Consider the following 72,089-nt stretch of genomic DNA (forward strand, 5'->3'; position numbering starts at 1 on the left):
CAACAGGCCCTTACACATCACAGTAATACCTAAGCCAGATAAGGACCCTTCATTATGCTCTAATTTCCGTCCCATATCCTTGATAAACCTAGACCTAAAATTTTATTCCAAAATGCTAGCTGAAAGGTTAAAACCCCTTCTACCTGAAATCATAAATAATGACCAATCAGGATTTGTTATCAAAAGAGAGGCTAGAGATAATACTCTTAAAACAATCTCCATCATACACAGAGCACAGCATACCAAAAGCCCCCTCTGTATAGTATCAGTTGATGCGGAGAAGTCATTCGACAGGGTCCACTGGCAATTTTTAGAGGGAATGCTAACACATTTGGGCCTAGGCCAAAAATTTGTTGATAGAGTAATGGCACTATATAGTAATCCTTCAGCCAGGGTTAAGATCAACGGGACCCTGTCGGATGCCTTCCAGGTTCGGAATGGGACCAGACAGGGATGTCCCCTGTCCCCCCTTCTTTATGTGCTATGCATGGAGCATCTGGCCGTTGCACTCTGTAAAAACTCCTCTATTCAGGGTATTCCTTGCGGAAATTCACAAATAAAATTAGCAATCTTTGCTGATGATTTGTTGCTTTATATCTCGAATCCTAACATAGCTTTTCCTCATTTATTGCAAGAAGTGTCAGAATATGGGTTATTGAGCAACTTTAAGATAAATATCTCTAAAACAGAAGTCCTTAACATAACTCTTCCAGAAAAGATGGTACAACATTTATCAGCCTCCTTTCCCTTTAAGTGGAAACAGGACAAGATTAAATATCTTGGGGTATATATCTCTAAAAACCTTAATGAACTATTTCAAATTAATTTCCCCACACTGACTTCCAAAATATATGGTGACTTGGAAAGATGGAGGGCACTGCACTTATCATGGTCCAGTAGGATATGTGTACTAAAAATGGATGTGTTACCAAAGCTTCTATATGTTATGCAGGCTCTCCCGGTGTGGCTGTCTGGTTCCTTCCTTAAAAAAATCCATAAGCATTTTTTAAATTTTGTATGGGATAAAAAACCACATCGCATTAATTCAAAGTTACTTAGTCGCCCCAAGGAGGGAGGAGGAATGGGTCTCCCGGATATCCGAGCCTATTATCATGCAGTTTTGTTAACCCAGATAGTGGACTGGTTTCAAAGCAGACAATCCAAATGGTGGGTGTTGCTGGACGCAGCGTTCTCAGCATCTGATCCCAGGGCCGTATTGTGGATCAAGCCAATTTTAAGGCCTAAAAGAGATCGGATGGCTCTCTCTCCCCAGGTCCTTCTTAGAGGCTGGGATTTAATCAGAGAAAAATATAAGCTTTCCACAATCCCAAGTCCTCCTATGTCATTATTAGACAATCCTCACTTAGCGATGGTCACTCTTTGTTAGGTTTGAATCGTGAATTTTGGCCTCAGGTTCGCCATCTTTTGGGATCTTCCACTATTCTAAATTGGGAAGAGCTCGGGAACCCGGCCAATAAACCCACTATAAATTGGTTCATCTGGAGGCAAATAAGAGTATTTTATAGCTCTCTTTCACCTAAGACGAGCATTCATAGAGGCCTTACCCCCTTTGAATCCCTGTGCTCCTCTTCAGTGAGCACGGAACACAAAGTCTCACTCCTGTATTCTGAGATTGTATGCACTTCCAGTACGAAACATTTATTCAATGTAACCACTAAGTGGGATGCAGAATTGGGAGAAAACATTAACGATGAACAACGGGAAAAAATCTTCTCACTGACCCATAAGTCCTCCATTTCCTCCTCCTTCCAAGAAAGGAACTATAAGATCTGGGCACGATGGTATAGATGCCCTTCTTTAATTGCTAAATTTAAGGTGAACGAATCTGCCTCTTGTTGGCGGTGCCAAAGGCAAGTAGGCTCATATATTCATATATGGTGGAGCTGTCCACTGATCCAGCCATTTTGGAAAACAATATTTGACATTAACCACTCTCTGTATTTGGAAGAACTCCCATTTAAACCAGCAACAGCCCTTCTAAATTTGATACCTGGTAACATTTCCCAAGCAAAGAAAAATCTGACAAGTACTCTTATGATTATAGCCAAACTTTTAATTGCTAGGAATTGGAAAAGTACTAATGTCCCAACGGTAAACCAAATTTTTACTGAACTGAACGAGATTTGTAGACTAGATGATCTGTTCCATGGTGCTCATGACCGTAATGAAGGTTTTACCAAAAAGTGGGCGGTTTGGTACGAATACAGAGAGGCGGATGGAGCTAAATCCCTCCTATCCAGAGTCCCATTACAAGGGATTAATACTTAGATGCAATCCCTATATGGCATAAGAATACTATCATTGAACTCGTCCTAGATAGTGGATTATTAAAACATTTGTTTCATGTATATAGACTTGGCATTATGGTGGACTTAACGATCTAATTCCATTCTGGTTTGCTACTAGGGACTATCTGTCATAATTGGGTAAGGAACATGGTAAATATGTTTGTATGTCTCATTTTTCTGGGGTCCTATGTTATGGGCCCCTTCTTTTTCTTCTTTCTTCCTTTCTCTCTGTCGTCTTTTCTTCTCAACCTCTGTTCTTTCCCACTGCTTTGTTTTTTGTTTTTTTATCTCTCTGGAGCAGCCTTTCTCAACCTTTTTACCTTGGAGGAACTCTGTAAATAACTTTTGGATCTCAAGGAACCCCTGCAAACAATTTTTTTGGTCTCGAGGAACCCCTACATTTATTTTTTAGGAGGCATGGTCTTTAAATAGGTTAGGCTGCTAATTTCACTATCTCCTATTACACTGCCACTCATTATACTGTCTCCTGACCCCCTAATTTAGTGCTTCTTGTTACAGTACCACCTATTCTAGTGTGCTCTATTATACTTCCCACCCACGATGGGGTAAAATGCCAACCCTGCAGAGTCCTCAAGGAACCCTGGGGTTCCAGGGAACCCTGGTTGAGAAAGCCTGCTCTGGAGAGACAATAACTTCCCAAATATAAGCGAAATAGGACCAGGTCCATTTTGTTAATCTTTGATGTTTGAATAACGTTACCCAAAATCATAAGTTGTATAGGCAATAATAATTATGGTCTACAGTGTATACTGGTTGAATGTTTGTAACTCTCTAGACTCTGTTTTTGTCTGTATGTGTTTGTTATATGAAACATTTGTCAATAAAAAGTTTTATTACAAAAAAATAATTGGAAGACGAGATGAAACATTCATACATGTGACAGATTTTGGACTAGTTCATCTCCTCATGGGTGAATCTCAGGGTTTCCTTTAGTTTTTACAATAGCAATCCCTGCAGGGAATCTATACAAAGATGCCATCCTGGCTACCTATTTATTTGCACACTATTTTAACAGTTGGAGTGAGCAACTGCCACTCAGCTACTGCTTTTTAAAAGCAAGAAAACCCTGAGAATCCCACATGAGGAGTTGGGTTAGTTTGAAAGCATTCGGATTGCTACTGTCTTTTGTAAATCATAGCCACATAGGAAATAAGTAAGTATTAGTGCATTTTACTGAGGGACAAAGGTATATATCATATGTATTTCAATTTTTCATGATAAGTCTTTTAAGTAAAAAAATAGATTATATTTGTCTAAGACAATGCAGATTGTATTTTTTAAATTTTGTAAAAATCAGTCTGCTATCTCTTGCCTATTAAAGTTATCCTTTACGGCTTTTCTGCCATTTGATTTCAATGTACCTGGGATGGCAGGGACTTATACTCTACCCTGTTTGCTTCCAAAAAAACCACAACTTTATATAGACAAAGCAGTATATTGTGTGTATTTATAGTGATGAGTTATATGCATAGAAGTGTTATGCAGCATAGCAGAAAGTTACTCCAACATAATTTGATGAAATGGGCTTATCACATTTCCCATCACTGGCTTTCTTGCTCCAAAGGCTTCTGCCTCATCTGTTGTTCAAGGTAAATCTGCATGCGGCACTGAGGTAGCTCTGGAGTCCTGAATGGGGACAGAGACATGGAAATGTAGCACATTGTTAGCAATATGTGGAGGGTAACAGATACGCAGACATTTAAAATGGGCGCTGTGAGAATTTGGGTGGGGGGAATAGCCACAACTAGAATATTCTACTATGGATCAGTGGGTTATTCCAATATTTACTTTAGCCTAACTAACCTAACCTTTTTCTCGCAAAGAGCCCTACCTTTACAGATGCCACACCCCTCTGATGCTTAAAGGGAACCTAAACTCAGAAGGATATTGATTATTCCATTTAAAATAAAACCAGTTGCCTGACTCTCCTGCTGACCCTGTGTCTCTAATAAGTTTAGCCACAGCCCCTCAACAAGCAGGCAGATCAGGTGCTCTGACTGAAGTCAGACTGGATTAGCCCTCTTCCTTTTACCTAACATTAACTGATCCCCACCCCCAAAATAACCCTGATTCCTTACCCTTAGGGATACAACGAGGTGGTTCGGATGCAGTCATAGGCAGAAATGTAAATAGCAGCTATAAGTTTGTTCGCCCACTACTTTATCACCAGCGCCTAAATCGCCACTAGTCGTAGCTATTTAGGTTGGCGTCTATGGCACGCCCAATTACCCCGACACCTAAATTAACTGCTTCAAACAAATACACGTCTTTTTGGAATTAGCAGCTCAAGTCTGCTATATGTAGCTGCTATTTGTATAGCGGGTGGCCCCGGCTATCTGCATTGGCGCCTATGGTTCTCCTTTGCCCAAATTAACTGCTTCAACAGATGCATGTCTTTCTGAAATTAGCTGTTTTTGTTTAAAGTAAACCCAGATATTTTTCTCATGCAAGGCTAATCTTGACCATGGGTTAAGCAAAATGTTTTCAACCAATGTTAAAAAAAACAACGTTGATTTAAGACCCCACCCTCATATAATATAGTTATTGAAGAGAAGCTGGAGCTTTACTGTATTTATAATGTGTGTCTGGAGATCAGTTTTCATAGTCGCTGTTACTTAGAAAATCAAAACATGCCGTATGTGTTAACACTGTGGTGGTTGCAGACACACATCATACCTGTAGGTAACCTTGTGCACAGTGGAGAAGTCCCTGTCTCCTGTCAGTTCTAAGTTATCCTTCGCAGGTTTGCAGTTCTTCACCAGCTCACCTCTTTTAGGGGTGAACGTCCTACTGGTCGTAGTCTCACCATCAAGCTTCACCTGCAAAGTGTAGTACTTCAGTACATTGTTTTAGACTGGAACATGATCGTAAAGAGACACAAATAGTACAGTAATATGAACTAAATCAATAAACATACACTGGCGAACCGAGGGGGCTATTCCGGGTGTCTGGAACACCCACCCTGCACTGAGCTGTGTATTCAGCCAGGAAAGCCTGCATAATATAAACAGCCTCATTCTCCCTCCCTTCTTACTTCTGGTGCCTCCCTCCAGCTAATAGAATGAGAGAGGCAGCTGAGCCTGCAGTGAGAGAATGTTGATTCTGGAGTCCACTCTCCACAGCACAGAAGTGTCAGCTAAGCTAGGAGGACTCTGACACCAGTCACTCCTGCCTTTCCTGTGCTGCAGTCTGCAGAAGCTGTGAGTGTGTAACCTCTGACCTGGGAGGAACTGACCTCCTTGTGTTATCAACTCAGCTCTGCTAGAGGTAAATAAGTGCAGCAGATAAGAAAACACAAACAGTAAATCAGTCAAGCTGCAAACACTGCTATTATTTCATGATGCCTGACAGAGCTTAGGCTAAGGCTATTTCCTGAATTTTAGCCTATAAATGTGTAAATGCCTTTTCCGTTATAAGTGCCCTGAAGTATCCGCTGAAATGCCTGTCTGTAGTGTAATGTAGGGCAGAAGAGGTTTACTTTATGTACATGATGCAATTAGAGGGCAGGCAAGCTGGTAAATATGCACAGCATGATGCAGAGCTTGCCTGGACTCAGGGTCCGTGGGCAAACATCTGTCTGGTCTCTCCCTATTGTTATAATGATTGCATGTGTGGATAAGATGTTAAACAAGTTGAAAAGTTTTTGACAGTCCCTAGACTCCAGGAGGGCTTCTTTCTGACTTGTGTGAGAGACTGGCAGGGACAGGAGTCCGATTACAGGTAAGTAACCTGTCTGATGTGGGACTGCAAAACAGATAAGTTCTCTGCTCCATCTCAGGCTATTCTCAATTTCTCCACTCCTCTCTCTTGGCTAGTGCACCGCCAAATCGCTAGCAATTTGTGAGTGTGATTTTGTGAAGCGATTTTCAGAGTGATTTTTGAATGAATCGCTCAAAACATGCTACATGCAGTATACCTGCAATTTTGAAAAGTCACAACACTGCTGTGGGAACACCCTCATAGGGTAACATTAGCCAAGCGCTTTTCAAATCACTGTTGATTTGAAAAACGCTCAGAAGCACTCTTGGTGTGCACCAGCCCTCCCTCATTCACCTTTGTTTCCCTCTTCCCCTAGTGCTGGCTGTGTCTTCTTGTCATACAGGGAAGCTAAATAAAAGTGCAATCCTGGTGAGGCAAATTATTATTTAGTATTTATATAGCGCCGCCATCTTCCGCAGTTGCATATATCCCTGCATCATATGACTATCGCTTGCACTATGTGACATATTCCACTGAATTGTCCAAACTAAGTCTATCTCCCGTTCCTCTCTCGGGGAGTTGTGCCAGCGCTGTACCCCGTTCAAATTTGCTGCTACCAGAAGCCCTCAGAAACACTTGTGTCCTTGAGTACTTCCAAAGATAGGCAGCTCCGTAATACGCCAGCGCACTTTTGTGGATGGGCAGTATGGAGCCACCTGTATTCAGAAGCACTCGGGGACATAAGTACTTCTGGACCTTTCAGGAATCCCCCCCTTAAAAATCCTGCGTTTGCCCCTGACATAACATTTAATTATCATTATTCTCTTCTGCAAGCCGGCCTACCAGAGGTCTCAATAAAACACCGTCCATGGAATCTCCATGTCTTTGTCGTGGCTGAACACCCCAGTTCTTGAACACACTTTTGCTGTGGGTAATACCATCAAATTTGCCATTCAAAGGCCGCAGAACTGATCGTGGGCGTCTTGCTGGTTCTCTGGGTTGTGGCTCAGGAGGTGGGAATGCGAGCTTTAAAAAAAAAAAAAAAAAAAGTATAAACATTCTGTTCAAGATGGTTTCAGGTCATGCTTCTAAAAGCTAGACAATGGACTTTTATCCTTGGGTATAAACTAAAATGTTGGTGATGGGCTTAGACAATCTCAGATTATACAGGGTGAAGTATGAAAGACCGGCTCGGCTGCCTGTCACGAGCATAAATATGCAGGCAGACACCAATCAGTACCCATGTGTCTCCTATTCATGCTGTGTGTCCTCCCTGGCTTTATTGAAGCCTGCGTCGCCTGCATTTGTTGCTGTATGGGTAACACTCTCATATGGCAGCAAATGGAGACGAAATGGGCTTCAATAAACCCAGGGAGGACATACACAGCAGGACAGAGTAACAGGTGCACGGGGACTGGCCGGTGTCTGCCTGTACACATGAGCCTGTGACAGGCAGCTGTGATGGTCTTTTGTGCGCCTCCCTGAATATTTGGTGTTCCTTTTTATTGTGTTTAAACTGACTTCCTGATGTAAAACTTGAATATCTAATGTGCCGTAATTATCTTTAATCCTTCCTTTTGCCTTATAGTATACATACACAATACCTGATTTATAGAGGTTTGGAAAGGCAATATTTAATTGTGATTTATTATAATGTTGTATTGTAATTGTACATGAGCTTCATAGCACTTTCCTGTTACTGGCGCCGAAACCCCGATTTTTATAGGGGCGAAACATGTTGGGTTGTCTTGTGGGTGGTGATGTGTGTTAATGAACAACTGATGTCTGGGTAGGAGATAAAGGAACAAAATATATAATATATCACTGCACTACTGAGGCCAAACGCTTTCTAGAGCTCTCCTCCAACGCTGTTTTATTATCTATAGATCACTTTAATTTTCTATATTGTGCTTACCTAGAAATTCTCTATCTTAGAAATATTTTTTATCAAAAGTTACATTTTAATATATATGATTCCTCTCATACTAGCAAACCCGTGACTTATCCTACCTAATAAAAGGCAAGTGTCGCTGTGTCCCATGTCCGTCCGTCAGTGCTTTTTGTGCACTGCGCATGTGCAGGGACGCAGAGACACTGCCGAGATGCGGAGAAGGACGGGCCAGAAGGGGCGAGCGTGCGGCGCATTAGGGACAGACCTAGCCTGTTTTTAAACGGGCTTAAGTCCACTAGTATAGTATAAGCATATTACAGAATTGTAATTGCTTCTTCTAATTTGAAAAAGGTTATGCTATGATTTTATACGTTGTACAAGCATTGGTAATATGAAGAAATTTAAAGTAATGCAAGTAAATAAATATGTTGAGTAGATAATTTAATCACAATAATACAATTGTATTAATAGGAAAAAATACACTGTCAACCAGGTGTTAAAAGCATGATTCTAGTTTTGCTTGGCTACTAGTCTGATAATAGCCACAATTTATTAAGCTCATGTCCTGTTGCTCCTGTCTTTAATAACATTTCTGAGCTGTTATTACTGTTATCACCATGGTGATAAAGCATTTAGTATTCACTAAGTAATTTAACTCATGCAAACCTTAAAATAAGGATTCTGTCCTTAAGAAAAGGAGTGATTTCTAAAGTTAAGGTTTCAATCCTAAAAATAACAACAGAATTCTAAAGTTAAAGACAAGGGGACATATGGGCCCATATGCAATTGATTTTGTTCACCTGAGTTATCTTCTAGGAGATAATTTTCATCTTTTCTGTAAACTAAATTTCCAGCATTTTACATTTGAAAATTTGTCCAAAAGTTGGTGAAAAAGTACTATCACATTTAGTTTGAGTATTTTCTTGCTTGCTGGTGACTTAAAGGGCATTTTTATAACAAATTGTAAAAATATCACCTAGGAGAAAACTCAGGAGAAGAAGTGAATTGCATATGGGCCATGCAATTCACCTTTTCTGAGTTTTCTCCTAGGTGATATTTTCACAACTTGTCATAAAATGCCTTCTTAGCCATTAGCAAACAAGAAAATACTGAACATTATTTTGATAGTACTTTTTCACCAACTTTTGGGTACTTTTTCAATTGTAATATGGGGAAAAGTTAGTTTAAAGAGAAGATGAAAATTATCTCCTAGGAGAAAACTCAGGTGAAAAAAATAATTGCTTATGGGCCAGGATGTTAGTTCACAGAGAGGAATACAAGTGTTAAGTGTGTGAGGAGTTATCACCTGGCCTGAGCTGTTGTTAAAGTGAACCTCCGGACTACAAATCTACTCAGCAGAACTGAAAAGGCTTGGTGTTTCTTTAACCGTTTCACAGCATCAGAACTTTGTTTTTCTTACCAAAGCATCGTTTTTAGCTGCATTTTTAGCTAACCTCCACACATCAAAGAAAACTGCCCGGGCTTTTTTTCCCTGATGCTGTGCAAAACATGATGGGATTTCCTATGTTGTTATTCACATTACCTAGCAACTGGAAGGGGTGATAAGCACACAGGACAATTGGAACTGTGTCTCCTGCTCCCTGTCAACTCCTTTCAACCAAAAAGATGGCTGCCCTCATGAAATCAAACATTTGTCTGTTCTTTTAAAACAGGGTGGGTAAGAGATTATATTACCTATCTATTTTAATTAACATAACTAATGTAACTCTTTAATGACAGTATGTTTGTTTAGGCTGACGTTCCTCTTTAAGGTAAGTGTTACTACAGACTGCAATGTGAAGTGCAGGATTCTGAGCTATGTGCTTTATTTTTTACTAGTTTATGGAGAAGGGGACTCTGCATAGAGAGGAATATACACAGCAGGCACATACAGAGAGTAGAGAGAGATGGAGACACACACACACACACACACACACACACACACACACACCGAGTCACATATACACAGCCACAGTCTCTCTCTCTTTCCTTTCCTGGCTTACCCAAGCCAGTATCGTCCTGGCAGCAGGAGGGGTGGAGCTACATCCTGCCAACGTGTACTCCTCCTCTCCCTATCTACTGCATGTGACAATAACTACAGAGATGATAATTTACTATGAAATTTCACTATGAAAACTTATCACTACACCCTAATAAGGCAAGCTTCTTTAGTGAATTAACACTTAAAATACTGATCAATGTGTAAGTTTTCACTTGCCTTATCACCAGCGTGATCTTAATGAATTGAAGCTAATGTTAGCATAGACCTTGCTTTTGATAGCCATTCAAGACATTCTTAAACTGGTGGTCACAATTTCAGCCCTCCTGAACATGATTCTAGTTTATCAGGAGAAGTAAATCTATATATACTTGGTTAGAGTCTACAGTTTCCTGTTGTGGCAATGCGTCTCATGTGAAATCTCTAACTAGTAATCAAGAGGAAATTTGGCATACTTTTTACCTTGGTGACTGTATTCCCTTCCACTTGTCCTCCCCTCTCCTTATCCATGGCTGTCAGCTCTTCCTTTAACTGAGCAGGCTCAGGCCTAGGGTGAAGCAAAGGATTCCAGCCAGGAAACGCCTCTTTTTGAACCGTCTTAAAGTCATTGCTGATGAGCATTGATGAAAACAAGAAGGTTATACACTTACCTCAATGTATACGCTATATGTGTGTGCATTGCATGTCTTAAGCTTCTCACCTATAAAATGGGTTCACTGTCAGGTTGTCAGCAGGTGGTGGTGCTAACCTGCTTGGTTCTAGGGAATGGTGCATAGAGAAATCACTTTTGTATTTAGTCATAACCTCGAACGGTGGTCTCTTGATTATCTTTTTTGGCAGCTGTTCCTTGGGTTCTTTTATTTTTCCCAGCGGTAGAGGATGGAATGTAGATTGATGGGTTGTTGTCATGTAATGTTCCCCTGGAAGTAGAAACCTTTTTTTTATTTTTTAGTTAAAGAGCAGTACAAAGCTACTACTGCAATCCAAAAAACACTGAGGTGTATGTACGAAAAGTGGTAAATTTTATGTGCGCAAAAAGCACAACTAAAGTTTATTGGGAGTCACGCAAACGACATAATTCCCATTTCATAAACTTGTATTATACATACACAACATATACATTGGATGTATAGTGTGCATTACATGCGTAGCTCCTGGTTTGCTTTATGTGCGTTGTGCATGTAAACTTTACTGTCTTTTTGTGCACACACCTCATTGTAACTGTGCAAAGTTCAAAAAGTCCACTCAAAGTAATTACTACTTACAACATAGGCAAGCCAGTGTACCATTGCTTCTAGTCATATGTTTCAACTTCCTGCTAGAGTTGAATTCCCAATAATGTAACAACACGTTTATAAGAAATTTGCAAGACGTTTTGAATCAGGATGAGACCATTTATTGGCTAACTTCTATACTTAAAGTATATATAAAAGAGTAAGCTTTCGGCCCTTGGGCCTTTGTCGGACTGAATCCTGTATGCTTACAAGACAGCTTTATACATGCAACAACAAAGGGGATACGTGGATTTTTTAGGAAACATAAATACATGTCATTATGATGCCTTCATCCAAAACAGTGTCAGAGGTTGTTAGGTTATTACAAACAGGTAAGACCCCTTGTTTACTAAGTGCTCACACAACTGAGACACTGCCAGGCACACAGGCATCGTAAATTTCTAATGTAAGAGTTCGTTCAGTTTGTCTGGGCAGAGAAAGAAAAATAATTATGACATTAAATATCATCAACCTCATACCAATTTAAGAAATTGGCATCCTTGTTCAATACTACATCTACAGATTTGTACCAACGTATAAATATTGTCTCTGCTATCAATCTCTCATTTTGTGATGTAAAACACCCTGCTGGGCAGTGACCCAAAGATCATTCAAGCTGTGTCCATAAAAAAAGTGTGGGGACTGGGAGTTTAGATTCGGTATTGTTAATAATGGACCTGTGTGTGTTCATGCATTTACGCAGAGTTTGTCCAGTTTCTCCCACATACGTTTCTTTGGGACATTTGGCACACATGATCAGATATACCACGTTAGTGGAGTCACAGGAAAACGTGCTTTTTACCCTGTATTCCTGTTGTGTAGCTGGTATTGATATCCTGTCAGTGGAGTGGATGTGTCTGCAGGTCTCACACCTTTTTTGTTGGCAGGGCATGTTCCATTATGTTGTGGCCTATTCAAAGAACTACTGACAATCATCTGTTTTAGATTGGGTGGCTGTCAATATGCCAGGAGCAGAAGTTCCGGGAATATCTTTCTCAGTTGTGTGAGCACTACTAAACAAAGGGTCTTATCTGTTTGTAATAACAACATAACTACCTCTGACACTGTTTTGATGTTTTGTTTCAATGAAGGCATCATAGTTACATAGTTACATAGTTATTTTGGTTGAAAAAAGACATACGTCCATCGAGTTCAACCAGTATAAAGTGCAACACCAGCCTGCTCCCTCACATATCCCTGTTGATCCAGAGGAAGGCGAAAAAACCCTTACAAGGCATGGTCCAATTAGCCCCTAAAGGGAAAAATTCCTTCCCGACTCCAGATTGCAATCAGATAAAATCCCTGGATCAACATCATTAGGCATTACCTAGTAATTGTAGCCATGGATGTCTTTCAATGCAAGGAAAGCATCTAAGCCCCCTTTAAATGCAGGTATAGAGTTTGCCATAACGACTTCCTGTGGCAATGCATTCCACATCTTAATCACTCTTACTGTAAAGAACCCTTTCCTAAATAAATGGTTAAAACGTTTTTCCTCCATGCGCAGATCATGTCCTCTAGTCCTTTGAGAAGGCCTAGGGACAAAAAGCTCATCCGCCAAGGTATTATATTGCCCTCTGATGTATTTATACATGTTAATTAGATCCCCTCTAAGGCGTCTTTTCTCTAGACTAAATAAACCCAGTTTATCTAACCTTTCTCGATAAGTGAGACCTTCCATCCCACGCATCAATTTTGTTGCTCGTCTCTGCACCTGCTCTAAAACTGCAATATCTTTTTTGTAATGTGGTGCCCAGAACTGAATTCCATATTCCAGATGTGGCCTTACTAGAGAGTTAAACAGGGGCAATATTATGCTAGCATCTCGAGTTTTTATTTCCCTTTGAATGCATCCCAAAATTTTGTTAGCTTTAGCTGCAGCTGCTTGGCATTGAGTACGATTATTTAACTTGTTGTCAATGAGTACTCCTAAGTCCTTCTCCAAGTTTGATGTCCCCAACTGTATCCCATTTATTTTGTATGGTGCTAGACCATTAGTACGTCCAAAATGCATGACCTTACATTTGTCAACATTGAATTTCATCTGCCATGTATGTGCCCGTATAGCCATCCTATCCAGATCCTGTTGCAATATGACACTATCTTCCTGAGAGTTGATGATTCTGCACAATTTTGTATCATCTGCAAAAATAGCAACATTGCTCACTACTGCATCTACTAGGTCATTAATAAATAAATTGAAGAGCACTGGACCCAGAACAGACCCCTGTGGGACCCCACTGCTAACAGTCTCCCATTTTGAGTACGATCCATTGACCACAACTCTTTGTTTTCTGTCCATTAGCCAGTTCCCTATCCATGAACACAGACTCTTCCCCAGTCCTTGCATCCTCAACTTTTGCACCAGACTTTTGTGGGGAACAGTGTCGAAGGCCTTTGCAAAGTCCAAGTATATCACATCTACAGCATTCCCAATATCCATATTAGCATTCACTACCTCATAAAAGCTGAGCATGTTAGTCAAACAGGACCTGTCTTTAGTAAACCCATGTTGATGCTGAGAAATAAGATTATTTTCTACTATGAAGTCATGTATAGTATCTCTTAGTAACCCCTCAAATAGTTTGCATACAACTGATGTTAAACTTACAGGTCTATAATTTCCTGGATCAGATTTTTTGCCCTTCTTAAATAATGGGAAAACGTGGGCTGTACGCCAATCCACTGGGACTCTGCCAGTTGCAAGAGAGTCACAAAAGATAAGATAAAGGGGTTTATCTATAACTGAACTTAATTCCCTTAGGACCCGAGGATGCATGCCATCCGGGCCAGGTGCCTTGTCTATTTTTAATTTATTTAGTCTTGCCTTCACTTCTTCCTGCGTTAAGTATTTAATATTACAGTTAGAATATTGAGACTCTTCTGCCTCTGTAGTTTGCAACAGTGCTGTTTCTTTTGTGAAGACAGAAGCAAAGAAAGCATTTAATAACTCTGCCTTACCTTGGTCATCCACCATTGAGTTCCCATCCTCATCCTTTAGGAGTCCTATACAGTCAACCTTTCTTTTTTTAGAGTTAATGTACTTGTAAAACTTTTTTGGGTTAGTTTTGATATCCTTAGCGATTTGTTTTTCAGCTTCAATCTTTGCCTGCCTAATTTCTTTTTTTACAATTTTTATTGCACTCCTTATAATTGCTTAGTGCAGCCTCGGTCCCCTCCTGTTTTAAGACCTTATAGGCATTCTTTTTCCTCTTCATTTTATCTTTAACCTTTCTATTCATCCATAGAGGCCTTTTTTTATTCCTAGACATTTTGTTTCCACATGGGATCTACATACTACAGTATTGATTGAGTATAAGTTTAAAAGCTTGCCATTTCCCTTCAGTGTCTTCCCCTTGTAGTACATTATCCCAGTTCACCAAACTTAGTGCCTGCCTAATTTGAGTGAACTTTGCTTTTCTAAAATCCATAGTTTTAGTGGTCCCGCTGCCCCGTGGCCTATCAGTCACCAGATCAAACGTTATCATGTTGTGATCACTATTTCCCAAATGTTCTTGAACCTGCACATTTGATACATTATCTGGTCTATTAGAAATGATCAGATCCAGTAACGCATGCCCCCTAGTTGGTTCAGTTACCATTTGAGTCAAGTAATTGTCCTGTAGTGCTGCCAGAAATCTGCTGCTTTTACCAGAATGGGTAGCCTCAATACTCCAGTCAATGTCTGGAAAGTTGAAGTCGCCCATAATTATGACCTCATTTTTACCTGCAGCTTTTTCAATCTGCTGTAGTAATCGCAGTTCTGCAGCTTCATTAATAAGAGGTGGCCTGTAGCATACCCCAATAAGCAATTGGCAACTTTTATTTCCACCATGAATATTTACCCAAACGGACTCCACATCTTCGCAATCTTCCTCCATCTCATCGTTGAGGACAGCTGTAAGAGAATTCTTAACAAAGAGACAAACCCCTCCACCTTTTTTCCCTGTTCTATCCCTCCTAAACACATTGTATCCTTTTAAATTAGCTATCCAGTCATGGCTTTCATCCATCCATGTCACGGTTATTCCCACAATGTCATAGCCTTTGTCATTCAGAATGAACTCTAGTTTGTCTATTTTATTTGCAAGGCTCCGAGCATTGGTTACCATGCACTTTATATTTTTACCACCACATTTACCAATTTTGTTTACATAAAATTGGCTACTTGAATTTTTACCAACCTCCTTAATCTTTACACTGTCCCCACCCCCCTCTCCACCCTCCATAATGATAGGTTCCCACTGTCTTCTCCCATACATCATGACATGTATTTGTTTCCTAAAAAATCCATGTATCCCCTTTGATGTTGAATGTATAAAGCTGTCTTGTAAGCATACAGGACTCGGTCTATCGAAAGCCCAAGGGCCAAAAGCTTACTCTTTTATATATACTTTTAAGTTAGGCAATAAATGGTATCATCCTGATTCAAAACTTGCTTTTACTGATGTATAACACAGTACAATATTCCACTGATACTATAAGAAATGTGGTGCAGCACAGGGACATATTGACATCCATAATCCAGGCCTTTACTGACAAACATACCATTTGCTGCCCTCACATTACTAACTACAAATCTGCCAAAGCATATTTTTGAAAAGACAATAATAATAAGATAACTGCAACACCCCAGTGAGTGAGACTTAGCTAGTGTGAATAATCCTACCATAGTCTACCAAAAAGTAGAAAGGTCTCTGCAGTTGTAGCAGAACAGTCCTTAATTTCTAACCACTGGTGTGAAGCCTTGTACTCTAAAAGGAAAATCTCACACCAGTACTCACTTTAGTTGTTGGTTGGAGTAAAACTGAACTACAGCCCTTTGAGATGGTTTCAGAACAGTAGCTAAGGCCAGATACTCACGTTCTGTTTGCAAGCTAGCATCTGCATATCCTGACAGGATACATATAGCAGGTTGCCTCAGCATCTGAGAATTTGTTGATGGACACAAGTTTTTGCCTTGATTCCTCCTTGTTCTTGCACCAATAAAGGAAAATGCACCAAGTGCAGGAGGTATAAAGTTGGAGGCCATCTTAATCTACCACTTATGCAGGGTGTAATTCATGCTCCATGGCTCAGGTCCACATTGAAGATGTTTTTAGATGGCATTTATTTGTTCAGTCCAATTTAAAATAAGCTGTATTTGTTCAAGCACATGCTAATTTTACTCACTTTATTTTGCTTAACCACATTACCAAGTGAAATCAACAAGATTTTTTTCAGTTATCAGTGGTGTGTTCTATGTGCTTATCAAATTTTACAAAGCCATCTGTTTTTTTCCGAAAATACTCCAAAATCATTAAATGCAACCTCACAACTAATAAAAAGTGATATCCATTCAATTCTTAGTTTATAACTCACCAGTGCAGTTCGTATGTTGATGTATATTATGAACAGTGTAAATTGTCTTAGCTGTACTTGCCATGTACTTTGTCTGGTGCTAGTGAATTTCAAGACATTTCATCTCAAATTCTAGCACTTCCTTTACCTTCCATGGACAGGTGATCTTTTGAAGCTTTTACCGGCTCCACTCTGTTCATCTTCCTTTCTACAAAATGTTCTTGAGATGTAGTTTTCATATCACAGATATCACCGGGGAAGAGAAGACCACCTGTCATAAGTGAGAAAATGAAGATATATGATACAAGAGGATACAATTAAAACAAGGATACCTTTATGGCATCATATGGATATATTTAAGCTTATTTTTTAACATATGTGAAGCTGTGGCAAAACAAATTACAATTAAGTTCTAGTATAGGGAATAGGTAAAACAGGCACAATTGGCGGCCCAAGAAATGGGTGTTGCCATAGGCACCCATGTTAAATAAGAGAATTACCAGCTATAGCTGATAATTTGGGTGCCAGCGGTGCCCAAGAAGGAGATATCGGTGGGAAAGTTTCTCTACGTTGTGGCTACAGCTGGGGCACTGGAAGAGATAAGGGCGGGAAAGTTTTGTTACATCGAAGAGTAACTTTAGTGTGTAAGAATTGGAGCTACAGCTGAGGTGCTGGAGGAGCAGGTGCTGCTGGAATAACTAGGGAGGACGCTATCCAGGGGAGAGGTGAATAGTGTTGTGATGCCCGAGGATAGTTTTAAGTATAGATGTAGGTTGGTTAGTGTTGGGGATGGATGGGAGGAGGTTAGTGTTAGGTGCAGGTAGGAGGTAGTTTAGTGTGAGGCATAGATACAGGAAAGGTGAGAATAGGATGAGACAGGCAAATAGCAGAATATCGGTAACACTATTTATTTTCTACTATCAATTATAGGTGATAGTGGAATATCTGTAAAATTATTGATATTCTATTATCGGAATTACCTTAAAACTCTTTTACCAGGCACTTTTATTAAATTAGCCTTAGCTGCATAGCTAGCATGTAAATTTAAGGTATACTTCTAAGTTTTGTCTGCAGTTGCAAAATTCAGATTTGGATTGAGCTATACAGGAATATCCCTCTATACAGTGCTATATGGAAGCTGTTAGTGCTATGTAAATAAAAATACTCATGCCAAAAAAGTTACAATAGGCATTTCCACCATAGAAAAAAATAGTTGTCGTGCCAAACAAAATACTTCTAAGGATAAAACTCAATATGGATGAAACAGATATTGTGATCTTTCTGAAACAGCTTCTCTTCCGGACATAACTATTAACATAGAAAACACGCCAATAACTCATCATGGTTCCCACAAAACTCAGGTGATACCAATGATACCTAGGAACTCGTAAAGGGTATATATAACGACATAATAAAAACACAAAATTACCAAATATATTCACAGCAAGGTGAAAGGTAATGACTTGATTGTGAACTCCTTTGAAAAACACTTAAAGAGAAACTGTAACCAAGAATTGAACTTCATCCCAATCAGTAGCTGATACCCTCTTTCCCATGAGAAATCTATTCCTTCTCTCAAACAGATCATCGGGGTGCTCTGTTATGTCAGCGCCTTACAGCTCTGAGGTCCTAACATCATACTGTGGAAGCCATGTTGCATTGTGGGAAATAACAGCTGTTTCCAACTGCCAAATAAGCAAGCAGCAGCTACTTCCACTGACATCACTTGCCAGCAGTAAAAATGTCACCATGTGATAAATGTCAGAACGTAAGTCAGAGAGTGGAAAGATTTTACAATGGGCAAACACTGACTAAATCATTTATACATAATTATTGTAAAAATTAAGCACTCTTTTATTACATTATTTTCACTGGAGTTTCTCCTTAAGCCTGATACACCTTCAGTTTTGATTGGCCAGTGATTGGCCAAATTTACCAGCTTCGTGTAGTATGGAGAGATTTTAAATATTATAAGCAGATTGTGCAGGTAAACTCTCATTCTTCAGTGCATTGAAGAAAACAGAATGCGTGCATCTTCCGTCTATAGCATATACATTTATTACCAGGTAGTGGAACACGGTGTGACCAAGCGTCCAGGAGGACGCGAAACGGCCGTCGCCAGGCCCACATCTGCCCCGCACTCCCACCTCCTATGCTGACAGGCTAGTACCAGGATCTGTAAAGTACCACTTCTATAATATTTGCAAGCTGTTTATGCAACAATGGAATGATGCTATGCACAGAATCCACTTCAATGTTGAACACTGGCAACATTGAACACTGGCAATAAATGTATATGCTATAGACGGAAGATGCACACATTCTGTTTTCTTCAATGCACTGTTCAAGTTTCTTCCTTCAACCATTAGAGCGGAGCACACGTCTTGTTTAAGCATCACACATAGCATACAGCCTATCAGCAACAGATTGACCACTCTGGACACACCAAACTCGCTCAGAACCTGAAAGCAACACACCTCTTAAAGGAGAAGTGCCACACCATTCTGTTTTCTTTTTTATAACGTTAAAACTCTCATTCTTCTACATGGAGGTGATAAAACTGGTCAGTTATTGGCCAATCAAAGTTGAAGATGTGTACCAGGCTTAAGTGAAATGAGTGTGTGCTCTGCAAAGCACTGTGGAAGATGTCAGCGTTATATAAGTACATAGTAATGTGTGTGTTTGCCTGTTTTATAATACAGTGAACATGAAGAGTTAATCATAAATCAGTTGCATAGTATAGATGACCAAGTAGTGTTGTGCCAGGACTCAAATAAAAAAAATGATTTACAAGCTAAACTATGGCACTGAAACCCCACTCACACATACCTGCCAGAGCTGGCAGCTCTCCATAATGTGGCTGACGTGTGGTGTTCCACTGCTTGTACAGCTCCTTGTTTGTGGTGGTGAAATATGAATTGGCTGCAGGTGGAGGACGCAGGCTGTCTGGTGGACGGACAGGCATTGTTCTTTCTGCTTCCTTTGGAGGATAGTGCAGTCCATAAACTGTTTGCTTTAGAAGTGGTTCTTCCGGACTCTGATAGTAACCATCCTGTTTGTGTAGTATTACAAGCACTATAAATTTCACAGTTGTTATGCTTGGAATTAACACAGAAAATGCTACCATCTACTTTTGGCTAATGCTTGATGAAAGCCTTATCTTCCTGTTCAGTAAGCTAGCACCTATTCAGTAAGGAGTTCTTGGGCGAGACTCCCTATTAACACTGCTGCCTACTGAGTGCGCTCCAGTGGCTGCTTCTCAAGCGCTTTGAGTCCGACAGGAGATAAGCACTATACAAATACTGGAATTATTTTTATTATCTTGAGTAATACCAGCCCTATTTGCTTTGGTAGTGGGTAACTTTAATGCAATATTTGGGGGATGTATGTACTGATGGTCTTGATGGCGGACTACTTCATCTGGTGTGTACAGTATGATCTCATTCTAGTAAATTCGTATATAGTAGAACTTCGGTTATAGTAAACAAAATATAAAGCATTCAGTGTTGGTGCTCAAACAGTCCACTCCAAAGTGTGAAATTGGAACAAGTCACTTTTCCGAAATGTGATCTCATAAGTCCACTCTTGATGTTAATCAAATAGTTCCCTAAAATAGTTTCTTCTTATGTAATCCAAACTCTCACAGCCTCAGAGAAAAGGGAAAGGATTACAACATAGTGCAGTACTTTATACAGTATATTTATATTAGCGAGTAGCGATATGTGGAATCCACCAGTGCTTAACTGTTTGAGCGCGACACCTATTTCTTTATATTTGTATGACGGTACTCCTGAATGTGGGGCAAACCAGTGTAACATATATATATATACTAGCTGGTCGCGCGGTGTTGCCCGGGTATGTAATTGGCTAGTGTTAGCTCTGCCCACTTTTTCTAATCCTAACACACAATTACTCAAGGATGACCTAGTTTGTGAGCTTTGCAGTCTTTGGCATCAATAATTGGCATTGAAATGAAATAAATCTAATTGGCTGTGGCTCTACTCCTTTGAAAATCAATAGGTGAATTTTGATTAGCTTTTGTAGGCTCCACCCACTTTTCTGAATATTAATCCCAGTCACGCAGTGACCAACTGTGCAAAGTTTAAGAACCCTGCCATTGACAGTGTAAGAAAAATAAAAGTTTGCTTTCTTAAAACAGAAAGAATTTGCGATAATTCAGTTTGGAGAACTTGGAGTGAGCTTAAAGAGAATCTGTATTGTTAAAATCGCACAAAAGTAAACATACCAGTGCGTTAGGGGACATCTCCTATTACCCTCTGTCACAATTTCGCCGTTCCCCGCCGCATTAAAAGTGGTTAAAAACAGTTTTTAAAAGTTTGTTTATAAACAAACAAAATGGCCACCAAAACAGGAAGTAGGTTGATGTACAGTATGTCCACACATAGAAAATACATCCATACACAAGCAGGCTGTATACACCCTTCCTTTTGAATCTCAAGAGATCATTTGTGTGTTTCTTTCCCCTGCATCTCTCATGCACTGAAGTTTCAGGCTGCTCTTTTCTTCCTGCAAACAGCGTTGCCCTTGTCTGAATTTCCTCAGTATGTGAAAGCCCAGCCAGCTCAGAGGACGATTTATCCAGCTTGTAAAAGATAAGAGAGCAGAGAGAAGCTGCACTAATCTAAATATCACACAGGCAGTGTGCAGAGAGGGGCCTGAAAGGGGGAGTTCATAGCAGAACCACAACACTGAAGAACTTGGCAGCCTTCCAGACACAGGCCGACAAGTCTGACAGGGGAAAGATACATTGATTTATTACAGAGACTGTGATAGCAGAAAGTGCTGCAGTCAGCCAGAACACATTAGAATAGCTTTTGGAACTTGTAGGATGATAAAAAACAAGATGCAATTTTTGTTACGGAGTCTCTTTAAAATGTCACCCAGTGCATCTCTGTTGAATATATGCAAATTAACCATTGTTACCCTTAAAGAAAACCTGTGCTGAAAATAAAAGTCAAAATAAGCATACACAAGTCATACTTACCTTCCATGTAGTCTACTCCTCAGTGTCTTTCTCCTGTCCCGTGTCCTATTTGTTCACTATGATCAAGGGAATTTTCCGTCCTCCATTTTGAAAATAGCCATTACCCCATAACAGCTTTCTGGTCAGCACACAGTTAAACTGTAACATCGCCCACTTGAGCCATAGGGAAACATGAACATTACCTGGTACATCCATTTTCCTCTCAGCTATAACTGACAGCAACTGATATTTTACTGACAGCAACTGATATATTTCAGATCTGACAAAATATTGTCAGAACTGGATGGGATTATTGTCAGAAGAAAATGGTGAGCTTCTGAGAGGAACTGATGGCAAGGTAACTCTGTAATGTTCATTTGAAGTTACCTCATGTGTTTATTTTAAATATTTTTACTCAGTACAGGTTCTCTTTAAAAGCTAAACACACCTCCAGAACTGCTGGAATACAATGATGTGTCATTTTGTTAATTTGTACAGAGCCATAATAATCCAACATGCATACAGACTGTTTTGGATTGTTTGATCCTCATCAGTGCATGGCATGGATTATTTGGCTCTATGCAGTAGGGCTTGTAACACCGAGAGGTACAGACTAACCAGCAAGCTCATGGTGACCCAGAACTCATTGTATTGTGTAAGGGACTACAATGGTCCTAAAATCACCCTTACTAAGATGTTAAGAAAAACAAAAGTTTGCTTTCTTAAAACAGAAAGAATTTGCGATAATTCAGGTTGGAGTGAGCTTGAAATGTCTCCCAGGGCATCACTGCTGAATATATGCAAATTAACCGTTGTGCCCTTAGAAGCTAAACACACCTCCAGTGTAAAAGTGTAAGAATGTCTGCAGTTTCCATTTTCCAGTGAAATTTGTATTTGTCTCCGCCCCCTTTTTGGTTATGGGAATAAAAAGTATCCTATACTTTATTCCAGGTAATGTACTATGTGTGTGCCAAATTTCAGTTTACATTCTAGCAGTGAATGACTTGGCATTGCCCAGGTATGTATTTGGCTGGTGTTGGCTCCGCCCACTTTTTCTAACCCTAACACAAAATTACTTAATGACCAAATTTGTGAGCTTTGCGGTCTTTGGCATCAATAATTTGCATTGAAATAAAATAAATCTGATTGGCTGTGGCTCCACCCCTTTTCTGAATTTAAACCCCAATCACCCAATGGCCAACTGTACCAGGTACAGGTGATTAACAGTGCAAGAATGGCATCAATTAAATTTTCCCCTTAAGATTAATAGGTGGATTTTGATTGGCTTTTGTAGGCTCCACCCACTTTTCTGAATATTAATCTCAGTCACCCAGTGACCAACTGTGCAAAGTTTGAGAACCCTACCATTAATAGTGTGAGAATTGCTGCAGTTTACATTTTCTCAGTGAAATTTGTATTTGTCTCCACCTACTGATGACCCGGCATTGCCCGATTATGTATTTGGCTGGTGTTGGCTGCGCCCACTTTTCCTAACCCTAACACACAATTACTCAATTACTCAATGACCAAGTTTGTGAGCTTTGCAGTCTTTGGCATCAATAACCTGCATTAAAATGAAACAAATCAAATTGGCTGTTTGGGGCTCCACCCCCTTATATAAATTTAAACCCCAGTCACGCAATGATCAACTGTACCAGGTTTGAGTCTTGTGCCATTAACAGTGCAAGAATGGCAGCAATGAAATATTCCCCTGAAAAATCAATAGGTAATTTTTGATTGTTTTTTTTGTAGGCTCCACCCACTTTTATGAATATTAACCTCTTGACGACCAGCTAACGCCGATTGGCGTAAACTGGTCGTCTGCGGGTTACCATGGAAACGGCCGCTCGATCGAGCGGCCTTTCCATGTCAGTTCACGGAGGGTGTCTCCGTGAACAGCCGGAGAGCCGCCGATGGCGGCTCGCCGGCAAAATGTAAACAGGCGAGGAAGAAATCCCCGCTGTTTACATCATACGGCGCTGCTGCGCAGCAGCGCCGTAAGGCAGATCGGCGATCCCCGGCCTCTGATTGGCCGGGGATCGCCGGCATATGATAGGCTGAAGCCTATCCTTCAATGCGCAGGACGGAAATCCGTCCTGCGCAGCACACAGGGGAAGGGAGAGGGAGGGAGCTGGCGAGAGGGCTGAAAGCGCTGCGGAGGGGGGCTTTGAAGAGCCCCCCCGCTAAGCAACTGCAGCCGGCGGCGATCAGACCCCCCCAGCAGGACATCCCCCTAGTGGGGAAAAAAGGGGGGTAGTCTGATCGCCCTGCTGCACTGCTGATCGGTGCTGCGGGCTGTAGAGCCCACGCAGCACCGATCAGTGTAACATCCCCTGGTCGGCAAGTGGTTAATCCCAGTCACCCAGTAACCAACAGTGCAAAGTTTGAGAACCCGACCATTAACAGTGTAAGAATGGCTGCTGTTTACATTTTCCCAGTAAAATTTGTATTTGTCTCCGCCCACTTATGACCCTGCATTGCCCGCTTATGTATTTGGCTGGTGTTGGCTGTGCCCACTTTCCTAACCCTAACACACAATTAATCAATTACTCAATTACCAAGTTTGTGAGCTTTGGGGTGTTTAGCAACAATAATTTGCATTGGAACGAAACAAATCTGATTGTCTATTTGTGGCTCCACCCCCTTTCTGAAATTGAACCCCAGTCACCCAATGATCAACTATACCAGGTTTAAGGCTTGTGCCATTAACAGTGCAAGAATGGCAGGTTTGAGGCTTGTGCCATTAACAGTGCAAGAATGGCAGAAATATTCCCCTTGAAAATCGACCAACTGTGCAAAGTTTGAGAACCCTACCATTAACAGTGTAAGAAAAACAAAAGTTTGCTTTCTTAACACAGAAAGAATTTGCGATAATTCAGGTTGGAGTGAGCTTGAGATGTCTCCCAGTGCATCACTGCTGAATATATGCAAATTAACCATTGTTACCCTTAGAAACTAAACACACCTCCAGAACTGCTGGAATGCAATGATGTGTCAGCTTGTTAATTTGTACAGAGGCATAATAATCCAACATGCATACAGACTGTTTTGGATTGTTTGATCCTCATCAGTGCATGGCATGGATTAATTTGGCTCTATGCAGTAGGGCTTGTAACACCGAGAGGTACAGACTAACCAGCAAGCTCATGGTGACCCAGAACTCATTAGAGTATGTAAGGGACTACAATAATCCTAAAAGCCCCCTTACTAAGATGTTAAGAAAAACAAAAGTTTGCTTGCTTAAAACAGAAAGAATTTGCGATAATTCAGGTTGGAGTGAGCTTGAGATGTCTCCCAGTGCAACACTGCTGAATATATGCAAATTAACCATTCTACCCTTAGAAGCTGAGCACACCTCCAGTGTAACAGTCTAAGAATGTCTGCAGTCTACATTTTCCAGTGAAATTTGTATTTGTCTCTTTTTGGTTATGGGAATAAAAAGTATCCTATACTTTATTCCAGGTAATGTACTATGTGTGTGCCAAATTTCATTCAAATCCGTTCAGCCGTTTTTGCGTGATCGAGTAACAAACATCCAAACATCCAAACATCCGAACTTTCCCATTTATTATATTAGTAGGATATATATATATATATATATAATATATATATTTAGTACTTGTATAGCGCCGAAATCGAATGCAGCGCTGTACAGTGTATATTGTCTTGTCACTTAACTTTTCCTCAGAGGAGCTCACAATCTAACCCCTACCATAGTCTTATTTCTATGTATGTCCTGTGTAGTGTATGTATTGTGGTCTTGGGCCAATGTAATCCCTACTATAGTCTTATTTTTGTGTAGGTATCATGTAGTGTATTTATCATAGTCTAGGGACAATTTAGAAGGAAGCCAATTAACTTATCTGTATGTTTTTGGGGGGATGTGGGAGGAATGCCTAAGAATGTAGCCTGACGTAAAAGGGTCATGTCATAAATCCAGATAAGTAAAGGGCTGATACAGTACTTATTTTAGGCCAGAATGGAATATGCCAATTAAATTCAGTTAACATCATAATAATGAAGTGTATACATTGTTTGCATACCATGTGTTACTGGCTGACGTAACACTTTTGCTTACCAAGTCAGCCAATAAAACATGTTGTACTAACAACGTTTACTTAGTGTGTGTAATACAATTATACACTGCTCAAGAAAAATTAAAAAAAGCATGACATCCCTAATAAAGGAGTGTTTCTGGCTGATGTTTTGGTCACACTAGTGGCTCAGATAGTGCAGCCCATTCAGGATGGCACATCAATGTGATCTGCGGCAAGAAGGTCTGCTGTGTCTGTCAGCGTCAGCGTAGAGTCCAGAGCATGGAGGCACTACCAGGAGAGGGGCCAGTACATCAGGAGAGGTAAAAGAAGGCAGTAGGAGGGCAACAACCAGCAGCAGGACCGCGGAGGCCTTTGTGCAAGGAGGAACAGGAGGAACACTGCCATAGCCCTGCACATGACTTCCAGCAAGCCACAAATGTGCATGTGTCTGCTCAAACCGGCAGAAACAGACTCAATGAGAGTGGTATGAGGGCCCGACGTCCACAGGTGGGGATTGTATTTACAGCCCGACACTGTGTAGAAGGTTTGGCATTTGCCAGAGAACACCAAAATTGGTGAATTCGTCATTGGCGCCCTGTGCCCTTCAAAGATAAGAGCAGGTTCACACTGAGCACAAGTGACAGACATGACAGAGTCTGGAGACGCCGTGGAAAATGTTCTGTTGCCTGCAACATCCTCCAGCATGATCGATTTGGCAGTGGCTCAGTAATGGTGTGTGGTGGCATTTGTTTGGAGGGCCTATGTGCTCGCCAGAGGTAGCCTGTCTGTCATTAGGTACCGAGATGAGATCTTCAGACCCCTTGTGAGACCATGGTCTATATGCAATTCACTTTTTCACCTGAGTTTTCTCCTAGGAGATAATTTTTCATCTATTTTAGATAAATTTTTCCACACGTTGCAATTGAAAAAGCAACAAAAGGTACGGTAGGGTAAAAAGTGCCATCAAATTTTTTTTAACTATTTTCTTGCTTTTTGGTGTTTTAAAAGCATTTTATTGACAATCTTTAAACTATCAGCTTGGAGAAAACTCAGGAGAAAAACTGAATTGCATATGGGTCCATATGCGGTTGGTTCTGGGTTCCTCCTCATGCAAGACAACGCTAGACCTCATGTGGCTGGAGTGTGTCAGCAGTTCCTGCAAGACAAAGGCATTGATGCTATGGACTGTCCCACCCATTTTTCAGACCTGAATCCAATAGAGCACATCTGGGACATTATGTATAGCTCCATCCACCAACTGACTGTTGCACCACAGACTGTTCAGGAGTTGGTGGATGCTTTAGTCCAGGTCAGGTAGGAGATTCCTCAAGAGACCATCCGCAACCTCATCAGGTGCATGCCCAGGCATTGTAGGGAGGTCATCGGGGCACATGGAGGCCACACACTAAGTCTCATTTTGTCTTGTTTAAGCACGTTATGTCAAAGCTGGATCAGCCTATAGTGTTTTTTCCACTTTCATTTTGAGTGTGATTCCAAATCCAGACCTCCATGGGTTGATAAATTATTATTATTATTATTATTGATTTATAAAGCGCCAACATATTCCGTGGTGCTGTACAAAGTAAGAAACAAACATGGGGTACATAATAATACAGACAATGCTATACACTAAAATTAATATAAATTTGATTTCCATTGATAATTTTTGTGTGATTTCGTTGTCAGCACATTCAGCTATGTAAAGAACAAAGTAATTAATAAGAACATTTCATTCATTCACATCTAGGATGTATTATTTTTGTGTTCCCTTTAATTTTGTGAGCAGTGTATAATAATAACAAACAGGAATAAAATCCTTCCTGTTTTAACACATTACAATCTCCTTACATAAGGTAAGAAAAAAAATAACTGGTAATTCATGAGATTTTTGTATGTCAGGTTCCTTATCTGTATAATAGTTTCTCAACTGCTAGTACCACTAATGAAGTGAAGAAAAAATAGTATGAAATGTGTCTTTGTTTATTATGTGCATATAAGTTATTATAAAAATAAGGAGAAAAATACATAACGTAAGATAACAAAGCATAACACTTTTGAATTCATCATGTAACTGACACCGAAATCCCAAGATTTTGCGGAATAATGGAGATGCTTCTTTTACTCTGCTAATATCTTGTCTCTATCTTAATGATTATCTGCCTTTTGGTTTAACCCCCCCTGGCGGTCTAAAAAATTCCGCCAGGAGGCAGCGCAGCAGTTTTTTTTTTTATCTTATATCATGTAGCGAGCTGCATGATAGCCGCTGCTCAGCGGCATCCCCCCGCCCGCTTCGATCGCCTACAGCGATCTCCGATCAGGAAATGGATTTCCTGGAGGGCTTTCCCCGTCGCCATGGCGACGGGGCGGGATGTCGTCGCCGATGTCGGGACGTCATTGGGAGTCCCGATCCACCCCTCAGCGCTGCTTGGCACTGATTGGCCAGGCAGTGCACAAGGTCTGGGGGGGGGCCGTGCGGCGCGACGGATAGCGGCAATTGAGCGTGGGGCGGCGGCGATCGGTGTGCTGACGCAGCTAGCAAAGTGCTAGCTGCGTGCAGCAAAAAAAAAAATTAAACAAATCGGCCCAGTAGGGCCGGAGAAAACCTCCTGCGTGGCTTACCCCGAACTACGTTCGGGGTTACCGCCAAGGAGGTTAAGTATTCCATAATTTTAGGCTCCGGGAGATGCAAAGCTTCTGTACAGTGGAATATGCAGCCCTTCTAACCAACTAATTACTTCACTAACTGGCTGTGCTGTTATACTTACAGAAGGAATACACAGTTTGGGCCTTTCTTCAAGTGGTCTTGGCACAAATTCAGCTCGCTGAGTGGTGGTTAGGTTCATGGGAGGCAAGCTGTAGGGTAGTGGTGGGGTGTGAGGTGGTCTCTTACTGCTCCTAGGAGCCACATCTGTGTTTGAGGTAAAAGGAAAATAGGATTAACGTGCATGTTCCCATTGCTATACCATTGTATATCAAATAGGAGAAACAAGAAGCACCTAAAGTAACTCTGAAGTAAACTTGGGCAAAATTAACTGAACGTTTCATAAAAAATTATAGAACCAGAGTTGATAAACACTGCTTATCTCCAATTTCAGCAGTTCCAAAGACTGGAGCAGATCTAAGTGAATTAAGGCCCATACACACGGCAGACATTTGTCTGTAGTTGTGACGCAGTGACAACAGCATATTTATGGCAGCGACAATTCGAGTTTGCGACAGTTTTACACACTAGACAACAGAAAGAGTGAAGACACGACGGAAGCTGTCTGCCACAGACTACGTATAGTAGTAGTACTATGGTAGCGACCTGTCTAGAGAAGACTTTCGTACACACGACAGGACACCAACAGACTAAGCGATGGTTCGTGAGACAAAAGTCACAAGAGATTCACCAGTTGAATCGCTCAAACATGGCTGTGTCTGCAGACAGTCTGCTGACAGTCTTTGTCGCTTGCCGTATCCACGAACAAACTGTCGCACGAACCGTCACTCAACATGTGTCTGTACAGACATTTGTATGCCGTGTGTATGGACCTTAAGAGATAAAACTCCTGAGCTACCCTGTTGGTCAGTGAAACCATCCATCATCTCAATAGACTAGAGAGGATTGAAAGGTCAAATGCAAGACTGACACTGAAGAACCTTCTCCTGTCATGGTAGGCAACTGCAGTGCTTTTCTTGGGTGTCACTGTGGAACAAAAAATAACTACGGTATATTATGAAGTTTTTACAGAAGGTATCATTTTATTATGTAAATTACAATTACATGTTCAGTTTATATTATCCAGTTTGAATTCAGAGTCACTTTAAAGTATACTTTTCTATAGAATAAGACAAAATACTAAAGCCCATATGCAATTCACTTTTTCTCCTGAGTTTTCTCTTGGGTGATATTTCCACACCTTGTCATAAAATGCATTTTAAGCATCCAGCAAATAAGAAAATAATCAAAATAATTTTGATAGTACTTTTTTTTGTAACTTTTAGGTACTTTTTCAATTGTACAGTGCTTAAAAGTTATGTTAAAGAGAATATGAAAATTATCTCCAAGGAGAAAACGGGAAGGCCAGGGCCCATATGCAATTCCACTTTTTTCCTGAAAAAATACCTTTTAAGCCACCAGCAAGCAAGAAAATACTTTTGGTACTTTTTCAATTGCAGAAAGTCAAAAAAGTTATTTTCAACAGGAGATGAAAAAGTATCTCCTAGGAGAAAACATAAAAGAGAAAGTGAATTGAATAAGGACCTAAATGTTCAAAAGTCCAGATTAAAATTTCTGAAAGCACACTGTCAGTGCGGGACTGGACCATCACTTAGGAGGTGACATTCTAACTTTCTACACTGGGGGCCATATGCAATTCACTTTTTCACCTGAGTTTACTCCTAGGTGATATTTTTAAACTTGTCAATAAAATGCCTTTTAAGCCACCAGAAAGCAAGGAAATACTCAAAATAATTTTGAAAGTACTTTTCACCTACTTTTTGGTACTTTTAGTTGAAAAGTGCTGAAAAGTTATTTTAAATCGAAGATGAAAAATATCTCCTGGGAGAAAAGTCAGGTGAAAAAAGTGAATTGCATATGAGCCTAGATACAGGTACTGTCATTTTCACCACAATGGTGGATTATTCCCGGCTGAGTGGGACTTGTGAAATTAAATATTTTAAAGTGCCGAGTTCTCCAGTTTGTTAATTAATATTGACTTCCACGATAGGGTTTGAGGACTGGCCCTGAGTTTTAACCCGGGCTGCTTCTTAGTCCATTGGTGCACCACTGCTCTTTTTTTTTATTATTAAAACACTGCTTTAAGTGATCAGCTGTTTAGAAGATAATTGTACTTCTGTTTACAGAGGAGAAGGTTGCTTACCGTATCTCCCTTCTACAAACAAGTGATTTGAAAGGCTACTGTGTGACTGGAATTACTTCAGCCCAAAAATGTGAGATTATGCTGAGAAGCTGCATATTTCCAATAATATGTACTGGCTCTATAGCAGCACCCAACCTTCCTGATGGTTCAACCAGATGTTGTACATCAAAAGGCAGAGCTGCACTATATTCGTGACTCTAATCATACTTCTAGGGCAAAAAAGCAACCATTTAAAACAAGAAAAAGAATACCCATTTTGGAGGAAATAATAACAAAAATAAGTCCAAGTTTTCTTAAAGTGAACAAACCTTACAACAAATAAAAACAATAAAAACATTTAAAATCTCCCCCAAAGTCTGAACATAATCAGAGCTCCCGAAACAATGCAGGTAAACAATGTGCACAATTATCATCAAATTGGATATAGGGTTGTATGATTACTGAGCAAAATCCAGTGTAAATTCAAACAATCTGTAAAAACAAAAGCACAAAAATTAAATAAAAAGTGACTAGTGCATACAAATCTATGAATCCTGACCAGGGCCGGCCTTAGGTTTCACAACGCCCTGAGCGAAACCTGATTTTTGTGCCCCCCCTTCATCCTCTTCCCGCATGCGCGTGCGCACACACAGGCCCATATGCAATTCACCTTTTCTCCTGAGATATCTCCTAGGACAGTGGTTCCCAACCTTTTTGACGTTGTGACACAAATGCTCAAATCTCTGTGACACGTCACATATGTATAATAGAAAAAATACTATTAACCACTTTGTCCTCCTTGACGTATAAAAACGTCAAGGAGGACAGGCGCGCTCCCGCGCGCTCCCGCGGCCGATCGCGCGCGTGCACGCGCACTCCCGGCCGCGGAGTCGGTAGCCACGGAATCAATGTATCGGGCTGGGGAGCCCGATCATTGATTCCTCTCCCCCGCTGAAAAAGCGACAGCTTCTCTCGGAAGCTTCGCTCTTTCTGAAGCTGTGTCCCTCTAAGCGTACATTGTACGCTTAGAGTGACGTCATGTAAAAAAAATCGAGATTGCCATCTTGTGGCCAAAATGTAAAACTACATGTAAATGCCCAAAAACATTACAATACACCAATATTTCCCCAAATAAAACACTTTTAAAACCCACTCTCCCAAAAATGCCCACAGAAAATGTTTAATAAAAAAAAACAAAAAAAACATTACTATAAAAAAAACAAAAACACATAAATATTTACCTAAGGGTCTAAACTTTTTAAATATCTATGTAAAGATGAAATATTTCTCTCTATTTTTTTTTATAAGCTTGTAAATAGTGATGTATGCAAAACGGAAAAAATGCTCTTTTATTTCCAAATAAAATATTGTCGCGATACATTGTGATAGGGACATAATTTAAATGGTGAAATAACCGTGACAAATGGGCAATAACAATACGTGGGTTTTAATTATGGAGGCATGTATTATTTTAAAACTATAATGGCCGAAAACTGACAAATAATGATTTTTTTTATTTTTTTTCTTATTCTTCCTGTTAAAATGCATTTACAGTAAAGTGGCTCTTAGCAAAATGTACCCCCCAAAGAAAGCCTAATTGGTGGCGGAAAAAACAAGATATAGATCAGTTCATTGTGATAAGTAGTGATAAAGTTATAGGCTAATGAATGAACATTGCTCGGATGCATAAGCTGAAAACGACTGAGATGTTAAGTGGTTAATAACCATGAATGGGTCCAATGTTGTAGAAAGCGCTCCACTTTACTTGATATAAAGATCATGGGGTGTCCCTATAGGGACTGCACTCACCCGTCCGATTTGACCACTGCGAGACTGGTCAAAATAAGCAGTAATGTCTTTCCCGCTCAGGCTCCTCCGCTACTTGGCGCACACCACTGTAGGTAGAAGATCCGTCCTGGGTAGTTCCTCTTCGGGTTAATTGCCTTTCGTTTACCTCATAGAGAATAAAGACATCCCATAGCGTAACTCCGTAAAAACTGGTAATAGGTTTATTCAAACTTAAAATACTCACAAGAGTAGATGTGGTTAACAGCCTTTAGAGTATATAACGGGCTCTCCCCCGTGCCTCCCGGGTAAGGCCGACTTGGTGGCACCGCTATTCCGCTATCTGGCTGGCCGCTCATGTGATATTGCACACTTCCTAGTTGTCCTGGTTTGTCCTACGGCTCCACCCCACGCGTTTCGTCACTCCGAGTGACTCATCAGGGGCGTGGCTTGCCGTGGACACCAGGTTGTTTTATGCTAAACGTCGGGCAAAAAGATTACGTACTTCCGCCCTTCGGGGGGCTGGGCTACGCAAATGCCAAAGAGGAAGGAGTGGTTCCTCCATGATGATATATCGCTGCCGCGCTGGGAAGGGGTATCCGTCGCGACATTAAGACGCCAATGCGTCATGATGGTATGACGCTAGTGCGTCAGGTGCGTTGTACAAATGCCTCTGGGCTAGTAGCACCTTGGGGCCGTCGAGAGAAAATGACGTACATAGCAATGGAGGAGATCGTGCGTTCCAGCCTGGTCTCCTTCCTCGGTTGAGAGCCCGTTTTCCATAATCAGCATATCATACAGTAAATACTCGATTCATTTAAAAATAAAAGTGTAAAAACATTCCCAGATAAATTTCACCTAATTGTCAACGTCATCTTAGTTACAATGTTAGGTAACAATAAAAAGATAATAGAAGGATACAAAGTCCCATAGCATGCTTCTCCACATCCTATGCCATCTTGTGGCCAAATTAAATATTGCACATTTCCATTCACTTGCACTGAAAGTATTCAGTCTAGAACAAACAGGGGGATTCTAAAATACATAGCAGTTGCATACACTGGATATTAGTAATTCCATAATTCTCTTAACATGAAATAGGTTCATTTTAGATAGCTAGCTGTTCGCAATAAAGCAATTAAGATCTAATTCAATGTTATGCCCCCTTGGTCTCAAGGTTCCCATGTCATAAATCCATTTGGTTTCGCGTTTAGATATATCCCTAGTCTTATTACATCCCCTCCATGAATAATTGGCTTTTTCCAGCCCACAGAATTTAAGAGAGCTGGGATCCGAGTTATGATGTGTCCTATAGTGGTCCGAGACGCTGTGGCCTGTAAATCCTCTCCTGATATTTCCTATATGTTCCCCTACCCTGGCTTTGAGTTGTATTGTGGTCCGTCCAATGTATTGGGTGTTGCATGGGCACCATACCATGTAGACCACCCCTTTAGAGTTACAAGTTATATTCTGTTTAATTTTATACGTCAATCCTCTGGATGTTGAGGTCACCTCTTTGCTTTTTATTGGCTTTGCTTCTCTACATCCTACACAATCCTTACACGGGAAGAACCCTTCTTTTTGCCAGAACGGGATAACTGTCTTTGGTGGATTTACACAGCTTGGGGCCATATAACTTTTTAGATTTTTTGCCCTCCTGTAAATGAATCGTGAATTTTAGAATCCCCCTGTTTGTTCTAGACTGAATACTTTCAGTGCAAGTGAATGGAAATGTGCAATATTTAATTTGGCCACAAGATGGCATAGGATGTGGAGAAGCATGCTATGGGACTTTGTATCCTTCTATTATCTTTTTATTGTTACCTAACATTGTAACTAAGATGACGTTGACAATTAGGTGAAATTTATCTGGGAATGTTTTTACACTTTTATTTTTAAATGAATCGAGTATTTACTGTATGATATGCTGATTATGGAAAACGGGCTCTCAACCGAGGAAGGAGACCAGGTTGGAACGCACGATCTCCTCCATTGCTATGTACGTCATTTTCTCTCGACGGCCCCAAGGTGCTACTAGCCCAGAGGCATTTGTACAACGCACCTGACGCACTAGCGTCATACCATCATGACGCATTGGCGTCTTAACGTCGCGACGGATACCCCTTCCCAGCGCGGCAGCGATATATCATCACGGAGGAACCACTCCTTCCTCTTTGGCATTTGCGTAGCCCAGCCCCCCGAAGGGCGGAAGTACGTAATCTTTTTGCCCGACGTTTAGCATAAAATAACCTGGTGTCCACGGCAAGCCACGCCCCTGATGAGTCACATCGGAGTGACGAAACGCGTAGGGTGGAGCCGTAGGACAAACCAGGACAACTAGGAAGTGTGCAATATCACATGAGCGGCCAGCCAGATAGCGGAATAGCGGTGCCACCAAGTCGGCCTTACCCGGGAGGCACGGGGGAGAGCCCGTTATATACTCTAAAGGCTGTTAACCACATCTACTCTTGTGAGTATTTTAAGTTTGAATAAACCTATTACCAGTTTTTACGGAGTTACGCTATGGGATGTCTTTATTCTCTATGAGGTAAACGAAAGGCAATTAACCCGAAGAGGAACTACCCAGGACGGATCTTCTACCTACAGTGGTGTGCGCCAAGTAGCGGAGGAGCCTGAGCGGGAAAGACATTACTGCTTATTTTGACCAGTCTCGCAGTGGTCAAATCGGACGGGTGAGTGCAGTCCCTATAGGGACACCCCATGATCTTTATATCAAGTAAAGTGGAGCGCTTTCTACAACATTGGACATTTCTAGAAGGGTGCAGCTACACTCAGCAAGAAGCGCAGACACGCAAGAACATTTATTGTTAAAGGGAAAGTGGACTTTAGTGAACTTTTATTTTACTTTGCTTCTGTAGCGCCGTTTATACATACAGACTTTTAACCATGAATGGGTGGAAAGAGTGCATTATCCTGAATACACTTAAAAATGAAGGCTAGAACCTTTCAGGAATATTAATAAAAACAGTTAGCTGCCCCCCCCCCCCCCCCATTTAGAATGATAGCATAGCACTGACAATTTGCACCACGCGTTATGGCCGCAGTGCGCCCCCCAACGCCCTCAGACTCAGTATGGTTAGGTAGCCAGGTATAGGTGGCCCCAGTATAGGATCTCATGTGTAGGTGCCCTCAATATAGGTTGCCAAGCATAGGTGCCCCCAGTATAGGAAGTCAGTTGAAGGTCTCCATCCCCCCACAGGTAGCCAGGCATAGGTGCCTCCAGTATAGGTATCCAGGTGTTGGTGTCCTCAGTAAAGGTAGCCAGCTATAGGTGCCCCCAGTATAGGAAATCAGGTGTAGGTGCCCTCAGTATAGGCAATCAGCTATAGGCGCCCCCTTGCAAGCCGGCGCCCTGAGCGACAGCTCCGGTCACTCAGGTCAAAGGCCGGCTATGATCCTGACCCCGTATAATCACAGACACCTAGTAATATTGAAACCTGTGCAAGTCAAGCAAAATAACTTAGGATGAACCCACTGTTCAAAATGAGTACAGTCAATAAGGTGCAAGAGTACTATGTATATAAACTGCTGCTGGAGGAAGATAAGAAGAACCAGGTGAAGATCACCATTTACCCAGTTAAGAAACCTCCATTTTGTTGGGAGACAGAACATCTGATAGAACCCCCTAGAGGCAAATATACACCTTGTATTCAAAAAAAGATGCCAAACTATGAACTAAATTCCTAAACTCAGAATAAATGCTTTGCACGCCTGTGTTGGTAGTCATTTCAGATTTAGCCTGGTTGGCTGGTAGAGTGATGCTAATTCTTCCCTGTTGTCTGTAAAAAATGTGTAAACCATTTTATGGCCATCTGCTCCCAGGTTCAAACTATGTTTATTTGGTAATTAGAGGTTATGGTCCCTTCCATGAAGGATGACCTCATCATGGTGGAAGAGTTTACTACGGAACAATCTGCATGCAAACTGTTGTGGAAGCTCACATCCTCCATTATGTTAATTTTGGTGCATCTGTTTTGAATGAAAGTTGTGTACACTGCCTATTTGGGCTTTTCACAACCATGCTGCTAGTCATTCAGATTCAGTTTGTCTTAGGAAGTGTTGCCACTTCCCCTGCTGTATAAGTAGAAATACACCCATTATACACATCTCAGGTTTCCTGTAACCTTTAGACTGCTGTGGATGTTTTAGGCATTTCTGTGGTTTTGCATCTATACGGCACAGATTCGTAAAGTCATTTTAGGACAAAGCTACATCCGCTTGCCTCGAGTGTCTATCGGTGTTTTTGTTTACCCATATTCCTTTGCCATTAATGTCTAAAATCCAAAGTTTTGGTTCAGTGCCAACTGTCTACTTGACTTGAAATATGCAAATAATTCTGCGTTGATGCAGAATTATGCAAATTTTACTTCAAACATATGCAGCTTGAAAATGGACCAATTAAATGCTTTCACTGCAAAATTTGATTGGTCCATCCATATTTTAGATTTTCACAATATTTAACATAATTCGGTATCACAATAATTAGCATGATTCCCAATCATCTCTAATTTATTTGCATCTCAATTACAATACCTGCTGACTAATGTGGCATTTACAAAATGTTATACCAAAATCTACATGTACCAAATACAATTCAAACATAGTTGCCACTATTATGTAGCTTTTTAAATTAATGAACTGTCTGTCTAAGTGTTAAGATGATTAAAATTAGTTGTTGAACCAATTTAAATAAAACCATTTAATGTAAATCAAGTATTATTGTTAAAATGCCAGAGACAAAAATGCTGATTATACAGTATATGTGTCATCAAGTTAACAAAAAGGGAGGTGGGAGAGGCGCATTATAGTGTGTTATCCTTTTATTAGCAAGATCGCAATTAAAAAAATGCACTTACAGGAAGTAAGAAGTTTCCAAGCATGTAGAGGGATAAGCCCTAGCCTATATGGTCTGCGGGAGGCAGCCTAACCACCGCTGTGGCCTGCAGCAGTGTGCTCCGTGAGTTGGTAGACGGACGCCGGCTCTCGGGATCACCTGACGAAGGCATGGACATGCCGAAACGCGCCGTGACGTCACTGGCATACCGAAGTGCCGCGGGAAGAGAGAGAACCGGCGTCCGTCTACCAGTTCACAGAGCACACCGCTGCAGGCCACAGCGGTAGTTAGGCTGCCTCCCGCGGACCATATACGGCTTTTCCCTCTACATGCTTGGAAACATATTACTTCCTGTAAGTGCATTTTTTATTTGTGATCTTGCTAATAAAAGGGTAACACACTATAGAGCGCCTCTCCCTCCTCCCTTTTTGTTTCCTTCTACCAAGCGTGCCAGACAGCCAGGCACTGAGAAGCAGCTCTAGTTCAGTTATCCAGCAGAGTCCAGCGTCTCCCAACACACCAGCGCAAGCTTGCCCTCCATAGATCTATGTGTCATCAAGTGCTGTAGTGAGAAGAAAAGGTAGAAGAGCATAACTCACTCCTTGGCATGTTAAAGGTGGCCTTATAGTGGCTGATATAGCACTCTCCATGTTTCTCTCTTCGTTGTGCTCTTTGTGGTTTTTTACAGTCCTTATGATGTTTGTGTCGTCTGTAAAGAGATCAGTATTGTAAAATAGCTGTTTATCATCCTTTATACAACATTATTAACCACCACACGTGTACATGTCAATTGTTCATATACTGTAGATCTTAGGGATCTATTGAATGTACTTGAAAATAAACCAGAGATTTTTTTTTGACTGAAGTATGATGCCCTTTTTACACTAGCAGGGTAAACCTGCATTACGTTTCCCTATTTTGCTGCAAGGGGCTGGAAAAAGCAATGAAAGTCTATGTAGACTTTCACACTTATTGTGGTCTGTTGCAGTGCAGTGCTTTGAAAGTATCCAAGCCGACGCAAGGGCAACAGCCCGTTACTGCAAGCATGGTGCTTGGGGTAATGTAAGTCAATGGGCGACTGAGCACAGTGTATCGCGGCACACATGCACGAACCAATGGGAAATGAAATCCCAGTGATGTACTTCGTGCCCAGCAAGTCCTCTGAGAATTCCCTGTTCTCAACTCATAAACGCTTAAAAACCATCAATTCAGAGGAGGGCCTTCTCCAACTCATGGTCCTCCTCTTTCATATCTCCCGGCTGCATTGCTCTCTTCTTAGAAACCTGTGCAGGCAAGGGGTCAGGGCCTCTTGTGGCCAGCAGTCAGATCTGTGATGCATCACAGCAAATCAGAGGACCTGCAGCTTAAAGATGCTGCTGGCTGTCGCAAGCCAAATCAAAGGGACCATGAAACCATTCATAAGGGTGGGAGCTGAGCTATCGCACACTGCCTTAGCCATGAAGAGACGTGACGGCTTTGGAGATAAGCTTCGGGCCTGCTGCAGCCAATGTTGTGCCACTGCACCCAAGTATAGACTGAGATATTGTTTTTGTGGGCATTTTAGGAGCAAAAAAATCTCGGCTTATACATGATATCTTAAAGAAAGGTCTACAGTGTAGGTTTTCATTTTTATTATGAACTTGATCTACTGTCAGTTATGCAAAAGAGAGAGAGAAAAAAAAATATTGTGATAATACCTATATCATTTTTTTTTTATTTGACTATCTTTATATTTGTAAAAGCCTTCATAAGCGCTGATACAGTTTTGATTTTTCGTTATATTTGGGTGAGAACAAAACTGTGTATTGAGCTGCAGTGTGGACTTAGTGCTTGTTCACACACTAAGTGTTTTCGGGATTTTTTAAGCACCGGCGGTTTTGAAAATCGCCCTAAGGCTCCCTACACACTGCGATTCTGATTTTCGATGCGGATTTTCCCTGGATGCTATCAAAAGAAAAATGCAGAAAAAATGCAGCATGCAGTACCGATTAAAAATCGGAAATTGGAATTGCATGTGAAAGTTGATTAAAAATCGAAATTGCATGTAGTGTGCAAGAGGCCTGAAAGCGCTTGTGCAATGATTCCCTATGAAAGTGTTCACATCTGAGCGATTGGATTATGATCTGCTCACCAAAGCGCTGCCTGTACCATTTCTGGGGCAATTTGCCTCAATGGAAGGTATAGGGAAATCGCAAAACACTTGAAAAAGCACATTGTATAGCGATTTCCCCAGCGCTTTGATGAATAAATACATTGTATATATTCATTTCCAGGTGAAAGAGTTCACTTCCTGACTGAGCGCCGGGAGGTGCTCAAAAAAGCGCCGGGAGGTGCTCAAAAAAATCACGCAATAAAACGCTGGCATCAGCGATGTCGATTTATGATGTGAACAAGGCCTTACCCTATATATGTTGTTATGTACTAATATTTCTTGTCACACAGATGGTAGAGTGCTAATACAAATGATTATTTCTATAACAGAAGTATTGTACACAATGACCATTCTCTTGCCAGCTTAGTTGATGTCAGCAACCTGTCGGAGTGGCAAAGTCTCCTGAGCACTTTTTTTTGTCTCTTTCTGATAATAATGGCAGGTGTCCGCTGCATTGATGATGAGCTACATATCCTGTTTCTTTGTGAGAATGGAATATTCTGGATACTGTAGAATGCTGACAATTCACTTTGAAAGGGATTTGGCAACGAGACAGCTTTTCCCTATGCAGCGCTATGATAGAGTAATGGGCAGCGACAGACAAGTGCTTTCCTGACATTTTAACTGGAAATAACTTTTTTGCCTTTATATAGTCTCACTGAGAATTAGAACGTAATCAGTAACCAGTAACCGTCTGGAAACAATATGCTGTGATTGACTTAAAAGAGGAACTTAAAGTGGACCCAAACCAAACATTTTTTTAATTCAAAATATTTAGTTGCACCACTCTGACACATACAAAGATAAATAAACACTCCTTTAAGCCTATGAGCATTTCAGTGCAAGCTTTTCACCCTTCTCTTTTCATAACTAGGGTTATACAGGTGGCAGCCATTACTTATGAGATTAGTAGGAGGTTTTAGATCATGGGTGTGTTTGTCATCAGCTACCCTCCCTCACAGGGGCGTCGTCTATGTGAAATCTCACACAACCTGAGATCACCTCCCCTGTGACATCATCAGTAGCAGCCTGTGTTTTGTTTTTTATTTCCTCCATCAGTTTGCCGGAAAAATCCCAGTAATATGAAAGAAAGGGAGGGGTTCCTCCAATAAATGTAAAATATTTTATATTTGTCATCATGCAGCTGAAAAAAGGCTGCTATTTATCATTATAATTTAGAAAATAGATTTTATTTCTGAAATCTTGTATTTTTAATTTGGGTCCACTTTAAAGAGGAACTCCAGTGAAAATAATGTAGTAATGTATCATTTATACATAATTATGTATAAATGATTTAGTCAGTGTTTGCTCATTGTAAAATCTTTCCTCTCCCCGATTTACATTCTGACATTTATTACATGGTGACATTTTTACTGTGGGCAAGTTATGTAGCTGCTCCTAGCTGTTTTGGCTGTTACAGACAGCTGTAAACAGCCATTTCCTGTCCTGTTGAACATTGTTACATTGTGGCAGTTTGCCCAGAGTACCGCGGTACTCAGAGCTTCTGGTGGGAGGGGTTTCAGCACAAAATCAGCCATACAGCGCCCCCTGATGGTCTGTTGGTGAAAAGCATTATATTTCTCATGTAAAAGGGGGTATCAGCTACTGATTGGGATAAAGTTCAATTCTAGGTTGGAGTTTCTCTTTAAGCGAAAAGGGGAAAAATATAATTCAATACTTTGCAAAGTGAGAAGTAAAAAATAGCGAGATCAAGAAATGAGTAATATTCGCCATGTAATTTTTTCATCTTGTTTGATCCACAATGAGCCTGCATGTAATCATCTTTACTACTGGTAGATAAGAAAAAAAGTAGACAGCACCAACTGCCATTATTTATAACCACATCCACTAACATTGTGATAGGCTAAAAGTTTTTTTTTTAATGAATATACATATGGACAGAGGGAGATACTGGTTGTTTGGCAGTTCGAAACAGCTGTTATTTCCCATAATGCAACAAGGTATCAGCCATACAGACCCTGATGATCTATTCCAGAAAAGGTTAAGATTACTCCTGGGAAAGGAGTAATATCAGCTACTGATTGGGATGAAGTGCAAACCACGGTTACAGTTCCTCTTTAACCGCTTGAGTACCAGCAGTCTCTGGCCCCTTAAGGACCACAGACTGCTGGTACTAAAATGAGGCTTACCGATGTCACGCCACACGGACCCATCACTTTCGCCATTCATGCCACTCACCCATCGCTAAAGCCCACTCCCTCTGCTGTCGCTATGACAGCAGAGACCCGTGAGTAGGTCAGGAGCTGATTTCATTGGCTCCTGACCCTTTGATCATTGTGAGCCAATGTGATTAGCTCACAGTGATCATAGGGTCAGGAGCCAATGAAATTGACTCCTGACTGGCTCACGGAGCTCTTCTATCATAGAGACGGCAGAGCTAGTTGTCTGCAGCGACAGGTCCTTGCGACGTGATCAACGGGAGCGTGCGGCACAAAAATGTAAATCTATGCCCTGGCAGGGATAACAGGTCCCAAACGGTGTAGATTTCACATAGCCCAGTCTGGAAGCGGTTAAGATTCTGTTTTAAAGCATGTGTGGGAAAATTGTACTGCAATTTAAGAATAAAATTAAATCATTAAAAGAAGAAGTGACGCAACACAGAAGTACGCATTCCCCTGTGTGCATACGTTTCTGTATCTTATTCTTGGCAAAAGAAAAATAAGCATTATTTTATGTTTTCAAAAAGCAATGATTCTCATTTTCATTATTTAATTTTCTGTTTTATTTATATTTTACACATTGTTTAATTTGGAAGCACAACTATTGAGATCAATTTCACACAATATTATGGGTTCCTATGCACTGGTATAAAAACACGTTTTTAAAAATATGTAGAGAAAAAATACATTTTTTTCCCCATGGGAAACAGATTTCACATGAAATGCCAAGTTGATTGAACTACAAACAAATCTGTTATCTGAAGGACATGCTGTGTACTACTGAAAAGATGTCTGTGAAAACAGGAGATTGAAGAGCAGATTAAACTGGTCTTTTTGCTGAAATCATTTTATAATGGAAGAGTTTCAGTAAAAAAAAAAAAAGGAGAAAAACGAACAAAAATAAAATAGCACAGGTAGCGATGATCAATGAGATGCAAATAATTAAATCATTTCTCATTGCATTCAAATTTCATGTAAATGTTATTCAGCTTGAATTTGGACCAGTAAACATTGACATTATTATTCTAATTTCCTGCATATAATTTACATGAAATTTGAATGCAAGGAGAATTGTATCGCATCTCATTTATCATCCCTAATCACAGCAAATAAACTCACAATCAGAGAATATTCATTTCTAAACAATTTGGAATGAGTAAAGGTGCATACACACATCAGACTATAGTCTTTTGAAAATGAAAGATCACAGACCAATCTTACCACCCTTCATGTAGTATGAGAGCCATACTCTACACAGTCTTTTCTATGGAGCTGAACTCTACATCAGAAAAAAATCTTTGCAAGATGCTGCACACACAGATGCTGTACAGACACAAAAGATCAGTAGCTGCAAAAGATCTGTTCCTGCCAAAAATCCATTCCTGCAAATTGCAATGATAGTCTATAAGATCTGCAGATCATCATACACACATGATTTAACTGACATTCATCTGCAGATCAAGCAGTCATCTGCAGATCTGAAAATCCATCCTGGTGGATCTGATCTGCAGATGAATGTCAGTTAAATCATGTGTGTTTGATGATCTGCAGATCTCATAGACTATCATTGCAATTTGCAGGAATGGATTTTTGGCAGGAACAGATCTTTTGCAGCTACTGATCTTTTGTGTCTGTACAGCATCTGTGTGTGCAGCATCTTGCAAAGATTTTTATCTGATGTGGAGTTCAGCTCCATAGAAAAGACTGTGTAGAGTATGGCTCTCATACTACATGAAGGGTGGTAAGATTGGTCTGTGATCTTTCATTTTCCAAAGACTATAGTCTGATGTGTGTATGCACCTTTAGGCTACATTGACAGTGGGGAGTGGCATTGCAAGTCATGCAAAAGCAGGATTGCAACACAACGGATGGGGAAAGTTACTTTGCACGTAATACGTGTGGTGCGATGCGTGCAGCGAAGCATACAGTACATGCAAAGTATGCTTCACTGCAATTGTTAATGTGCATATTACGAGGTACCTTACCATATACAACTTGTTATGGCAATGGATTCCATTGCACCGCACTGCTAACGCATTGATGGGAACGTACCATCCTAATACAATCATATTACAACACGATGCACCACAATGCTGCAATGTAAACGTAGCTTAAAAAAATGTTTTGTTTGCCATAAAAAAACGATCTTATTACTATAATTAAATTGTATTAACATAGCGCCAACATCTTCTGCAGGGCTGTATATTATCTTGTCACTAACTGAATCACTACCATAGTCATATGTCTATGTATGTATCGTGTAGTGCATGTATCATAGTCTAGGGCAGGCATGGGCAAACTCGGCCCTCCAGCTGTTACGGAACTACAAGTCCCACAATGCATTTGCCTTTATGAGTCATGACTGTGGCTGTCAGACTCCTGCAATGCAGTGTGGGACTTGTAGTTCCTTAAAGTGGACCCAAATTAAAAATACAAGATTTCAGAAATACAATCTATTTTTTAAATTATAATAATAAATAGCGGCCTTTTTTCAACTGCATGATGACAAATATAAAATATTTTACATATTGAAGAAACCCCTCCCCTTCCTTTCATATTGCCGGGATAGAAACCGGCAAACTGGTGCAGTAGCAGGTGTCTGGCAAAGGAGGAATTGCTAATGGCTGCCACCTGTATAACCCTTAGTAATGAAAATAGAAGGGTGAAAAGCATGCACTGAAATGCTCATAGGCTTGAAGGAGTGTTTATTTATCTTTGTAGGTGTCAGAGTGGTGCAACGAAATATTCTGAATTAAAAAAATGTTTGGTTTGGGTCCGCTTTAACAGTTGGAGGGCCAAGTTTGTCCATGCCTGGTCTAGGACCAATTTAGGGGGAAGCCAATTCATTTATCTGTATATTTCTGGGGGAAACCAGAGTGCCCAGAGGAAACCCACACAGACTCAGGGAGAACATACAAGTTCCATGCAGACAGTGCCTGCTGGGATTCAAACCAGGGACCCAATGCTATAAGGCGAGCATGCTATGCACTACGCCACCATGTGCCCACCACAAAAGTATATGTGCAAAACCTGATATTTAAATAACGCTATTGTATATCCAGTAATTAGTATTTTAAAATGTGGTATTCTGTATTTGTATTAAGTTGCCTCATTAAATGAATCCGATATACAATGTAGAGTACACAAAACACTGTTATGCCATAAACTAAATCTAACACATTAAAAACAAACCACTATCATCTAAGCTAATATTTTGCTTGTTTATACACGATTAGCTGGAACAATGTGCTCAGATTGGTGTATTATCTCACCCGCAGTCACACAGCTCACAGATGCAGGAGAAAGCTGGGGGTTCCATGTTCGCTAGCCTGCTCTCTGGGAGTGTGAGCTCCCTGTTTTGTGTTCCCATGGTGCTGCTGAGTATTCCTTCCCCTTATTTAGAATGTGAAAGCTGGTTTTACCAGAAGAGATTGAGCCATTGTGTGGCTGGGAGCCTGCGGCTTGTATACCTGACAACCTTACAGCAAACAGTGACACATTGTCTACAGTCTTCTGCAGCCAGACAGAGGTCACTCGTTAAGAAAGGAAATTATTTGACAGCAGTGCAGAACAGCGGAATCCCGCTTTGCATGAACTCTGATTATACTGCTATGTGCAGAGGGAAGGTTCGCAGTGCAGAGCTGCCATACAAAAGAGAAAATACAAAAATCCATAGCATGTATATTGTGCTCTATTCGCCTTTTTTTCACCTTCACACAATGGGCCTGGTTTACTAAGTTTTTTCAGGACAGGCAAACAGGGGTAAACAAAAAATGGTTTAGCAATGCTGCTCAGGTTTTATTAAAAAATGGGTCATAAAAGTTGATAGTGAGGTTTGAAGAATAGTTGTTATGTGAGTAAAGCAGAATATAAACAGCTACCCTGAAACGTATATGTTATAAATTAGGACCAACTAGATTTATTTACAACAGTATCACACTACAGATGAGCAAATTCTCTATCCGTACAGCATTTCTCACTGTAGTCTGATGTGACACAGGTGAGGGTAATTTTGTTTTCAGCTTAAAGGGAACCCCAGCGAGGAGCAAGCTAATAAGAGCCTAACTAACGTTTTTCCTATCTCTCCAGCAACCTCTCCCTTCCTCTCATGCTACGTACACACATGCGACAACGATCGTTCGTTGAGAACGACGAACAAACTTTTAATTGATGAAAGAACGACCTAAGTAAAGTTAGTTTTAAAAGGTGTGTAACGATCTGATCGTTAGAAGGAACGTTACATCACGTAAAGCAACTATTGCGCCTGCGCATAAAAATGAGAAGTTTCACGGAGAAATAGTGAAATGCGCATGTCAAGCCTAGTACGAACGACCGTTTCCAACGATGTACTACTTTTGCAAACGATCGTCGTTGGTTAAAATCCGCCGAGACAGAACTTTCTTTTGTAGCGATTTGGCTCGTTCGTCGTTTGCCTTAATAGTCGGTGGTTCGTTTTTTGTAACGATCGTCGTTGGTAAAGATCGGGGAACGATCGTTACAAACGACTATAGTCGCATGTGTGTACGCACCTTCAGGCTCTCACTACAGCAGCATCAGCAGAGTGAGAACATGGCCGACGCTGCAGCGTTTTTATAGGGGGCGGGGGTCCAGGAGGGAGTGCAGCCTGATTGGCTGCCATGTGTCTGCTGACTGTGATGTAGAGGGTCAAAGTTTAGCCCAATGACGAGGTATAGGGGGCGGGTCGAACGCGCCATGTGTTCGCTACCTGCCGTAGGCACGGGTAGCTGATATCCGCGCTAACTACCTGCCGGACGGACCGTTCAGGCCATCTCTATATGTGGGTGTCCACAAAATAAAGCATTACCATACTTGTGAATCGACCATGCCCATGTAACCTCCTCCTCCGCATGTCCGTACGACTGAGATGTCTGCCATCTTGTAAATGTACTGGTAATGCTTTATTTAGTGGACAACCACATATGTATATTTTGCCAAATGAGGTTTGATATAGTGAATCCCAGTGAGCAGCGTTTTTGGACTTTTTACTGAAGCAATGATGTTGCTTCTTCTCAACAACCCAGACTTCTGAATGATCGGAACCCAGAGATCTGAATGATCGGAAAATTTATATCATGCTTTTTTCCTGGCAGATTCAAAGCGACAGAGCTGCAGCCACTAGGACACCCTCTATAGGCAGTTAGGCAGACTTGCCCAAGGTCTCCTAATAAATAGGTGCTGGCTTACTGAACAGGTAGAGCTGAACCCTGGCTACCTGTGTCAGAGGCAGAGCCCTTAACCAGTACACTATCCAGCTGTGTGATTGCACTCTCATGCTACTGTCCACATAAAATGCGAGAACCCACTCTGTACAGTATTTATTAAAGTGAAAAAATCCCTCTTGCTGTGGATGTAGCATTCAACTACACAGCCAACAATCTTTAAACTTCTCAAAATCCCCCACTGTGACCTGTAAGGACTAAGGTTACATCATTAACCCAGTACAGATTTGCTAGATCATTTATGAGACCTATACTGGAGACATCTTTCTGGAAACCTTTGCAGATGCCTTAAACATAATACAGTACAGTCCAAGCTATTCAGAACTCAACTAAACAGAAGTCTCAACCAAACAGAACAAATCGCCAGCAGTACTCACGGTGGTGAAAGTCTACTTCTTAGGCTTTTGTGCGCTCTGCTGTGCTTAGGGTTCCATGGCTCTCCCAAGGTTAATATACCTCCATTTACTGTAATTTAACTTTTAATACAGAGCTCAAAGTATGCATATAGAGGGGGCTATGTATTAACTAGGCCTATTTTTAGCATTCAGTCTCAAGCAACCAGAAAGCAAGCTTATCTGGCATCAGCCAATCCCCTTTGGTTCTGGATGACCGAGACTCTACTTATATGTAGTAGGACTGGGAGATAAATCCCAGGCAATATTCAGTGTAGAAAGCTTCATGTGCATTTAGTGCCATCTAGTGGTGCAAGGATTTAAGTTTTATATGTAAAAATGCTGATATCAATTCAATCCAAATGCAACATTCAGTTCAAGCATATGAGAAATGTGGCTGAAAAAAATAAAGGAAACCACTATTGTTTAATCCATGAGATCATGACTGATAAACTGATTGAAAACACATTTTCAAAAAATAAATGGATGTCTGCAATAGACAGCCATCACAATAAGGTAAAGAAGGAAGAGGCGCCCAGAGCAGATAAAATACGTTAAAAACAAATAAAATGAAAAAAGTGAGGTGGCTTACCTCAATGAAGACAAATTCATGTATTAATAGAATTTTATTGCACTGGCAACGCGTTTCGTGGGTGCATACCCACTTCCTCAGGCCAAATAGCAGTGCCTAATAGTGCTTGTAGCCACAAATAAGGCGCCTCTGCAACCCACCTTTGTGAGTATAATACATTCGCATATTTTACATGCTTCTGGTACTGTGACATACTGCACCATTTGGGCTCCTGTTGTCTCTGTGTTTTCTTCCTGCAGGGTGCAATTTTTATTATCCCTACTTTTTGTCCATCACAATAAGGTGCAGGGTGGTACATTTGTCTATCTGATTTGGCATTCCACACTTTCTCTACAGGTCTGCAGCTTCACTAATCAGTTGTGTGTGACTTGACTGCAGAGCAGGGACAAGGTCCTCCAGCACCTAAGGCTGAGACACCAAAGTGCGCCCCTCCATCCCTGCCACCCCAGCCGTCACACACGGATTGCTATTAGACTAAGAGGACCACAGGGCCCACAACCTCCCCAACACCTTAATATCTAGTTATCTGGCTTGCAGTCACTGCTATGTATCCCCTTTTCTTATTTCTTTCTGCTTCATACACAATTAGGAATGACAGCTGAATGAATTCTGCGCCCCCTCCTACACTGCGCCCTGAGGCTGAAGCCTCTCCAGCCTATGCCTCGTCCCGGCCCTGCTTGACTGAGAGGTTAAATGAGCACAAATCAGAGTCAGGCCGGAGAAGAGAGAGGACATTCACAGCAATGTGTACATCAAAATGTCAGAACTTCATCAAAACAATGACTAATAACGATGGTCTATTAGATTTCAGCCTACCACATTCAAAGCAATACAATCCGCTTTCTGTGTGTGTAGGTTCCATTTAGAGAAGTCCGCAAAGGGACATTCCATATTCATAACTCCCAACTTTTTGAGAAAAAAAAGAGGGACACTTACGACACGCCCCATGACACCACTAAACACGCCCAAAAACATTCATACAATTAAGAATTTGTGAGCAAAATATACATTTTCATAATTGAAACCAAAGCAAGCTGTGCATGAATGTAGTGGATAGGAATAAAGTTTAGATTTGACAGCTGCAATGGGTGCTCAGTCGCTGGGTGTGCTGATTTGCAGAGATGTGTGCTATACTGCAGTTCATGCTACAGTTCAGTGGGTGCTAAGCAGCAGTTTGTAGTGAGTGTTCACTCCTGATACATTGCACACCATAATACTGAACTTCCCTGCACCTCTTCTCCACAACACCCACTCCTGAACTCTGTTCCCCTAAACCCAGAACTCACAAGATCCTTTCCAGTCAGCCATGCAGCCTGTCACTGGCTGCCAGAAACCATGTGGCACTGCACTGACTGGCACATAGGAGACCAGGGGAGGACTGGCCAAGGGGGAAGGGGGGAGATTTCCCCCCAGGCCATCTCTCATTTAAAGATTTAGGGCTAGTGCAGTGCCTGATGCATTCAGGTTTTTGTATAAGGCAATGTGAACCACCAGGCTAGCTGAGAGAAATAATAGCCCAATTACAGAGCAATTAGAGGGCGGGCAAGCTGGAAAATATATACAGCATGATGCAGAGCAGAGGCTTGCCTGCAGGGTCCGTGGGAAAAAAATCTGTCTGGTCTTTCACCACCAAGCATGCCCAATTGACATTTTCACTGATTTCAGGTGGAAATTGGTTGAATATAGCGATCTGAGATGCTAGCATATCGTGGACCGTGTGGTCAATCAAGTGCGATAATCACAAACAATGGACAGAAACCCCAGTTGTTGTAACTCAAAATGTGCTATGTATCCCAGATGTCTGTGCATTTATACTTTACATGTCACGCTGTCCCTCGAGTGTCCTTGCTGTATTTCCCTATTGGCTCGCCAATCGCCATGTGACTACTGGCAAATAGGATGTGGGGCACAATTGTGGTGTCATTTGGGCTGGGGCTACCATGATAATAGGCCTCTAGTTTGTGTTTTCCCCCCAGGCCGAAAGGTCCCAGTTCTCCCCTGTAGGAGACACAGGCAGCAGCTGATAGTGGCTGTGGCAGCTCACTCCTCTCCTGCTTATCCACAGGAACCACAAATCACGAGCAGATTGAGCTTACCTTGTGCTGCACCCAGACCAACTAGGCAGAGCTGGGGGTGGGGTGAAGAGCAGGAGGAGGATGTGGTCGGGAGTGGAGCATAATTAGAAGCAGTACAGGGTAGGGCACTTAGTCCCCATATCCCCATACAATCTGATATACAGTACTAAAGTCTGTGAGGAGAGGTAGGGAAAATGCCAGGGAGGGAGGGGGAAACCAGAAAAGTACAGGTAGGAGGCAGGACTCGGGACATGGGGCGGAACCTGGGTTTGTCCTGCCCAAATTGGGACTGTTGTGTGAGCTATGTATATTGTTCTTACCTCCCGTTTTTTTTAAACAACACTAGCACCTTTATAGGGAAATATATACGGGGGCTGGGTGGGGATAAACATTTTGGAAACGCCACTTATTTTTATTTGGAGACATTCTGCATAGGTATGTTATTTGATGGGCATGCTGCCTTATTGCATTATTATGGGCACCAACCTGCCTATTTATGTTACTCGTGGGGTATGCTGCCTAATTATGTTATTTGAGTGACTATTTTTTTTATCTTATTTGGCTGTTTGTGTGGTAGTTAGAGCCAATTTCTTTTCTTTGAAGAAACAGGCCTATCCAAAGTTTTTCTGAGGATCCCACAGATTGGTAGTTACAGACAGCTATATAAGCCCAAAGCAGTTTTAACCCCTTTTCAAAATATTCAAAACTAAAATTCAAATACTTCCTGAACTTGTAGTTCAATTCAGTTACGCTGGTATATGTTGAACTGTGTGTGCTCCCCTGTTAAGGAGGAGCTGTCAGCCATATTATCTCAGAAAAAAACTTGACATATGTAAGTAGATAAGTACTTGCTCTACTTACATAACATATGTATTGCATTGTCCATGCTTTGATTTTAGTGATTTTTCTATAGTAAAAAAAGAGAAAATCCTTCTTAGGATTCTCCATTTTAACTGTGTCTATCTTGAAGCTAATCCTGATGTAATTTCCTCCCTTAATCTCCTTTGCCTGATTGTGTTTGCATTGCCCGCCCTCCTCCCTGTCTTCAGGCACTCCCACCCAGCTCTGCAATAGAAAGTGTATTGTCTCAGCATGAAAAATATTGGCCAATCAGGGAAGGACAGAGGTGTGGAAGGGGAAAACTTAAAGCGAACCTTAAGTCAAGTAAAAAAAATGAGATTTACTCACCTGGGGCTTCCCTCAGCCCCCAGCAGCCGATTGGTGCCCTCGCAGCTCCGCTCCGATGTCCCAGGACCCGCCGGCGAGCACTTCCGGTTTGGCCGTCACCGGCCGACAGGCATGGGAACGCGAGTGATTGTTCGCGTTCCCAGCCTGTATATCGCCCCCTATGCTGCTATTGCGGCCAGGAGGAAGTCGAAACCGGAAGTCGTCGCCGGCGGGTCCTGGGACATCGGAGCGGAGCTGCGAGGGCACCGATCGGCTGCTGGGGGCTGAGGGAAGCCCCAGGTGAGTAAATCTAATTTTTTTTACTTGACTTAAGGTTCGCTTTAAGGGAAAGAGACTTCAGCCAATCAGGCTGCATTAGTTAAAGAAAACCTGAACTGAAAAGTAAAAGTCAAAATAAGCATACACAAGTCATACTTACCTTCCATGTAGTCTACTCCTCAGTGTCTTTCTCCTGTCCCGCATCCTGTTTGTTCACTGTGATCAAGGGAATTTTCCGGCCTCCATTTTGAAAATGGCCGTTACCCATAACAGCTTCCTGGACAGCACACAGTTAAAACTGTAATATCGCCCACTTGAGCCATAGGGGAACATGAACATTTACCTGGTACATCAGTTTTCCTCTCAGCTATAACTGACAGCAACTGATATTTTACTGACAGCAACTGATATATTTCAGATCTGACAAAATATTGTCAGAACTGGAAGGGATTATTGTCAGAAGAAAATGGTGAGCTTCTGAGAGGAACTGATGGCAAGGTAACTATGTAATGTTCATTTGAAGTTACCTCATGTGTTTATTTTAAATATTTTTACTCAGTACAGGTTCTCTTTAAGTCTGAGGGTAAAGTAAAGAAGCATAAAAAGACAACCCAGCAATGCCCTGCAACTTCCTTTGTGCGACAATGTACCAAAAAAGAGTCAGGTAAACTGGGGAATGATAATTTATCAACAACAAAAGTAATAGTGATTTTTAACGTTTGCATTGCCTGGTTAGCAAACTTATTACTTGTTTACCAGATAAAAATAAAGAATTTATTTTTGATTGTATGCCTGACAGTTACACTTTAAGTCAATGTGTCAGCTTGTTTGATTTAATGTGCAGCAGAAATGAATGAAATAAAATAATTTTATTTTGCACCAATCCTTCCACGGTTGGAGGAAATATTATTTTGCAATTAGTTTTGCATTACATAAACCCACTGCTGAAAGTAAACGGTTGAAAGGTTTTTTTTAGAAACCTATTTAGCAGTTGGTGTTTGAATCCTAATGGCTTAATTAAGTTCCCAATTAAAAAAATAAACTAATTGTTAGTTTCTACTGTGGATCAGTATTGGGTGCAATGGACCACTTACTAGTACACTATAGTGCTACAGAATGGAAGACTGGTATGCTTTGATCATATATTTTAGGATGCACTTTAGAAAGCAAAAACACAAAGATTAAAACACAGCTTAGTTTTGGGTGTGGAAAGGATGAAATATGAGGCTCATTTTGCCCAATATGAATAGAAATAGCAAAATAAAATAAAATTGCAGAGTATTCAAAATTAAAGGGAACCTGAAGTGAGAGGAATATGGAGGCTGCCATCCTGAGGATGCTTTCACACCAGCAACCAGCGGATGATCGCCACTGCACCACAACGTTAAAAACAGGTTTTGGAGATATACGCGGTAATGCACGGCAATGTAACTTCTGGCTGCAAGCCAAACTATAAGTGAGGCTCTCTAGCACTCATTGTGGTGGAAATCTGAATTGCAAGGAAGTGCAGTGAAAAAATAAGATCTGATGGGATTAGATGCGTGTTTTTTTCTGGTGTGATTCAGACACTACTGCAACCAAATAGACCAGCAGGGCTGCCAGGCAACTGATATTGTTTAAAAGGAAATAAATATGGCAGCCTCCTCATACCTCTCGCTACAGTTGTCCTTTAAAGCCAAAAGCTTAGCATGAAAGCCAGGCAACTGGCATTGCTTATAAGAGTATGAAGATTGTAGCCTCCATAGTGCTCTCACTTCAGGTTCCCTTTAACTACTGTATTAATTTTAAAGGATAGCCGAGGTGACATGTGACAGAATGAGATAGCCATGTGTATGTACAGTGCCTAGCACACTAATAACTATGCTGTGTTCCTTTTTTTCTTTCTCAGCCAGAAAGAGTTAAACATCAGGGGCTCGATTCACAAAGCGGTGCTAACTCAGTTAGAGACTTTGGGCCTGATTCACAAAGCGGTGCTAACAGTTAGCACGCTGGTGAAAAGCCCTTTATCATGCCTAAACTCAGTTTAGGCATGATAAGTTTAGGTGTGATAAGTTTAGGCATGATAAGTTTAGGTGTGATAAGTTTAGGTGTGATAAGTTTAGGCATGATAATTTTAAGCGCCAACTGGGTTAGCACCGCAGTGCACAGCTGATCAAAAGTTTTACGCTAGCAAAGTCTGGTGCACTTCGTGTAAACTTTAATGGCGCTGCTTTGCGTGCGGGACTTTGCAAGCGATCTAAACTTATCTAAACTTATCATGCCTAAACTTATCACACCTAAACTTATCATGCCTAAACTTATCACGCCTAAACTGGCTTTTCACCATCGTGGTGCAATGGTTATCATGCCTAAAGTCTCTAACTGGGTTAGCACCGCTTTGTGAATCGAGCCCCAGGTGTGATAACCATTGCACCACGCTGGTGAAAAGCCAGTTTAGGCGTGATAAGTTTAGGTGTGATAAGTTTAGGTGTGATAAGTTTAGGCATGCTAAGTTTAGATAAGTGTGGATAGCATGCAAAGTCCCGCATGCAAAGCAGCGCCATTAAACTCTATGCAAAGTGCACCAGACTTTGCTAGCGCAAAACTTTTGATCAGCTGTGCACTGCGGTGCTAACGCAGTTGGTGCTTAAACTTATCATGCCTAAACTTATCACACCTAAACTTATCATGCCTAAACTTATCACACCTAATCTTATCACACCTAAACTTATCATGCCTAAACTGAGTTTAGGCATGATAAAGGGCTTTTCACCAGCGTGCTAACTGTTAGCACCGCTTTGTGAATCAGGCCCTAGGTATGTAAGTGGCAGTTCCTGTCTGAGTCAGGACTGGGTCAAACTACAGTGTGCCCCTCACTGATGAGAAATTACAACTATAAAACACTTTCCTCGCAGAAAATGGCTTCTGAGAGCAGGAAAGAGTTAAAAAGAGTCAATAATTCATAGATTTTATTTTTGTATATTTCAATTAATGTGTCGTTGAGCAAAAACAATAAAACAGTAAACACTTAAAAAGTAGATTTAAAGTGGTCTAACACCCAGCATTTCAACTTTGCTTTAAAAGATTGCTTACAGCTTATAAACTATTATGCCAGATTTTTTTTTTAGCAGAAATTCACTGAATGGATTAAACATGACATTTTAGTGCTGCATTTAGCTAGAAATCCTCCTCCGTGCTTGCTTGTTTAGTTACAAATGTATCTATCTACAATGTAACAAACAAACACTGCTCTGAGAGAACAAAGAGGGCTTCCCCGGCAGGCTTTTCAAAGGTCTATTTGTATTACAAATAAAGATACATTTTGTAACTACAGATAAGAACGGATGCGGATTCCTAGTTAAATCCAACACTAAAATGTCATGTTTAACCCATTCAGTGAATTTCTGCTTAAAAAAAAATCTGGCATAATAGTTTGTAAGCTGTAAGCAATCTTTTAAAGCAAAGTTGTAATGCTGGGTGTTAAACCGCTTTAACTATAAAAAAACCTGTGTAATATCTTTAAAAGTCACTTTTAGGAGAAGAAGGATAGATACAACTGTTTATTTCATTTGTTTATTTTCACCTCGGGGGTCCTTTAAACAAAAAGTCTGACTTACATTCCATTTTAATGAGAATTCTATTGAATCTGCTTTGTAGTGTTCTGCCTATCCTCAGCCATGAGGTGTCAGTCTTGTTTCATGCTGACAGAATGCCTAGCATCAGCAGTTAGATTTTCTGGAGCCTAAGCTACTCAGACAGTTTTATCGGTTTGGCAACAGACTGTGCAGGAGCAGTCAGCTGTCAATTGTGAAAGCAGTGTTCAGGGCATTACTTATAGTCATGTATTGCTGCATTTTTGACAGTTGTAGTTCACCACATCTCCCACCTTTTTTACATAAACCATATATGCAATAACAATTAACCTTTGGGAAAGCCAAAAAAGCACAACTGAAGGCAATACCAGTTGCCTGGCTATCCTGCTGATCCTCTGCCTCTAATACTTTTGGCCACAGACCCAGAACAAGCATGCAACATTATTGTCAGATCTGACAAGATTAGCTGAATGCTTGTTTCAGGTGTGATTCAGACACTACTGCAGCTAAATAGATCAGCAGGGCTGCCAGGCAACTGCTAATGTTTAAAATGAAATAAATATTGCAACCTCCATATACCTCTTGCTGCAGTTGTCCTTTAACCCTTAGACTGCTGCAGACATCTATAGATGTTCTGTGTTTTTGCATCCATATGCCATGGACGTTTAAAGGCATTGACAATAAATTTTGCCTGCTGCAGACTATAGGCATTTTTTGTCACTGTATTCCTGTGCCACTGATGTCTAAAAGGTATTTATTACAACGTTTTGGCTCAGTGTCAAACTTTACTGTATGCTGTGGGGCTTATTTGACATGTGAAGAAGAAAAATGAAAGCATAAACCTTTGTGTGTGTACAACTGTTATCATCCAGTCATAAGGGGGGTCTGTCATTCCTTCAGGACTGGTTGGAAGAGGGACCAAGTTGGCCAAAAACAATAAGACCTCTGAGTGTTCTTTAATCACTTCACATGTAGAGGTTGTGTAATGGTTAAAGGCTCTGCCTCTGACACAGAAGACCAGGGCTCAGCTGTTTCTGTTCAGTAAGCCAGCACCTCTTTAGTCAGGAGTCCTTGGTCTAAACTCCCTAACACTGCTACAGCCTACTGAGCGTGTCCTCAGAGCAGGGACAAGGTCCTCCAGCACCCAAGGCTGATACACCAAAGTGCGCCCCTCCATCCCTCCCACCCCAGCTGTCACACACTGATTGCTATTAGACTAAGAGGGCCACAGGGCCCACAACCTCCCCAACACCTTAATATCTAGTTATCTGGCATGCAGTCACTGCTATGTATCCTTTTCTTATTTCTTTCTGCTTCATACACAATTAGGAATGAAAGCTGAATGAATTGTGCGCCCCCTCCTACACTGCGCCCTGAGGCTGGAGCCTCTCCAGCCTATGCCTCGGCCCGGCGCTGCGTGTCCTAGTGGTTGCAGCTCTGGTGGTTTGAATCCGACAGGAGAAAAGCGCAATATGAATGTTATTTGTCTTGTCTTGTCTTAATTTTGAGATTTCAGCTATGTTGATACTAATTCAGCAATGACTTTATTACTACTTAAGACACACACACACACGTACACACACACACACACACCACACACACACACACACACACCACACACACCACACACACCACACACACACACACACACACACACACACACACACACACACACACACACACACACACACACACACACACCACACACACCACACACACCACACACACACACACACACACACACACACACACACACACACACACACACACACACACACACACACACACACACACACACACACACACACACATACACACACACACACACTGTACACACACCACACACACACCACACACACACACACACACACACACACACACACACACACACACACACACCACACACACTGACACAGAAGACCAGGGCTCAGCTGTTTCTGTTCAGTAAGCCAGCACCTCTTCAGTCAGGAGTCCTTGGTCTAAACTCCCTAACACTGCTATAGCCTACTGAGCGTGTCCTAGTGGTTGCAGCTCTGGTGGCTGGAGTCCGACAGGAGAAAAGCGCAATATGAATGTTATTTGTCTTGTCTTTTCTTAATTTTGAGATTTCAGCTATGTTGATACTAATTCAGGAATGACTTTATTACTACTTAAGAAACACACACACCACACACCACACACCACACACACACCACACACACACACACACCCACACACCACACACGCGCACGCGCGCGCACGCATGCACACGCACGCACACACACACACACACACACACACACACACACACACACACACACACACACACACACACACACACACACACACACACACACACACACACACACTGTACACACACACACACACCACACACACACACACACACACACACCACACACACACCACACACACATCACACACACACACACGCACACGCACACACCACACACACACCACACACACACACACACCACACACACACACACACACACACACACACACACACACACACACACACCACACACACACACACCACACACACACACCACACACACACACACACACACATACACCACACACACCACACACACACACACACACACACACACACACACACACACACACACACACACACACACACACACACACACACACACACACACACACACACACACAGACACAGAAGACCAGGGCTCAGCTGTTTCTGTTCAGTAAGCCAGCACCTCTTCAGTCAGGAGTCCTTGGTCTAAACTCCCTAACACTGCTATAGCCTACTGAGCGTAGGCTATAGCCTCATTAGACTATCCCCTTATAAAATCCCTCAATATTCAGTGCCACATTTTATGGTGCCCCTTATATTGGCCCTCTTTAGCAGTCTCTTGCAACTGTGTCTACTGTGCTTTGGCAAAATGATGTCATCATTATGATGTTACTAAAGACATCAGTAGAAAGTGTAGTGGTGAATATATACTTACTCAGCATTGCTTCTTGCTGTTCATCATTGCAGGGGAAGGAGTAAAAATTGAATTTCAAGGTGGGTTTCCCTGATTGGTCTTTTGCTGATCTTGAGGTAGCCTGTGCTCATTGGCGGCCACAGAACTTTATTTATGCTCTTTTGCCATAACCGATGGCAATTAAGACCTAAAGTAAATATGCTGTATTATTGTCATCAACTGGTTAATACCTGCAACTACTGTAAGCGGCGCTTGAAATGTGGCAGAACCATGTAACATCTGGGCACAGCTTGCATGAATAAGCATATTAGGATGCACCATACAGCTGAATGGAGGGCCCACTTGACCCATAGAGAAAAACAGCTGGTTAACTATACTTTCTTTACTGTCCCAGTAGCTGCATCTTCCTGTTCTAAATCTCATTTCACTGCATAAATAAAAAATACATCCTATAAGGGAAGCTACATACTGTGCCCTTACAATATAAAGGCCCCAGAAGTCACAATGACTTTTAAAGACGTTTCTGTGATGAGACATAAAAAACAAGGGAGAATGCTCCTAAGTGCATAAATGACTGAGTAATGAGCCAAAGGGAAACAAAGTACCAGCAAACTAGATTGTGGGCACCATCAAAGTATGCTTATGTAACGATCGGTGAAGCACAGAGAGGTCTGATTACCGGTGATCTGCAGTATCACGGGGAATACAGACGTATACCAGATTATAAGTGATCTGCAGTATCACCGATAATCTGATATACTAGCTAACCTCTGTTCACCTGAGTAGAGTGTAGTGTTTTGGTGTAACAGTAACACTTTGAGGACGAGCCTCAGCGCAGTCAGAAGTACTACGCAGATTCCTTCTGCAGACCTGAGCTCTCCAAGACGGGAGGAGTCAGACTGACAGTAGGAAGGATTGTCTGAAAGTGACACTCAGGAGGAGGTGCCACTGACAGGACGGGGAACCGCCTCCAATAGTGAGGTCGGTTCTCGAGGTCGGACAAGCCAGGTCGTACACACACGGACAGATAAAGTACAAGATCAGGAGGCAGAGGCGGAGTCAAAATACAAGCAGGGTTCGGCAACAGAGTATCAGAAATATCGAGGTACAAGATCAGAAGGCAGAGGCGGAGTCTAAGTACAGGCGGGGTTCGACAACAGAGTATCAGAAATATCGAGGTACAAGATCAGAGTTTCAGGTGGATGGTCAGGCAGGCAAATAGGTCATAACAGATAATCACAGTCAAACTAGTACTTTAGCTATCAACAAAATCTAGCTAAGTGTAGGATTACAGCTCCAGCTGGTCCCGGCACACTTGTGGATCTGACTACGGATCTGGGTGCTCCCACGTATGTGATCGCAACGCCAGACACCAAAGGAATGACCAGGTAGTAGTATATATACCCAGGTGTCCCCCCCCAGCACCTCCCTAAGTGCTGGACCAATGACGAGTGGAGCTAGAGTCAGCTGACCAGCCTGGTCAGCTGACTCCTTCCTGGGTGCCATAAATCTTCTGCTTGAGTTCGCGCGCGCGCGTCACTCTAACACCAGAGGGACTACGAGTCCCAGCCACAGCAGCCCCGTTCTGCGGTGTCTCCGCAGCGGGGGCATGCACGCTAACCGCCGCGTCCAACGCGGCGGTTTCTCCGCGCTCCATGGGTCCTTGCACGGAGACAGCCGCCTCATGCTGAGAGGAGGCGGCTGCCTCTCCGTGTGTGGAAACACCGTGCGCGGAAAGAGCCGCCTGCCGCTGGCTCATGGCGGCGGCTCTTCCCCGTTTTCTTACAGCTTATAGCTGTTTATTTAAGGCTGTTTGAAATGCATACAAGCATATTGGTGTAGTTTTGGACAATATGTTGCAATGTCCTTTCTCAAGCTCTATGAACCTGCCACTAACAGTTCACAGGAAAAATCACTCAGTTTATACGTTCACCACCATGTACCAGCCAATCATAGGTCTGCATTTCAAATCAGCCAATCAAAGTAGGTCCGAGCAGGGCCGGGCCGATGCAGAGGCAAGAGAGGCTACAGCCTCAGGGCACAGTGTAGGAGGGGGCACACAACTTTCTCAGCTATCATTTCCCTATTGTGTTTAAAGCAGAGAGAAACAAGAAAAGGGGATACATTGCAGTGACTGCAAACCAAATAACTAGAGATTAAGGTGTTGGGGGGCCTGGGGAGCCTCTTAGTCTAACAGAAATCAGTGTATGACGGCTGGGGTGGGAGGATGGGGGGGGGAGCACTTTAGTGTCTCAGCCTTGGGTGCTGGAGGACCTTGTCCCAGCTCTTGGTCCGAGGCCAGACGGACCTGATAGGAAACTAATTATTTGTATACAAGTGTATTGACGGCCAATAGCAGCAGACTCACCCCATCTCACTTCCACTCAATGCAGATACCGATACATGGCGCCACACCCCCCAGGGCTCCATCATGCTTCGATGGGTTGATCTTGATCTGATTGATGGATCTTCCCTGCTGGCTGCTGTTAATGCTGTGACAAGATATCACCCATCATAGCCCAAAATATATGCTTAGTTCTACCTCCTGTGGACTAGGCCACACAACTGGAAAGTAGTGACCAGGATGCTCTGACCAAGGGACCTGGGGGCTTAGGAAGAGGGGGAGGTACTGATGGATATGAAGACATGTGGATACAAAGGACGTGCCAAGCCCAAAGGCAATTTTACCCACTTGCTGTAACACTTACCGCAGTGGTCTCCCGCGGGCTTCCCAGGTGCGCTCCCTTGTGCGCACGCGCGGGGGCTCTCTGGGTCTTCTCTGCTCACTTCCGACTCGGTGTATGGCGTTGTGCGATGCGCACATGCGCATAAAGTGTTGCGTGCGCGCGCACAGTGCTGCGCGTACGCATAGTGTTACACGCGCATGTGCAGAGTGTTACACGCGCTAATTTCGCCGCCAAGGCTCACTATATAAGCAGCACTGCCCTCCACTGCAGTGCTGCTCGTTCTGACAGCTTGGCTAGCCTTTTGGTGAACCGTTGTTCCTGTCCTGTTTGAATTCTGATCTGATCTCCTGTTGTGACCTTGGCCTGTGACCCCGACTACTGCTGATCTCCTCCTGCCCTGACCTTTGTCTCTGTTTCCTGGACTACTGCAGTTTGCCACCTGCCCCGACCTCTGGCTTGTGACCCCGACCTCCGTAAAACGCTGCCTGCCCTGGACCATTGGATTCCGTCTGACCAAGTCTACTACACAACTAGTGTCACTGTTCTCCTGACCACTTGCTGAGGTAATCCCAGTAGTGACCTGGTGGGCACTAGGCAGCGAAGTTCTGCACTTCTCTCAAGGGGGTGCAGTCCTGCACTCCCCTCAAGGGGGTGTGGGTGAAGACACGTGGTCACTTAGATCCCACTACTGGGTAACACCTCTTCCTTCGTGGAAAGGTCAACAGAGACTGAAGATCTACCCTGAAGACATAACAGTAATGAGCAGCCAGGATGGACACTAGTGGAAGTCATTCTCCGGTGGAGATTCTCTATGAACTGGTTACTCAATTGCGGGTTTCTGTGGACGAAGTTCAGAGAGAATATCAAGAGATTCGTGACCAGCTCCGTGCCTCTATGCCTGCTGGAAGTCCTGCTCCTCCTTCAGTTTCCGCTCCTGCGGCTTCCACTCCAACCAATGACGAGCCAGTTCCAGCCCCTGTAGAGGGAGCTTCTTCCCTTCCACCCGTGCCCAGATTGCCATTGCCAGAGCGATTTTCAGGAGATCGATTTAAGTTGCAATGGTTTCAGAGGGCTTGCCATCTCCACTTTTCTTTACTACCTCGGACTTACGTCAATGAAGAGATTAAGGTGGGAGCAGTTATCTCTCTCCTACAAGGGGAACCCCAGGCATGGACCCTTCGCTTAGTAGAACAGCGTCACCCAGCTCTACAAAGTCTTAACACTTTCTTTGAAGCCATGGCAGAGATCTTCGATGATCCTGGAAGGGCGGCATCTGCTGAAAATGCTCTCCAGTCCCTTCGACAAGGAAGGAGACCTATAGAAGACTATGTGATGGAGTTTCGCCGCTGGGAGGCGGTGGTCACCTGGGATGATTCCACTTTGAGTATCCAACCTGCCAGGGTTGGGGTCCCGGATTCTTTAAAGGATCTTGTCCGCCTCTCCATACAGATTGACAGGCGACTGAGAGAGAGACGTGCTGAGAGATCTGGATCTGATAGACCAGCCTGGAATCTGCCTAATTCAAAACCCTTGTCTGTTCCTGTATCTCCTGCTCCCGCAATGTTAGATGAACCTGAGCCTATGCAAATAGGTCTTGCCCGACCCGCTATTTCACAAGAAGAGAGACAACGCCGGAGATCATCCAACTTATGTATGTACTGCGGGGCCTCTGGATACTTCCGTAACAACTGCCCAATCAGACCTTCGGGTGAGCTTGAGTTTATGGTGTGTGCAAGTGGTTAACCTGTTTCACCGCTTGCCTCTTCTCATGTTCCGCTCACCCTCTCGTTACAGGGGCCGCACGGAAGGATCGTCACGATTGAGGCCATCATGGCTTCGGGAGCCTGTTCTTGTTTCCTGGATGTCCAACTAGCACAACAACTTCAGCTCCCTATCTGTCGTAAGAACCAGCCTCTGGCCATCCAGCTGGCAGATGGATCTGCTATCTGCTCCGGTCCTATCATTTCAGAGACTGTACCACTTCTTGTTACCATTCAAGGAGAGCATCAAGAATACTTGAGTTTTGATGTACTGCCTTCCCCGTTGTTTCCTGTCATCCAGGGAATGCCTTGGTTGAGAACTCCTAATCCTGTCATCAACTGGGTCTCTTGAGAAGTATCGAATTATTGTCTACGCTCCTGTTTTCCTCGAGCGGGATCCTTGTTCTGTCTGAACTCTCCAAAGAAGGACATGATCCCGGTGGCCTATCATAACTTCCTGGATGTCTTTGACAAATCCAAGGTGGATGTCCTTCCACCTCATCGTCCATATGACTGTCCTATCGACCTCCAACCAGGAGCTCCCATCTCTTTTGGAAGGACCTACCCTCTCTCGGAACCTGAGACTCAGATCCTTAAGGAATACATAGAGGAGAATCTTAAGAAAGGATTCATTCAGCCTTCCACGTCTCCAGCTGGAGCAGGGATCTTTTTTGTAGAGAAAAAGGATGGTTCTCTTCGTCCCTGCATCGATTATCGTGATATCAATAAGATTACCATCAAGAATCGTTACCCTCTTTCTCTAATGCCTGATTTATTCCAGAGACTCCGTTCTGCCTGTATCTTTTCTAAACTTGACCTGAGAGGGGCTTACAATCTGATCAGGATTCGCAAGGGGGATGAGTGGAAGCACTGGCGTAGGGGCCACGGTCGCAGCAGTCGCCTGTGCGACAGGGCCCGGGGCCCTCAAGGGCCCGCTCATCCTCCCAGCGTGCCTCCCTTCCACTTTGCTTCCGGCTTCTAAAAACGTGGGTACGCATGACAGCGCAGCCACCCGCTCTGCTGATGCTATAGTCGGGCCTCTGCATTGCTCACTCATCCCGACTCACTCTCACATTCATGCTGCCCGGCCCGCTCTGCACTGTATCAGATCTCTGTGGCTTTAGATCCCCTGCAAGTGGGGGAGGGGCGCTTTGCACAGCACAGACTTCAGTCGGGACTCGGGAGACTTTGTGGCCGTTCCAGAGTAGCTGCTTTCTATCTGGTCTGGACTGGACAGGCATGATGGGATCAGCGACAGCCAGGATTCATGCAGCTGCAGCCGCGGAGAGAGTGTGGGATGTTCCTCCCTCAAGTAAAGTTCAAAGGCTGCCTGCTGGGGTGAAGTATTCACTTATTCTTTGCTGCTGGGGGGAGGGAAGAGGGTGACAAAGTGTGTGTATGTGTGGTGCAGAGTGTGTGTATGTGTGGTGCAGTGTGTACGTGTGTGTGCCAGTGTGTGTGTGTATGTGTGTGCCAGAGTGTGGTGTGTATGTGTGTACCAGAGTGTGTGTATGTGTGTGTGTACCAGAGTGTGTGTATGTGTGTGTGTGCCAGAGTGTGTATGTGTGTGCCAGAGTGTGTATGTGTGTGCCAGAGTGTGTATGTGTGTGCCAGAGTGTGTATGTGTGTGCCAGAGTGTGTGTACCAGAGTGTGTGTGTGTGTGTGTCCACTGTGTGTGTTTTAAAGGCATGCTTTCTGGGGAAGGGGGGAATGTTGTTGGGGGAGAGGTTATTACCCAGTCCAAGGGCTCCTTGGGAGAAGCACCCTTAATGCTGGGTACACACCATGCGTTTTCCCGCTTGATCCGTGGGTCGATTGCGATCAATTCGATTATTTCCGACGTGCCTGATTCAGGTTTTGATCGTTCCTGCGGTCGATTTGCATGTTAAGTATGCAAAATCGACGGCAGGAACGATCGAAACCCGAATCAAGCATGTCGGAAATAATCGAATCGATCCCGATCGACCCGCGGATCGAGCGGGAAAACGCATGGTGTGTACCCAGCATTAGGGGAAGGGTGGTAGGCCATAAGAGCTACACTTTATGGGGGGGTAGGGATTGACCTGGGGTGTGGCCTATGCTGAGGGGCGGGGTTTAGGGCACCAGAAATTCTGTGCCTACAGGCTCCTAAATGGTAAATCCGGTCCTGCTCCTGGCTATTTAAGGGGGGGCCTGGGTCCAAAGTTTGCATCGGGGCCCCGAGGTTTGTAGTTACGCCACTGAGTGGAAGACTGCTTTCCGTTCTCGCTTTGGCCACTTCAAGGACTTGATGATGCCCTTCGGCTTATGTACTGCTCCTGCTATGTTCCAACACTTCGTCAATGACATCTTTCTTGACTACATCGACAACTTCATGGTAGTCTATCTTGACGACATACTTATTTTCTCTCCTTCTCAAGAGGAGCATCGTAATTATGTAAAAAAGGTCCTGGCCCGCCTCCGTATCCATAGTTACATTGATATTTTGGTTGAAAAAAGACATACGTCCATCAAGTTCAACCAGTACAAAGTACAACTCCAGCCTGCTCCCTCACATATCCCTGTTGATCCAGAGGAAGGCAAAAAAAACCCTTACAAGGCATGGTCCAATTAGCCCCAAAAGGGAAAAATTCCTTCCCAACTCCAGATGGCAATCAGATAAAATCCCTGGATCAACATCATTAGGCATAACCTAGTAATTGTAGCCATGGATGTCTTTCAACGCAAGGAAAGCATCTAAGCACCCTTTAAATGCAGGTATAGAGTTTGCCATAACGACTTCCTGTGGCAATGCATTCCACATCTTAATCACTCTTACTGTAAAGAACCCTTTCCTAAATAAATGGCTAAAACGTTTTTCCTCCATGCGCAGATCATGTCCTCTAGTCCTTTGAGAAGGCCTAGGGACAAAAAGCTCATCCGCCAAGCTATTATATTGCCCTCTGATGTATTTATACATGTTAATTAGATCTCCTCTAAGGCGTCTTTTCTCTAGACTAAATAAACCCAGTTTATCTAACCTTTCTTGGTAAGCGAGACCTTCCATTCCACGTATCAATTTTGTTGCTCGTCTCTGCACCTGCTCTAAAACTGCAATATCTTTTTTGTAATGTGGTGCCCAGAACTGAATTCCATATTCCAGATGTGGCCTTACTAGAGAGTTAAACAGGGGCAATATTATGCTAGCATCTCGAGTTTTTATTTCCCTTTGAATGCATCCCAAAATTTTGTTAGCTTTAGCTGCAGCGGCTTGGCATTGAGTATGATTATTTAACTTGTTGTCGATGAGTACTCCTAAGTCCTTCTCCAAGTTTGATGTCCCCAACTGTATCACATCTATTTTGTATGGTGCTAGACCATTGGTACGACCAAAATGCATGACTTTACATTTGTCAACATTGAATTTCATCTGCCATGTATGTGCCCATATAGCCATCCTATCCAGATCCTGTTGCAATATGACACTATCTTCCTGAGAGTTGATCATTCTGCACAATTTTGTATCATCTGCAAAAATAGCAACATTGCTCACTACTGCATCCAGTAGGTCATTAATAAATAAATTGAAGAGCACTGGACCCAGTACAGACCCCTGTGGGACCCCACTGCTAACAGTCTCCCATTTTGAGTACGATCCATTGACCACAACTCTTTGTTTTCTGTCCATTAGCCAGTTCCCTATCCATGCACACAAACTCTTCCCCAGTCCTTGCATCCTCAACTTTTGCACCAGACTTCTGTGGGGAACAGTGTTGAAGGCCTTTGCAAAGTCCAAGTATATCACATCTACAGCATTCCCAATATCCATATTAGCATTCACTACCTCATAAAAGCTGAGCATGTTAGTCAAACAGGACCTGTCTTTAGTAAACCCATGTTGATGCTGAGAAATAAGATTATTTTCTACTATGAAGTCATGTATAGTATCTCTTAGTAACCCCTCAAATAGTTTGCATACAACTGATGTTAAGCTTACAGGTCTATAATTTCCTGGATCTGATTTTTTGCCCTTCTTAAATAATGGGAAAACGTGGGCTGTACGCCAATCCACTGGGACTCTGCCAGTTGCAAGAGAGTCACAAAAGATAAGATAAAGGGGTTTAGATATAACTGAACTTAATTCCCTTAGGACCCGAGAATGCATGCCATCCGGGCCAGGTGCCTTGTCTATTTTTAATTTATTTAGTCTTGCCTTCACTTCTTCCTGCGTTAAGTATTTAATATTACAGTTAGAAGATTGAGACTCTTCTGCCTCTGTAATTTGCAACAGTGCTGTTTCCTTTGTGAAGACAGAAGCAAAGAAGGCATTTAATAACTCTGCCTTACCTTGGTCATCCACCATTGAGTTCCTACCCTCATCCTTTAGGAGTCCTATACAGTCAACCTTTCTTTTTTTAGAGTTGATGTACTTGTAAAACTTTTTTGGGTTAGATTTGATATCCCTAGCGATTTGATTTTCAGCTTCGATCTTCGCCAGCCTAATTTCTTTTTTACAATTTTTATTGCACTTTTTATAATTGCTTAGTGCAACCTCGGTCCCCTCTTGTTTTAGGACCTTATAGGCATTTCTTTTCCTCTTCATTTTATCTCTAACCTTTCTATTCATCCATAGAGGCCTTTTTTTATTCCTAGACATTTTGTTTCCATATGGGATATACTACTACAATATTGATTGAGAATAAGTTTAAAAGCTTGCCATTTCCCTTCAGTGTAGTTCTTATGTGGCCTCATGTGAGACTTGTGCCCATTCTAAGAATGCTCGTGCTCGACCTTGGGGTCTCCTAAATCCTCTCCCTGTTCCAACTCAACCATGGAAAAATATCCCTATGGATTTTGTGGTGGACTTGCCTCCCTCTTAAGGGTTCACTACTATTCTAGTCGTTGTAGACCGAGTTTTCAAGATGAAGGCCCATTTCCTGCCTTTCAAACGCATTCCGTCTGCTGCAGAAACTGCTCAAACCTTTATCAGGGACATCGTCCGACTCCATGGATTACATTAGATGTTTTACCTCAGTTTCTCAAGACGACTGGTATCCTCTGTTGGCTACCGCGGAATTTGTCTACAACAATTCCATTGTCTACAACAACATCATACCTCTACTCGAGTAGCAGTCTCCTTTTTCATCAATTATGGTTTTCATCCTTCATTTTTACCAGAATTCGACTTCTCTCCTGTCTGTCCTGGAGTGCAGGAGAGAATTTCAGCCATGAAGAACAATTTCAATAATGTTCATAGCGCTTTAAAGCAAGGTCAGGAAAGGGGAAAAAAGTTTGCTGGTCGGCTCCGTAAGGAGAGTCCAGTCTTAACTCCAGGAGATCTTGTCTGGCTTTCCACTTCCAATCTCAAGCTTCGCTGACCCTCCCAAAAACTTGCTCCCAGATTTATTGGTCCTTTTCCTGTATTGAAACAGATCAATCCAGTGGCTTTTAAATTGTCTCTTCCTGCTTCCCTCCGTGTGCATCCCAGTTTCCATGTCTCTTACCTGAAGAAAATGATTCCAAACACCTTTCCTGGTCGTTCTTCTGATCCACCGCAACCAGTTCTTATTGATGGCCTGGAAGAGTTTGAGGTGGAGAAGATTCTGGACAGTAGGAGGACGTGTGTGAGTGCTAGTGTTGGGCGAACATCTAGATGTTCGGGTTCGGGCCGAACAGGCCGAACATGGCCGCGATGTTCGGGTGTTCGACCCGAACTCCGAACATAATGGAAGTCAATGGGGACCCGAACTTTTGTGGTTTGTAAAGCCTCCTTACATGCTACATACCCCAAATTTACAGGGTATGTGCACCTTGGGAGTGGGTACAAGAGGAAAAAAAATTTAGCAAAAAGAGCTTATAGTTTTTGAGAAAATCGATTTTAAAGTTTCAAAGGGAAAACTGTCTTTTAAATGCGGGAAATGTCTGTTTTCTTTGCACAGGTAACATGCTTTTTGTCGGCATGCAGTCATAAATGTAATACATATAAGAGGTTCCAGGAAAAGGGACCGGTAATGCTAACCCAGCAGCAGCACACGTGATGGAACAGGAGGAGGGTGGCGCAGGAGGAGAAGGCCACGCTTTGTGAGACACAACAACCCAGGCCTTGCATGAGGACAAAAAGCGTGCGGATAGCATGCTTTGTACCGCCATGTAGTCATAAATGTAATAAAGATAAGAGGTTCCATAAACAGGGACCGGCAACGGTAACCCAGCAGCAGCAGCAGCAGCAGCAGCACACGTGATGGAACAGGAGGAGGCGCAGGAGGAGAAGGCCACGCTTTGTGAGACACAACAACCCAGGCCTTGCATGAGGACAAAAAGCGTGCGGATAGCATGCTTTGTACCGCCATGTAGTCATAAATGTAATAAAGATAAGAGGTTCCATAAACAGGGACCGGCAACGGTAACCCAGCAGCAGCAGCAGCAGCAGCAGCACACGTGATGGAACAGGAGGAGGCGCAGGAGGAGAAGGCCACGCTTTGTGAGACACAACAACCCAGGCCTTGCATGAGGACAAAAAGCGTGCGGATATAGCAGCAATGCTTTTTGCCGCCATGCAGTCATAAATGTAATACAGATGAGAGGTTCAATAAACAGGGACCGGAAACGCTAAACCATCCCAGATGTTCATCGGTCATGTTACTTGGTTGGGGTCCAGGAGTGTTGCGTAGTCGTTTCCAATCCAGGATTGATTCATTTTAATTTGAGTCAGACGGTCTGCATTTTCTGTGGAGAGGCGGATACGCCGATCTGTGATGATGCCTCCGGCAGCACTGAAACAGCGTTCCGACATAACGCTGGCTGCCGGGCAAGCCAGCACCTCTATTGCGTACATTGCCAGTTCGTGCCAGGTGTCTAGCTTCATGCCCGGTTTCAGGTCCAGCGGTGCCAGCCACAAATCCGTCTGTTCCTTTATTCCCCTCCAAATTTCCTCCCCTGTGTGCTGCTTATCCCCAAGGCAGATCAGCTTCAGCAACGCTTGCTGACGCATGCCAACAGCTGTGCTGCACTGCTTCCACGATCCTACTGCTGCTGGTGCTGGGTTAGCATTTCCGGATGAGGTACAGCTTTGAGATGCGTTGGAGGAGAAGGAGTCAGAGAGGTAGGTGCTGCTGTTGTTATCCAGCTGTTTGCGGCGTGGGCAACACCCGCGCCGTAGCAGGTGAGGAATCGCTGCCAGGCTCCACAAGGTTCACCCAGTGCGCGGTAAGGGAGATGTATCGACCCTGGCCGAACGCACTCGTCCAGGTGTCAGTGGTGAGGTGAACCTTGCAGGCAACGGCATTCTTCAAGCTTCGGGTTATTTAGCTGACCACGTGCTCATGCAACTCAGGCACTGCAGAGCGCGCAAAGTGGTAGCGGCTGGGAACCACGTAACGTGGGATGGCCACTGACATCATGCCCTTGAAGCTGTTTGTCTCCACCACTCGATATGGCAGCATTTCGCAGGCCAGAAGCTTGGCTATGCTGGCTGGCTGTTACTGCCACGGCCCGGGGGTCATTTGCTGGCAATTTCCTCTTGTGCTCAAACATCTCAGAGACAGACAACTCAACCGTAGCGCTGCACACCGAAGGGCTGTTGGTTGTTGTGTTTGATGAACACTGGGAGACCTCAAGAGCACTAGTCCGGAAAGTGACAGTGTCAGCATTGTCTGATGTTTGTGAATGTTGTGAACCACGCAATGGCTGGGCTACTGCTGCTGCTGAGGCGGGTCTGGTGGTGAGTCTGGTGAACCCAAGGGAGGCAGTGTTGCTGGTGGTACCCTGTCCTGCTGCGTTTGCCCACAGAGTGGGATGTTTGGATAGAATGTGGCGGCTCATGCTGGTGGTGGAGAGGTTGTTAATACTTTTCCCCCTGCTCAGGCGGGTCTTGCACACCTTGCAAATCGCCATGGTAACATCCTCAGTGCAGTCTTCAAAGAAAGCCCAGACTTTAACTGGCTGAGGACTCGGACCTCGTGCGTGATGTGCTGGTGCTGCTTAACCCACTGCTGGACGCTTGAGAGGTCATCCAAGTAATTATCTGGTCCTGTTCTTTTGGATCTGTGAGGGTTGTTGTCCTGGACAACATGGGCAGTATTGAGTGGGTTTTCTTGGGTGCTCCCCTGTGGCCTGTACGTGAACCGTCAGGGGAAACACCTCTTCCCTTGCCCCTCCCTCTTTCACCGGATTTCTTCCTCATTTCACTTATCCTTAAAGTACACGCTGACTGGCAGCAGTACAGTGGCAGTACAGAAATGCTATACAGTGGTGGGTGAGCGGTGTACCACTATTGTCAGCAGTGACACAGAGCACAATGCTATACAGTGGCGGGTGAGCGGTGTACTACTGTTCCCAGCAGACACAGAGTGGAAGTAAACACAATGCTATATAGTGTGGCTGAGCCGTGTACACAGAGTGGCATTAAACACAATGCTATATAGTCTGCTATATAGTCACCCCGAACAGGGTGATGTTCTGCAGAACCCAAACAGTGGCAAACACTGTTCGCCCAACACTACTGGGAGGGAACGCAGATTTTAGTACCTAAACACACGATACAACATGTTTTCCGGGGTCGGACTCTGAGGCACATACAGATGGTCCCGATCATCATCCTCATCATACAACTCTTCTCCTGAGTCTGACCCACCCACTACCTCTGCCACCCCAACATCCCCAGACACAGACCCCTCATCGTCCTCAACATTAACTTGGGATGCTGGCCTGAGCCAGACCTCCTCCTCCACATCAGGCCCCATCATCTCCTCAATGGCAGCCCTCATTAATCGCTCTGGCGACGGACTGATGGACACAACGTTCTCCTCCGGGGAGGGCTGCTGCTGACCACTGGCTGCTGGGGTGGATGCTATAGCTTGCGTGGGGCGTTGGCTGTTGCTGTTGTTGGGAGTGCTGCTCACAGCGGAGGTCTCTGGGGAACTCATGTTGAGCTCATATAGTGGTTGACGGTGAGTGGAGTATTACTGATCCCAGCAATATACACACTGACTGGCAGAGTACGCAATGCTATATAGTGTGGCTGAGCGGTGTACACAGAGTGGCAGTAAACACAATGCTATATAGTCTGGCTGAGCGAGCGGTGTACTACTGTTCCCAGCAGAATCAGAGTGGCAGTAAACAATGGTATATAGTCTGGCTGAGCGGTGTACACAGAGTGTCAGTAAACAATGGTATATAGTCTGGCTGAGCGAGCGGTGTACTACTGTTCCCAGCAGAATCAGAGTGGCAGTAAACAATGGTATATAGTCTGGCTGAGCGAGCGGTGTACTACTGTTCCCAGCAGAATCAGAGTGGCAGTAAACAATGGTATATAGTCTGGCTGAGCGGTGTACACAGAGTGTCAGTAAACAATGGTATATAGTCTGGCTGAGCGAGCGGTGTACTACTGTTCCCAGCAGAATCAGAGTGGCAGTAAACAATGGTATATAGTCTGGCTGAGCGGTGTACACAGAGTGTCAGTAAACAATGGTATATAGTCTGGCTGAGCGGTGTACACACAATGCTATATAGTCTGCTATATAGTGTCAGTAAACAATGGTATATAGTCTGGCTGAGCGAGCGGTGTACTACTGTTCCCAGCAGAATCAGAGTGGCAGTAAACAATGGTATATAGTCTGGCTGAGCGGTGTACACAGAGTTTCAGTAAACAATGGTATATAGTCTGGCTGAGCGGTGTACACAGAGTGTCAGTAAACAATGGTATATAGTCTGGCTGAGCGGTGTACACAGAGTGGCAGTAAACACAATGCTATATAGTCTGGCTGAGCGAGCGGTGTACTACTGTTCCCAGCAGAATCAGAGTGGCAGTAAACAATGGTATATAGTCTGGCTGAGCGGTGTACACAGAGTGTCAGTAAACAATGGTATATAGTCTGGCTGAGCGGTGTACACAGAGTGTCAGTAAACAATGGTATATAGTCTGGCTGAGCGGTGTACACAGAGTGGCAGTAAACACAATGCTATATACTCTGGCTGAGCGAGCGGTGTACTACTGTTCCCAGCAGACACAGAACAGTAAACAGAATGCTATATAGTGTGGCTG

The 72,089-nt window shown here is 42.7% G+C and overlaps 1 protein-coding gene across 2 annotated transcripts; it reads right to left on the reverse strand.

The window, feature by feature from the left end:
• Positions 1 to 3,658: 3,658 nt before the first annotated feature.
• Positions 3,659 to 44,738, reverse strand: LOC137522756 (stabilizer of axonemal microtubules 1-like). Of its 2 annotated transcripts, XM_068242818.1 has the most exons (10): positions 44,643 to 44,738; positions 37,638 to 37,747; positions 28,320 to 28,462; positions 19,363 to 19,585; positions 16,682 to 16,804; positions 10,620 to 10,839; positions 10,382 to 10,529; positions 6,873 to 7,055; positions 5,007 to 5,149; positions 3,659 to 3,956 (listed from the first exon to the last, which is right to left on the reverse strand). In XM_068242818.1, exons 1-10 carry the CDS (start codon positions 44,687 to 44,689, stop codon positions 3,872 to 3,874), a joined length of 1,425 nt encoding a protein of 474 aa, XP_068098919.1. In that variant the 5' UTR covers positions 44,690 to 44,738; the 3' UTR covers positions 3,659 to 3,871. The 2 variants fall into 2 exon arrangements, with proteins under 2 accessions (XP_068098919.1, XP_068098920.1); XM_068242819.1 differs by lacking the exon at positions 37,638 to 37,747 and having other exon boundaries at positions 3,660 to 3,956; positions 44,643 to 44,724.
• Between the last annotated feature and the right edge of the window lie 27,351 nt (positions 44,739 to 72,089).

Source organism: Hyperolius riggenbachi, chromosome 6 (assembly GCF_040937935.1).
Source record: "Hyperolius riggenbachi isolate aHypRig1 chromosome 6, aHypRig1.pri, whole genome shotgun sequence".
NCBI lineage: Eukaryota > Metazoa > Chordata > Amphibia > Anura > Hyperoliidae > Hyperolius > Hyperolius riggenbachi.

Excerpts from the sequence above, each read along its gene's own strand:
- LOC137522756 (XM_068242818.1), bottom strand. The coding sequence starts at position 44,689 with ATGGAACCCCCAGCTTTCTCCTGCATCTGTGAGCTGTGTGACTGCGG. Across the intron at positions 28,463-37,637 it reads CACCTTTAACATGCCAAGGA|ATGTGGCTCCTAGGAGCAGT; the intron begins GTGAGTTATGCT and ends CCTCAAACACAG. Across the intron at positions 10,840-16,681 it reads AGATCACCTGTCCATGGAAG|GGGAACATTACATGACAACA; the intron begins GTAAAGGAAGTG and ends TTCTACTTCCAG.